At 44.4% G+C, this 72,089-nt stretch overlaps 3 protein-coding genes across 5 annotated transcripts; all 3 read right to left on the bottom strand.

Moving 5' to 3' along the window:
• Positions 1-3,042: 3,042 nt before the first annotated feature.
• LOC123131289 (uncharacterized) lies at positions 3,043-6,620 on the bottom strand. Of its 2 annotated transcripts, XR_006464134.1 has the most exons (4): positions 6,537-6,620; positions 4,112-4,226; positions 3,394-3,589; positions 3,054-3,300 (listed from the first exon to the last, which is right to left on the bottom strand). XR_006464134.1 is itself a non-coding variant. In XM_044550992.1 (3 exons), the coding sequence occupies exons 1-3, from the start codon at positions 4,118-4,120 to the stop codon at positions 3,161-3,163; spliced, it is 345 nt and encodes a 114-aa protein (XP_044406927.1). In that variant the 5' UTR covers positions 4,121-5,480; the 3' UTR covers positions 3,043-3,160. The 2 variants fall into 2 exon arrangements, 1 of the variants encoding a protein (XP_044406927.1); XM_044550992.1 differs by lacking the exon at positions 6,537-6,620 and having other exon boundaries at positions 3,043-3,300; positions 4,112-5,480.
• A 3,457-nt stretch (positions 6,621-10,077) lies between these two features.
• On the bottom strand, positions 10,078-12,283 carry LOC123131290 (cytochrome P450 72A15). Its single transcript, XM_044550993.1, has 4 exons — positions 11,705-12,283; positions 11,306-11,550; positions 10,739-11,123; positions 10,078-10,659 (listed from the first exon to the last, which is right to left on the bottom strand). The coding sequence occupies exons 1-4, from the start codon at positions 12,218-12,220 to the stop codon at positions 10,234-10,236; spliced, it is 1,572 nt and encodes a 523-aa protein (XP_044406928.1). The 5' UTR covers positions 12,221-12,283; the 3' UTR covers positions 10,078-10,233.
• An 11,774-nt stretch (positions 12,284-24,057) lies between these two features.
• On the bottom strand, positions 24,058-30,896 carry LOC123131291 (cysteine-rich receptor-like protein kinase 15). 2 transcript variants are annotated; one of them, XM_044550994.1, is made up of 7 exons: positions 29,951-30,895; positions 29,737-29,841; positions 26,566-26,726; positions 25,980-26,190; positions 25,598-25,826; positions 24,732-24,885; positions 24,058-24,471 (listed from the first exon to the last, which is right to left on the bottom strand). In XM_044550994.1, the coding sequence occupies exons 1-7, from the start codon at positions 30,792-30,794 to the stop codon at positions 24,220-24,222; spliced, it is 1,956 nt and encodes a 651-aa protein (XP_044406929.1). In that variant the 5' UTR covers positions 30,795-30,895; the 3' UTR covers positions 24,058-24,219. The 2 variants fall into 2 exon arrangements, with proteins under 2 accessions (XP_044406929.1, XP_044406930.1); XM_044550995.1 differs by lacking the exon at positions 26,566-26,726 and having other exon boundaries at positions 25,980-26,135; positions 29,951-30,896.
• Between the last annotated feature and the right edge of the window lie 41,193 nt (positions 30,897-72,089).

The following is a 72,089-nucleotide window of genomic DNA, read 5'->3' on the forward strand; positions in this document are numbered from 1 at the left end:
GGAATGCATCACTATCGATGATCGAAGGAGCCATCAAGCCTAACGATGACGGCACAGAGGAACTCTCAATGAAAGCACCAATGTCGGTGTCAAAACCGGCGGATCTCGGGTAGGGGGTCCCGAACTGTGCATCTAAGGCGGATGGTAACAGGAGGCAGGGGACACGATGTTTTACCCAGGTTCGGGCCCTCTTGATGGAGGTAAAACCCTACGTCCTGCTTCATTATTCTTGATAATATGAGTAGTACAAGAGTTGATCTACCACGAGATCAGAGAGGCTAAGCCCTAGAAGCTAGCCTATGGTCTGATTGTATGTTGTCCTACGGACTAAAACCCTCTGGTTTATATAGACACCGGAGGAGGCTAGGGTTACACAAGGTCGGTTACAAAGGAGGAGATATCCATATCCGTATTGCCTAGCTTGCCTTCCACGCCAAGTAGAGTCCCATCCGGACACGGGACGAAGTCTTCAATCTCGTATCTTCATAGTCCAACAGTCCGGCCAAAGGATATAGTCCGGCTGTCCGGAGACCCCCTAATCCAGGACTCCCTCAATCATCATCTGGCTAAACATAATGTGATATGATCACAGGGAAACCAGAATGCGGAAACGAGAAAAAGAATGTCAAGTTGTCGCTTCACAAGGATATCGATAAAGTCTTGCCTCGGGTTTTGTTATATTGCGAAGCAAATGGAATGGTGTACATGAACATAAGGTTCACCTGATAATTATTCTTCTATATGTAGAAGTCAATATGGATGCCCAGATCCCGCTACCGATTATTGATCAAAAGGTGTTATGGGTCATGTATGAACCTGGGGGAGGGGGGGGGGTCACAGGCTTAAGGTTCACCAATTTGTTGAGCACTAGAAGTGTTAGGATCATGAGAGGTATTCACCAGATTAGTTCCATGAAGTTTAAAAATATTCTAAGAGAGAAAAATCGATTTTTTTGTAAATCAGGAAGGTCCCGAAGGACACCTAAAGCCATCAAAAGGCTTCCCGAAACCCTTCGGGATATTCTGGAGGGGCGCCGTGGGCTGCCCACTTGGCCAAGTCCAAGTGGGGCAGCCTCATGGCCCCAATTGTGGGCCCCCTTTGCCCTGTGGGGCAAGTTGGGGGGCTAGGATTTTGGTGGGGCACCCACCTTTGGTGCGCCGACACTAGGAGGAGGTGCCTCCTCTTCTAAGGCAGCCCTTCCTCCCACGCCTCTATAAATATGAGAGGGGCAGCCCCTCTAAACACATCTCATCTGGCGCAGAGGCTGCCCCATCTCTCTCTCTCTCTCACGAAAAGTTCTTATGCATTCAGGGTGCTCCACCTCCACCTCTAGTTCTTCCGTAGGCTCTTGTTCTAGATGGTGAAGCCCTGCTGGATTGGTATTTTCGTACACATGGATACTAGCAGAGGGATCATTTATTTGATCCTCTTTCGAGGGAGAAAATTCCCATGTTTGGGAGGTTTAATCCTAGCTACGGGAATCTGTAACAACAGTCTTCACCAACTCTTCTCTCCACTACATTTGTTGGTAAAGATAAGATCTAAACCTCTCTTGCATCTTGATAGTGATTCTGGGCATGTACGTAGGTATGACTAAAAAAGTATTTTGTCCTATGTTCCCTAACAATAGCCAACCAAGTACTATCCTCGATAGACACAACAACTGGCATGATCCGAAGAGAGCCAACAGATCTAGCAACACAAACGTTCACAGGTCCTTCGTCAACACCAGATAAGACATCGCCGAGATAGGTAGATGTCGAAGAGACCATATTCCAACATGCCATTGCCGCCACAACCTCGTCAATGCCACTAGGGAAACAAAACATAAAGAAAAGAAAAATGAGACAGGCGGGTCCCACTCTTGCCACGATCGAGGTCGTTGGGCGAAGGAGAGGAGGGGGACCAAGGCGGTGGCGTGGAGAAGACCTTTCGTGTTGGCCGCTAGGGTTGGCAACATGAGGTGGACAAAAAACCTTCACCCTTCTTACCTCTCGAGAATTAAGAGTTTTGAACTTAAGTGAATTCCTAGTGCTTATTATTTGCCCCAGTGTCCTTACAATGGTACCACTTCCGTCCGAAATTACTTGTCGATCAAACGGATGTATCTAGTATTAAAATACATCTAGATACATCCATTTGAGCAACAAGTGCAATGGACGTGGCTTAAAGTTTTTTTTTTGCGGTATTGATTACCAACAAAGATAGTTTGATGGTACTATTTTGAAGACTGAATTAACAACCACAAGATACTATTTTCTTAGACTTAGCTCCACCTGGTATAGTTGCTAGTACTACTTTGAAAATTGTTTTATTCTTATGGTTATTTGCATATTGTTCTTATATCGACACATTCATGGAGAGACAAGCAGTGATTTCAGATCCAGAGGTGACGATGCACCATAGCCTCAATGCAACATCGTCTGAAAAAAAAAGTCCAACAAAGGAACCCCGTACGCCACTTGGGTCAGATAAAGAAAGAACAATGCTATTCTTACAAAAAAAAAATCGTACACACTAGTTCAATGTGCTGTCAGTTATTCTTCAGACGCCAATGCGACCCTACCAACGGGGTTATCCCACAATTCTCTACTGCTACACCGTTACATCGTCAGGCATTGCAAAACCAGAATAGCTAATGATTCACATAGACTATAGAATGCATTATAGACAATGAAATGCATCGTGGTCACGACATAGGTGGTCGATCGGCGACAACTAACCAACAAAGGACTAAAACAAGCAGTCTACTTAGGGGGAACAAGCTCTGAATTCCCAGTTTTTAAGGGTTTGGGCTCATCTCCTTGGGTCACATCTCTGATAGTCATCCTACGGTACATGCTGACATGCTCAACCTCCTGCAGCCGTTCGTAAGCATTATCTCTTCAATCATCTGGAGCTCAGACTTCATGATATTGGCTTTCTCCATGACCTTCGAGTTGATCTCTTTCTCCTTTGCAGCTCCACCCTGCTCTGCCCTTCTACCAGTCTGAACTTGTTGGCAGAGTAAACATCAAAGTGCTATCTCAGCACACCCGCAAAAAAAAAAAGTGCTATCTCAGCCTTCACTAGCTGACTCATCAAAGTCGAGTTTCAGACTTCACTATCTGATTTAACAACTAACTTGCATAAACTAGAAAATCATTCTACTACCATAAACTCAAAAGCTAAACGATATTTGTAGACCAGTGGGAGCAGGCTGAAGACGTCGTTCAGGCAGTGCACCAATGTACCCACCACCAGCGGGATGGACAAATGTTGCCGGGCAAACTCCACATCCGCCAAAGTTCTTCCAGTCAACTGCAAGTGTATATAAGAAGGAAATATATGCAATTAGCACCACAAAGACACAAAGGATCCATCAAAATAAATTTTCAAGCTACACAAGCACACCTGAGTCGAACTTGAAGCATGAAACACACGACAGACCATCTGCATCGATCCTCAGCTCAGCAAAGAAGTGCTTGGGAACAAGATCATCACAGCTACTGGCACCTTTATGCCTAGCAAGAAAATTTGCATGCAGCCACGGACCACAGTAGCAAAAGCTTTTGACGCCCACTGCTTCAACCAGCTCATACTCATCCCCCTAAAATATTATATTATAACAAACAAAAATAAGAAAGTGCTCACAAGATGGATATATATACTTGGAATTGCATTATGAGCTATCAAATTCAGCCCCGACTCTATAGTCTGGAACCAATTGGAAAGTACAACCAAGGTTTACAAGGTGCAACCCATCATGGGACTACCAAGGGCGAAACAGCCTCACATCTGCTGGGCTAGGTGCGCAATCAACACCAGTAGACTCATGCAAGAGATGTTGGCAGCATAAGCAATGAAGGCACAGTTCTAGACCTCATGTCAGTTTCTCTATAATCACACCTATGTCGTGAGATTAATGAGGTTGTATGTTTGCAACCATCTAAGTTTGCTCAGGTGTGACTCATTTCCAGCAATAGACATCAACACATTAACTTTTGAAGCGGAACATAAATAAAGCCAAGTATGAAAAGGCGTCCAGATTTGTGATTATGTAACTGCTGAATGACCACCCAGTCACGAAGTGGCACTATGCACTGTTTATAAACTTCAGTTAGATCAAAACCTGATTCATGCCGTTGTAGCGTTCCAAACCCTTGCGCGCACATGCTGGGGCATTCCAAAGTTCAGCTCGCTTAAGTTGCCTCTTGGATAAGCGTGGCTGATCCAGCTTAATTTCCCTGAAACAGCACAAGCGTCAACATCACGCACATTTCTTGATTTCAAATGTCCATCAAATGAACAACTAGTATGATTTTCAACACTGAGCGCTATTGTCACACTGAACAGAGTCTGACAGAAGGGAATACAAGTGCCAGGTCTTTGAAAAAAAAATCAAAACTCAAAGGGTGATAAGCTGCATCAAACAAATAATTTTGGACCTTAGCTGCTATCACTACTAGTAGGAGGCTATTTCTTGTGCTTCTTAACGGCAACACTGAATATAAGACATGGAGGACAACAAACTGTGTCATATAAACACAAGACAGGGAGCACATGATTAAACCATGTCATGACCAGTCACATCAAATACGTAGACATGAAACAAAAAGTATTGTTTCATGTTAATATCATGGAAAAGAGAGATTTGTACCATACTCCCTCCATTGATACAGCACTATATTAACTCCCATTTACACCACTCTGCAGGAGTAACTGCTAACAATGGGCATGTTCAACAAAGCTAGTTGCAATTGGGTAGGGGGTTAAAAGCTTGATCATTTGGTCAGCATAATAGTAAAATCAATCTGACCAAAATTCACACAACGAAGAAGGGTGCTACTGGAGTGACCCGGCCGTTACAGAGCAGCAGAATTGGCGGGTGGAATTAAATTAGCACCCATAAATCAAATCCAGCACATTGCAAGGATTAGAGATGTATAGAGAGATCAAGGCATTTTCTAGTCTGATCAGCATAGTTGATTGATGCTATATCAGCTCCAACTTATACTAGTGTATGAGTGGAGTAAATTGCACAAAACCACCAGTTTGAAGGCTAGGTTTGCGAAAAACACTACAATACATTTTTTTTGCAAAAAACACCATGTCTACCGTAATCTTTTTGCAAATAACACTGATCGGCGGATTTGCCTCTGTTGAGTATGTTTATGACAAATGGGGCCCGTCAGTCAGCCTGACGTGGCACCGCTTAACACCTCGCATGTAACGGCGATGTTTGGGACTTTATCCTCTTGTGTGGAGCCCTGTGGGGTCCACCTGTCATTGAAATAAAAAGAATAAATCTGTCCGTTCTCGCCTTATCTTCACCAGCTCGCTGCCGCCCGTCCTGCCCCTGTGGTCAACGGCGCATGCCCGGAGGCCCGCACCCGACGTGCGCCCGACGCCACCACGCGCTGACAAGCCGTATTGCACAACCCCGCCAATCTGACAAGGGGAGGGAGTAGCGGGCTGGCCGCCGACGATGTTGCTTCGTCTCGTGCATCTTGAGTGATGCTCCAGCAGGGAGTCGCCGCCTCCTTCCTCAGCCACGGCGACCACCCTGCTCACTGGCTACTGCAGCTCCTACGTCGATGGCGGCTCGAGCGCAGAGGTAGAGGCACCAGCTGGATTGGAGCAGGGAGAATGGATCTGAGTGTGGAAGGCGCCGGCGGCTCGGTTGCCGTCGCCCATCCCGACCCCAGCCGAGGCAAGGGCCGCCGTTGCTGTTGCCGCATCGAGGGGGGGGGGGGGGGCAGAGGACGCCGCTAGTCCCGCCCCGGCCGAGGGGCAGCCTTCCGCCACGCGCCAAGGACGATGTGCATCGCCGGGCTCGCCGACCTCATCCAAGTCCCGCCGGCGCTCGTGGCCGCCGCTCGCAGGGGAGGAGCACGAATCCGAGGTACAGAGAGGGGGGCGACTTGATTCTTGCCGGATCTGGGTGAGGGCTGGTTAACGGCGGTGAATTTCATGGAGCTCAGAGGCAATGGTGATGGGCGGCGGCGGCGCTCCTGCATGTTGCTGGCTCGAGGGAAGAGAGAGAGATCAAGGTGAAATGCTGACAAGTGGGCCCCATGTCCAGTAAAACGGTTCAACTTAACGGTGTTAGAAATTGGTGCCACATCAGCCTGACTAGCAGACCCCATCTGTCATAAACATGCTCAGCCGAGGCAAATCCGCCGATCAGTGTTATTTGCAAAAAGATTACGGTAGACACGGTGTTTTTTGCAAAACAAATGTATTGTAGTGTTTTTCACAAACCTAGCCTTCAAACTGGTGGTTTTGTGCAATTTACTCGTATGAGTGAGTCTGCAGGAGTAATTGTTACTAACTGCTAACATTGGCATATTATTTAACAAAGCTAGGAAGTAGCAATTGTCAGTGGGTTGAAGCTTCATCATGTGGTCAGCACAATAGTAAAACCAATCTGCCCAAAAATCACACAACGAAGCAGAATTTCAGCATCCATGAACCAAATCCAAGGCATTCAGCACATCGCGAAGATCAAGTTATGGAATTGATTGCGTTGCGGGGGTGGAGATATAGAGAGATACCTTTTCTCGAAGCACGGAGGGGGGGTGGGCTTGGGGTGGCCGGCATCCGGGACTCGCTGGTGGCGCGCTTGTCATGGAGGCCAGTCATCTCGGCGGCGACTCCGGTCGGTGGGACAGGATTTGGGGGTGGGGAGGAAGACCAAGGAGGAACGCCGGACGGACTCCAACGCCAAGGGCACCCCAAGCCCGAGGTGGACACGGCCTCCTTTGCCATCCAAAGGCCTTAAGCCCAAACAAATAGCCCACAGAAGGCAAATCAATATTTATACACATCTGTGTTGCTCAAAGGATTTGCCAGCGCTCGAGACAACACAATTTGCCATAAAAATATTCAATTTGCCATGCTTAAAAACCCGACAATATAATTTTACCATTTTTGAAATTTATACATATTTGTTCTCAATAAATGTACATACCTTTTCACTCTATGGAAAAATTGTACTCTCCCATTCCCTTATACAAGGCCACTATGAAAAATACATTTTGCATCTATACAATGCCACTTACATTAATGATGTTTTCTCATACTAAGACCTCTTCCAATGCAAAGGTGCTAAGATGAGATGCTAAGTGCATTAAATACCTTAGCAACTCAACTCCCCAATGCGTAGGTGCTTAACTTGTTGTTGCGAAGCACACTTTATTTAATGAGCTAGCACCTAAAGTCTTTCATGCATTGGTCAAATTGTTTCATTCATGTGGTTTGCCTAGGTTCTCGCGCTTGTCATTGGTTCTTCTTAGGGTCACCAAAGTGCTCTCTCCCCTCCTTAAATGTTGTGCCATGTCATTTTTTCGCTTATGTGGCATGCTTAGCATCTATCCACCGTGGAGCACTGGGAAGGGCCTAACAACTTGGTTAATACTTGCATGCATGTAGTCATAATGACTCTGTGCTACTTCATTCTTATTCCTTCCTTGCATGCATGCGGATGTACTAGTGATCTCGGTTAACAAAAGAAAAGTTGGCTTGCAAAGCAGTCGTGAAATTTTATCTTGGTACTTGTAATTTGAGTTTGTGACCTTGTATAAGGGAATGAAGGGAATACATATTTTTTAGAAGGCGACGCACTCAACTTTATATTAATAAAAGCCCTAGTAGAGTAAGGTAACAACGTTAAAAGTCTTACGGTAACCAACTTGAAGAAAGAAAAAAATAAGTGCTACTTTGGCATTTCCATGGATAACTCTTCACTAGGGTTAGCTCCTAGAGATAGTAGGGAGATCCCCCAGCCGCTGCCAGACTGCCGGGTAACTTCGGTAGAGGTCTGCTTCCCTTTTCGCACGAGGTGCTCCACCTCGGGATGGACATGTTGCGGCCTTGTTTGTCTGATGCACGCAATTGTGTTACAACATGCTCACGGATCCTGCAATGGGATCGAAAGGAAGATCAAAACCAATAGGAGTTTGTGGTGGAGATGATGCCCTGGAGGATGTAAATCACACCCCATGGGATGTGGATCACAAGCCCTAGGCGAACCACACGATAAAACCAATCTGAGTTGAATCCGCCAGGAGGAAGCTCTACATGTGCAACAATGCGGAGGATAGCAATGTGTCAAATGAGTACATGGAAGAGAATTATCCACTAAATGAGGATGACTTAAACCTTTCAAAGGAAGAGCTAGAAGAGTTAAACTATACTCCCTCCGTTTTTTTAGTTTGCATATAAAATTTGGTCAAAGTCAAACTCTGTTGACTTTGACTTAGTTTATAGAAAAAAATATCAACATTCACAATATGAAATCAATATTATTAGATGCATTACAAAATTAATTTTCATACTGTATAGCTTTAGTATTGTAGATGTTGATATTTTTTCCTATAAAGTTAGTCAAACTTTACAAAGTTTGACTTTGATCAAATTTTATATGCAAACTAAAAAGAAGTGGAGGGAGTGCGTTTAGGACTTCCAACGCAGAGATTGACATGGATAATCCGGTGTTTACGGTTGGATTAGTTTTCAGTTATATGAAAGAGGTGAGAAGGGCGTTGGATGAATACGGTGTCGGAGAGAGAGAGAGAGAGAGAGAGAGAGAGAGAGAGAGAGAGAGAGAGAGAGAGAGAGAGAGAGAGAGAGAGAGAGAGAGAGAGAGAGAGAGAGAGAGAGAGAGAGAGAGTTAAGATCCATAAAAGCTAGAAATTAGGCAACTAGGATGAATGTGTTTTGTTCAGAAGGTTGTCCTTGGATGTTTAAAGCATCTAAAGACAACAAGACATGGAGCATTGTCATTAAGAACTACAATGGCAACCACACCTGTCGGAGGAGCTTGGATTCTAAGTGCTTGACTGTGAACCTGCTTACAAAGAAGTCCATTAAGAAGTTTAGGGATGACATAAGATGGATTTGAGCACTTTTCGGAAGAAACTTCAGAGAGAGTACAAACTACTCCCAAATAGATGAAGTTCAATAGGGCGAGGAAGACAACACTAGAAATAATTCGTGGGAATGAAGCAGACCAGTACAATCGGTTGTGGGATTATGGCCAATAACTCATAAGAAGTAACCATGGTAGAACATTCATTGTTTGCACTATGCAGGTAAAGGAGAAGGATGACCAAGATCTGAAGGACCATTTGTCTTCATTATATTGGGCTTATGATGCCAGCAAGAGAGGGTTCTTAAAGGGGTGCGGACTAATTTTATATGTTGATGTTGTCACTTGAAAAGCATGTACAAAGGTCAGTTGCTTTGTGTGAAGTGGGCATAGACCCAAATGATTGTATCTACCCCATAGCTGCTATGGGTATGATCGAGGTGGAATCAACCTATTCATGGGAATGGTTTCTCACGACATTAAGAAAACATGGACATTTTCAGTACCTCCCCCTATACTATCATGATTGGCAAGAAGAAGGGGTTGATAAATGTAATTGATAAAGCGTTTCTAGATGTTGGACATAGATTTTGTGTTAGACATCTACATCAGAATTTCCACAAAATGTTTAAAGGAGAGACACTAAAAAATAAATATTTGGGCCATTGCGAGAGCAACCACTGTTGATAAGTGGAATGAAAACATGGACAAGCAGGAAAAAGGATTGCATTGCCACTTACAAATTGGATTGAAAGTAAGCCCCAAAACCAGTGATCAAGGCATTTTTGGTGAATTCCCAAAGTGTGACATCCTTCTAAATAACATGTCTGAATTTTATGTCAGTTATAAATGATAACTTTTCATTACACGTACCTCTGTCTACAACATGAACTTGTTATGGATGCATTGGTTTTACAATATTTACTTGCTTGTAATTGCAACCATATGTTGGAAGCAAGAGCGTTGGTTGTTCTATCAATGTTACATTGCATAATGGGCAAGATAAGTGTGAGACATGAGACGAGATAGAGGGAAGCAATAGAAAAATGGAACAGAATTTGTCATAAGATTAGGGAACCTTCATGAGAACAAATGGACCCTTTAGTGCCATGAGACTGTCCTTTGAAGAGTCAATATTTATGAAGTGGCATCTTAACAAGAACCTGAAGGAAGGATAGCGAAAAGGACGTATCTTCCTTTCCACAGTACAACATGGGAAGTTAAAATCAAGAACAAAAAAATATTTTGCTAGTAGTGTTACATATGCGCAACACGGTTGGACTTTATTTCAAACATCTGTAGGTATGAAAGCTTATTACATGGCCAACCACTAAAAACTATGTAATAAAATGATATCATGCACACTGCTAAAATGCTCACTATCATATTGCCATGAGCTTAATTTGTGCACCATGCATGGGGCGCAACATTTTCTGGTTATGCGGCACATGAGAATACGTTGGGCCAAGCTCGAATTCGAAATGTTGAAGGATCATGCACAGAGCCATCTTGGCCTCAAGCAGAGCAAAATTCTGACCGATGCAGATCCGTGGACCCCAACCAAATGGGAGGAAGGCACCAGGATCCTTGGATGCCTTGGCTATCCCATCAGCAAACCTTTCTGGCTTGAACTCATGCACATCGCTTCCCCATATGTCTGGGTCATGGTGGATAAGCAGCACAGGAAGCTCGATGATCACACCGGCAGGGTAGGTGATGCTTCCAATCTCTATCTCCTCGTATGTTTTTCGCATGAATGCAACAGCCGGCGGGTAAAGACGGAGAACCTCGTAAAGAATCATGGTCACCTACAAGTAGAGTGGTAAATTTTAAAACTCTAGTTGCCATTAGTTTGGTGTTAGTATTGCAATATCAAAATGTACTCACGGTTTTGAGTTTGCTAAAGCCGTCATACTCGGGCTTATTCTTCGCAAATAGGCCAAGGACCTCCTCCCTTGCACGGCCCTGCCACTCAGGGTGCATGGCCAGTACGATCATTGTCCAAGTGAGAAGTACCGATGTCGTCTCTGACCCTGCAAAATAGAACAATTTGCATTCCTCTATCACTTCTTCAATTGTCATTCCTAGGATGGGCTGACCCTTGTCGTCTGTTTCCCTCATGTTTGACTCAAGCATTAAGCCGAGTAAATCATCTTTGGTGCTTTCTCCTTGTTGCATCGCTTGCATTCTTTTTTCAATCAGGCCTCGTAGAATGGATTCAATCTCGTTATTAGTTTGATGCATCAGTCTGTTCTTCTTGGTAGGCAAGGACCTGGAAATTTCCTATGGATATCAGTACATATATATGAATCGAGTCCGCTAAATGAGTACATACATTTTACGTTCAAAATATGGATCTCACTGCTAAATCAGTACTCACATGTAAAAACAAAAGTTCAGGAACATGCATGCTTACAATATTAGAAGGATGGTAAGAGTTAAGGAGTTACTCACATATAACCAGGAATGAAGATCTTCTTAACTTCGGCCACAATGCGGTCGGCTTGCACAGACTGCAGCTCGAAAATCCTTCTTCCTTCGAGGTAGCTGCTGCCGAAGGCGGTGCGTGAGATGACATCTCCGGTGAGGGTCTGGAACTCCGGGCAGACATCCACCTCACAGCAACCGTCAGAACCGAGGGACTCGATCCATCTGCTCACAAGCTCTTCACAACACGCAGAGAACGCCGGCATCATGAGCTGGAAATTGAGGGAGCCATGCGTGATCTTCAGTAACGAACTTACTCATGGTAGTAGTAGTAGTAAAACTATTCAACTGAAATTAATACTAGCTTGCTAGTACAGTAGTCTGGTAAGGAAATACAGTAATAGTAAATAAATTACACTTAATTACCTTGAGCTTCTCGACATGGAACGCCGGGTTGAGGATCCTCCGGTGCTTGACCCACTTCTCGCCCTCGTAGACCGCCACGCCGCCGGCGAGGAGCCTGGTGAGCGTCGGGAACTGGAGCTTCTCGAAGTGGCCGAACTTGTTGGACATCACCTCCCGGGTGACGCCGGGGTCGGCGATGGTCACCTTGGGGACGGGGCCGAACCAGGAGACGCACGTCTTGCCGTGCTCCCGGACGGTGCTGCAGAGGTACGGCGCGACGTGGGCGCGTATGTCGTGGCACCGCAGCGGCAGCGCCCTCGACGACGCCTCCTTGCCCTGCCGCCCGTAGTCGCCGAGGTCGCCGACGGGGAAGCGGTACGGCGTCCCGCGGAGGCCCTGCGCCCGCAGCGCCCGCTGGAGCCGCCGCGGCCGCCACCACGTGTAGTCTACCAGCCGCTTGACCTGCCAGAGAAGCGCCAGGCCCAGGAGGGTCCATAGCACCATGGCTGGGCGGCTCGCCAGCGCTCCGAGAACCATTGTTTCTTGCTCCAGTCAGTCAGATCAAATGGAGGAAGAAAGGCTAGATGAGAGTGAACTTTGCAGTGGGTGGGTAGTAAGGCGTTTGGCGACGGAATATATAGAAGGCAGTGCCACAGAATTCCATGGATTGCTCAACGATGCCACGTCCGTTGGTCCGTTGCTCCCAAGGAACTTGGTGGAGAAGAAACTATAATGGATCTGATTGGGCAGATTATGGACGGTGACGCGGCAGGCCTCCATGTGGGCGCTGTTTCCTGTCTGCTTCGTGTTGCTTGGCTTGAGCTCAGACTTTTTTGTGGGGAGCTTGGATGTAGTACTGCCTTTTAATATTTTTATAGGGGTTCTGGACGTAGTGCTGAACAACGCACGATCGGTTCATTTGTAACACGAAAGAACCAAATCATGACATTTGAGCTTGAGCATTTTTGAAACGGAATATAATGTAAAGAATACTCCCTCCGTAAAGGAATACAGTATGAGAGCATTTAGATCAATTTTTTTAGTGATCTAAATGCTCTTAGAGGATCTCTAGTAGACCCCGTAAAACGCCATCCCGCAAAACTTGTTTATAGTTCGCCAAAAAACGCTTTTGCGGGCCGATGCGGGCTGCAGCCGAGCAGACCCCTCGCCCGTGTCGGCCCGCAAACCGAAAACCACATATTAGCCAATTTGACAGCGATTACGACGATTGAGTTCAAATTCGAAAAATAAAACATAGTTCGTGCGCAAATAAAAGTATAGTTTTTCTACGACAAACACAAAAGGACTTCATGCAAAAGCAACAACCACGTCCATCATCATCTTGGTCGCTTTTCACCCGGCGCTACAGTGGATGTCATCAAGTCACGAGCTACCGCAATGGTGAAAAGCGAAGCAAGTAGAAGAAAATCGAAGAAGCATACCTTCCGGCCATTTCGTCGAACATCTAGCTTGCGGTGGAAGCATCGCCGTTGAAGGGCATCGTCGTGGTACCTCTTGCCGGGGCGGAGGGAGAGGATGAAGTCGCCGACCTCTTCGTAGGAGCCTTCTTGCGCTTCACGCCCGATACCTTGTCCTTCTTCTCCGACAGCGGACGGGCAGATCGCACAGCGGCGGCGGGCGCGCGTGCCTTCCTGGCGGGGCCAGCCGGATTTCTGCCCTGCACGGCGACGTTGCCCTGCCGCTTGCGGACAGGCGCGGTGGTGCCTTGAGCAGTGGGGGCGACATGGTCGATTGCGAGATCTGCCGGAGGGGATTGCGCGTGCGCGACATCCACGATGACGGGGGACGGATGTGAGGCTTCCATGGCGGCGAAGAATGGTTGGGGAAGATGGACCGGAGCGAGCGAAGGCGGGGCAATGGCGGCGAAGGGGGTGGGAAGCGGGAATGGCCGCACGAAAATTTCCCTCGCGCAAAATCTCGCTGTGGATAGGGGGCGAGCTCGGGTCGGCCTCCCACCCCGTGAATCTAAAGGTTGAGGGCGAACTTTTGCCGCGCCCCGCAAAAAAATTTACAGGTCGTGACCCGATACGGGGTCTGATCAGGCAGCTTTTTTTGCGTGGACTCATATTTTGACGGTTATTTTACGAGTCGAGATGTTATGCAAGATCTGCTAGAGATGCTTTTATATTTCTTTTCGCGGCATTGTACCTATCTACCTCGTCCCAAGAAATACAAAAAGGGTAGAACCAAATAACCACTTCGTTTTCCTTTTTCGTGAGATGTTGTGGTCGATGCTTCCTTTCTGCTTGGTGTTGCTTTGCTTCAGCTCAGAATTCATTTTGCGAGATGGTATGGTCGCCGTTCTGGTCAAATCTCCCGTATTTTTTCTAGGGAAGGATGGGAAATCTCTATTGCTCGCTCGCAGCAACAAAAATGTCGGCATGGCCCAGGCCCAACAGGGAGGCGAGAACAACTGCTTTTATAAAGTTTTTTGGTAGCGATTTTTAGTGCTGTTTTGACAGTTTTCTTCTGTTCGGTTTACTGTTTTGTTTTTTGTTTTTCTTGTTTTTCCTTTATTTTGAGTTTTTTTAACAAAAAATTCTGAACAATTCTAAATTTCTCAAGTAATTGTTTTTATGATTTTTGAAAATTTTAAGACCATTTTTTTTCCAGTGAACATTATTTGAACTCACAAATATATTTTTAAAGCCATGATATTTATTAACCCTGAACCATTTTTTTACAATTTGAGTCAAAATTTTATTAATTTGTGAACAATTTTTAAATTCGAGAGGCTTTAAGTTACTAAATTTTCCAAAAAAAATACAACCTTTCTAGAAAAGTGCAGCAGCCATTTTTTGGTGGTAAACCAGTTGCAGAATCAGAGAGAAAACACAAAGTTGGAGAAAATTAGTCATGAGGAGCCTCCACGCGTAGGTTGGCAACCAAAATCGCATTATATGAGTTACCTCGATTTTTTGACACAGAGAGCATCCAATAGATGGCCCCGAAAGGATGTACCACAAAAGGGGAACAAAATATTTGTGAGTTCAAAATAAATACCAACAAAATTTCAATGATAATACAGAAATCAAATTGGTCATATTTGGAACAATGATTTGCAAGAGGGAATTGTATACATTAGTTTGGGTTGTTCTCTTCTGAGTGAATAATTTCTATGACAGTCAAGAATACAAATATAAAGTTCTATCCTCACCACTAAGGCTAAAACGATAGTTGGCTAGTTACATTAGCGTTGAGCTGGAGGTAAATGAAATGTATTCACCATTATGTCATTTTACTTAATGCAATACTCTTTTATTACTCAATACTCGAGATGCATGTTGGATATTTGTGTTTGGATGGAGTAGTAGCTATAGACGCAAGCTAGATAGTAGCCTATGGACAGTTGGATGTAATGCCTATATGTTTTCATGACAATGATGATTTGTCATACACACTACAATTTAATCAACACATGTGTATCCTTAAGTTAATGCACCATTGCTCTTTGGAGAGATGTCTGTAGTGAAACTATGAACCCCGCTCCAATGTTCCTCACTGATAGAACCTTTCATTTACTTTCATATTCTCTAGTTTATTACTTTTTATATTAAAAAATCCAAACAGTTTAATAGGTTGTGCAACTAGCAAAACTAGTGAGATTGGCAACGTCACTATAACCTGTGGGGGACACAAGTTAAGTTTCTTAGTTGAGTGCATGTCTGATCATTAGGCATGTGATTTTTTATTCACAAATTGATACCTTGGTTCCTTAACTGAGAGGAAGCCTTACCGCTCGCTACCAACCATCTACACTTCAGGTGCAACAAACAATGTATTCTAAAAGTAGCAGGTGCCCAAAGCGGATATAACGGTTCAACAAGCCTCCTCGTTGTTGCAGTTGACATGAAAGGTGGTGTGTCCCACAAAGGAAGAAATGGGTCAAAAAAAACAAGGGCTCGTGATGGCAACTCACAAAGACGACACACAAAGGCTTGCGACTAAGTTGTTCGTAGACGTTAGTAGCACAACCATAGTTCAAAAAAATTAGTGGCAGTCATTGAATATCGAAATTGGATAGTGATCCATACATGATTTTTCATTGAATAAATGGGTGAGCTTAGGTTCATATCCAACCTTGTACATCCCTAGAAAATGGAGTACAGCACACACATTTGCGATGTGAACTAACAAAAATGGATCATGGAAAAAACAGTGCATGTGAGGATGTGCCATGACACATATTGCTATAGGCGGTATAATCGGATAATCTAAGTAGCATCTAGAGTACTTTGCTTATATATGTACATTGAGAGAGAGGCCATAGAACAAGGCCTTTTTCATAGTTTGGTTTCCAATCGATGGTGCCTCCATTGGTGGAGCCAGACAAGGATGGCTAGATGAGCGAAACACAAATGTCTAGGGAAAATAACTCTATACCTTCTAATTAACATCCTCTCTTACCCAAAATACATTTCTTCACAAAAAAATTGACGTATCAATAGTAAAACATAGGAGTACATACGTAGATCTCAATTTGAAAATCCACATATCCATAAGTAAATCCAACATTTCCTATCACAAGGAACACATTCATTACCTTGCCCAAAAGGGACTCGCAAATTGCGCCTATGAGGACTTTACTAAAGGCAGCATAGCCAGATACTTCGAGTAGCAGAACATTGCGCTTATAGAGAGATGGTAGAACAAGGAACTTTTCATATTTGGATTTTTTGGTTTCCCGACTATGGGAGGAAACACAAACGCCTCTGCGAAAATGACTATTTATTTTAATTAAACACCCTACCCCCTACCCCAAAAAGTATTTATTCACAAAATTTCTGAAGGCTAGGGAGAGGGAGCACCCCCTCCCCCCAAGGTAAGAAATGTGTCCAATTCCACTTATTAGTAGTAAATATAGGAGTACATATGTGGATCTATATTTGAACATACTCATAACTATAAGTAAATCCAACATTACCTCTCACCATGAACAAATTCATTACCTTGTCGACTGCACTGGCAAGAGTTCCACACGTAGATCTCAATTTGAACATCCGCATATCCATTAGTAAATATAATATTTCCTATCGCAAAGAACACATTGATTACCTTGTCCATGAGGATTTGCTAATTACACACGTGAGGATATTTCTTGGCACATCACTACCGAAGGCGGCATCGCCAGATACGCCAAGTAGCATACGAAAAGTGGTGCTCATGGACAGGTCGTAGAATGAGGAATTTTTTGTATTTGGATTTTTTGTTGGCTGACTGTGGGAGGAAATACAAATGCCTCAGGGAAAACGACTCTATTTATTTTAATTAAATACCCTATCCCTACTCGAAAAGCATTTATTCACAAAATGTTCGAAGGCTAGGGGCAGGGGGCAGCGCCCTACAAAACATATGTCTAGTTTAATTTATCAGTATAGTAAATAAAGTACATATGTGGATATCTGTTTGAACATCCTCATATCTATAAGTAAATCCAACATTTGCTCTCACAAGGAACACATTCATTACCTTGCCAATTGCACCGGTAGGAGTGCCATGGGAGCAGTTGTGCATAGAACACTACACAAAACATAGGCATAGGCCAATCGGCAAGTGTATATATATTCGGCGGAAACAAAAAGAGCTTATATTGTCTAGGCTAGTAAGTTGAGACAACAATACTTGCACTGCTCCAAAGATGATGACATAAGAGGCATCGTTGTCTCCACTATGACAATTGCTCCTGCCGCCATGATGGGAGCAATTTACCGTACGCACCACATTGCATGTATGATTTTGGGAAGCATATCTCCACCCTCAGGTGGCGGCATGGTATATATTGATTGGGGAACCAAGCCGAGATTATAAATGTTTTTTTACATAATTGAGGATCAAGCAAAGCAAAACCGAATCAATCTAAAAGCATCATGGTAGGAGCTGTACACTATCTGGCATGGTTTAAACCATTATGGTTGCATTGTATGTGGCATGTCCTCTCAGTAATAATTATAATATCATGCCTCAACCACAACTTCCTTATGCGGCAACTCAACAGTGAGTGGTTTTGTAAGCACATCATCAACCTGATCATGAGATGGAATAAGCTGAATATCCAGTAATTTACAAGCTACCCTTTCTGTGAAGTGAAAATGAATCTATATATATGCTTACTTCTTGCATGGAACATATGGTTGGTTGAAAGGTATGTTGCCGCAGGATTATCACACCAAAGAGAAGGAATTTTGTCCCATGGCACGCCAAGCTCTTTGAGCAAAGATGTTGTAACGCCCCGAGACCGATGTGCCAGGTGTCTTCCAGTTATTCGCTGTTGTTGCCTTGTCATTGCTTGCGTGTCATGCATCTCATACCATGTTGTCATGTGCATTTCATTTGCATACATGTTCGTCTCATGCATCTGAGCATTTTTCCCGTTGTCCGTTTTGCAATCCGGCGCTCTTATGTCATCCGGTGTCCCTTTCTACCCCTTTTCGTGTGCGGGTGTTAAACGTTTTCGGATTGGACCGAGACTTGTCATGAGGCCTTGATTTACTACCGGTAGACCGCCTATCAAGTTTCGTGCCATTTGGACTTCGTTTGATACTCCAACGGTTAACCGAGGGACCGAAAGGCCTCATGAGTGTTGCAGCCCAACACCCTTCCGAAGTGGCCCAAAACCCACCTAAGACCTCTCCATCATCTCGGTCGTTCGATCACAATCACGTGGCCGCAAACCGCACCTCATTTGGACTCTCCTAGCTCCCTCTACCTATATATATGTGATCCCCTCCGAAATTCGCGCAGATGAAACCCTAAAAACTCCTCCCCGCGCCGCCGGACACTTCCTCCCGCCCCGGCCGGACATGTCCACCCTGTCGCCACATCACTCCGGCCAATCCGGTGTTGCCACGTCATCTCCGCCGCCGCTCCAGACCAACCGGCGCCCGCCACCTGTCAGCCGCGCCTCCCCCGCCGCCGCGGCCCGCCGGGGCCCGGATCGGGCCCTCCTGACCCGGGACGCCGCCACCGCCACCCGCGGGCGCCCGAGCCCCGCGTTGCCGCCCGCCTTCAGCGCGCCACCGCCCGCCGCCCGCCTCCGCCGACGAAGCTCCGCCGCCGCCTGCTCGCCGGCGTTCCCGCCTGCCTCGCCACCGGGTTCCCCCGCCGCCGCGGGTCACCATCGCCGGCGCCGCCTTGCGCGCCCCGACCCGCGCCGGCCCCGTGCCACCCTCGCCGGCGCGCCCACCTCCGGCGACCCTCCGACCGACGTCTCCCTCCTCTCTGGTCACTTCTCCGGCGAACAGTGATCCGGCGAGCTCGGATCTGACCTCGGGGCGCGTGCAAACCCTAGATCCGGTTGACTTCTTCTCCCTCTCCCAGATATTTTTTGCAAACTTTGGCATGTCATAACTCTCTCATCGGAGATCCGATTTATGCGTGTAGCATATCAAAATGTTTGTCTCGACGAGTACATCATTTCATCTCATTGCATCATTTTCATTTGAGCTCATCTTGATGCCCGAAATGCTGTTGGAAGAGGGCTATGTGATGAATTTGTCAGATCTGTTTCAGCAAATGGCATTTTGTCATTTTTGCCATGATTAATGTATGCATGCTATGACCTTGAGCTCTACATGTGTTTTGTGATATGCCATGCCATCTTTACAAGGGTGTATGCCATGTATTTTTATGATATTTGTGGTGACTAGCACAAGCTTGCAAAGTAGTGTAATCGGTAATACTGATTTCAGGGACTTAGAATTTCACTAAGTCCTTGTCCTGTTTTTGTCTTTATGCCATATGTTCATGTTGTTTCCTAGTGATCCGTGCCTCTTTTGAGGATGATCAGTAAGGATGTTTTGTTAATATTGTGGTGCTCTATCCATCCATGTCTTTGTTTGCAATTATGGAGCACCCTTGCTTGAGTCAATCAAGCTCTACTTTTGCTATAAATTGATCCTGGCAGATTGTTGACATGTTTAGCGATTTTGCCGAGGATGTTGCTATTGATCCGTGCATACTATGTTGTTGTACTTGCCATGTCTAGCTTCTATGCTATGTCTTCTTGATGGGTGTATGCTTAGTTTATCATGCCATGCTTTGTAGTGAGCGCATCGAGCTCGTAAACATGCCTACTCGTTAACTGATTTGCATGCTCAAGTTTTTCACTAAGTCTGAATTTGTTTATGTTTTTGCCATGTTCACATGCTTGCAATTGTATTTTCTGATCCCTTTTGGCTCAAGGTCACTAAGGGACTTTTGTTAAGTGCTTTAAGTAGCTTCATGCCATGCCTTGCTTTGCCATGTTAAGTTCCTGTAGCATGTAGTTTTCATGCGCTAAAGATTGCTTTCTGATGATAAATTCCAGACTTGTGTTAATTTCACTAAGTCTGAAACCTGTTATCATTTGCTCTTTTGCCATGCTTGTTTGAACCTGTTATTGAGTGAATTAGCCGTAGCTCAGTGTTCATCTTTTTTCAAGAATCATGAGTGGATCCCTGCCATGTATTTTGTTGTCATATTTGAGTGTTGTAGCATATTTATCTTGATGCATTTAGTTGATCACTTGCTGATTATCGCAGACCGGTGCCATATTTGTTTTGCTTGCCATTTCCAAACCATGCATCCGACTCCGGTGATCTTTATATCGGTTTCAACCAAAATAACCTCACCTTTCCAGTGGCACTCTTGGATTTCCAAGTTGAGGCCAGGTTCAATCATTCCTTTGCAAGTCATGCATATGCACTGCATACCGCATATCATACCATGTTCGTGTGCTGGTTGTTTACTATGTTGTGTGCTTCTTTCCGGTGTTGCTTCTTCGGGTTGGTTCCGGTAACGTCGTGTTTGTGAGGACCCGTTAGACTACGTCCATTTGTCTTCTTCATGGACTCGTTCTTCTCCGTGCGGGATTTCAGGCAAGATGACCATACCCTCGAAATCACTTCTATCTTTGCTTGCTAGTTGCTCGCTCTTTTGCTATGGCTATGCTGCGATACCTACCACTTGCTTATCATGCCTCCCATATTGTTAAGCCAAGCCTCTAACCCACATTGTCCTAGCAAACCATTGTTTGGCTATGTTACCGCTTTGCTCAGCCCCTCTTATAGCGTTGTTAGTTGCAGGTGAAGATTGAAGTTTGTTCCTGGTTGGAACATGGAGATGTTGTTCCTTGTTGGAACATGTTTACTTATTGGGATATCACAATATCTCTTATCTAATTAATGCAACTATATACTTGGTAAAGGGTGGAAGGCTCGGCCTTATGCCTGGTGTTTTGTTCCACTCTTGCCGCCCTAGTTTCCGTCATATCGGTGTTATGTTCCTGGATTTTGTGTTCCTTACGCGGTTGGGTTATAATGGAAACCCCTTGACAGTTTGATTTGAACAAAACTCCTCCAGCAATGCCCAACCTTGGTTTTACCATTTGCACTAACAACCTACCACCTTCCCTTGGATTCTGCAGACTCAAGGGTCATCTTTATTTTAACCCCCCCGGGCCAGTGCTTCTCTAAGTGTTGGTCCGAACCGAGCTGCCTGCGGGGCCACCTCGGGGAAACTTGAGGGTTCGTTTTACTCGTAGCTAGTCTCATCCGAGTGTGCCCTGAGAACGAGATATGTGCAGCTCCTATCGGGATTTGTCGGCACATTCGGGCGGTGTTGCTGGACTTGTTTTACCATTGTCGAGGATGTCTTGTAACCTGGATGCCGAGCCTGATCGGATTGTCTTGGGAGAAGGAATATCCTTCGTTGACCGTGAGAGCTTGTGATGGGCTAAGTTGGGACACCCCTGCAGGGATTTGAACTTTCGAAAGCCGTGCCCGCGGTTATGGGCAGATGGGAATTTGTTAATGTCCGGTTGTAGAAAACCTGAAGTTGACCTTAAATAAAACACATCAACTGCGTGTGTTACCGTGATGGTCTATTCTCGGCGGGGTCCGGGAAGTGAACACGGTGTTGGAGTTATGTTTGACGTAGGTTGTTTTAGGATCACTTCTTGATCATACTTTCTCGAACGTGCTTTGCCTTCTCTTCTCGCTCTCATTTGCGTATGTTAGCCACCATATATGCTAGTCGCTTGCTGCAGCTCCACCTCATGCCTTTGCCTTACCTATAAGCTTAAATAGTCTTGATCGCGAGGGTGCGAGATTGCTGAGTCCCCGTGACTCACAGATACTTCCCAAACCAGTTTGCAGGTGTCGATGTTACCGAGTAGGAGACGCAACCAAGCTCAAGGAGGAGCTCGATGAAGATCTTGTCTTTTGCGTTGTTTCGTTCTAGTTGATCAGTAGTGGAGCCCAGTTGGGGTTGATCGGAGATCTGTGTAGCTTTTGAGGTAGTATTCTTTTATTTTGGTTCTGTAGTCGGACCTTGATTGTATCTGGATGATGTAATGCTTTATTCATGTATTGTGTGAAGTGGCGATTGTAAGCCAACTATGTATCTCTTTCCCTTATGTATTACATGGGTTGTGTGAAGATTACCTCACTTGCGATATTGCTTTCAATGCGGTTATGCCTCTAAGTCGTGCTTCGACATGTGAGAGATATAGCCGCATCGAGAGCGTTACAGATGTAGCCATGTAACTCTAGCCGTGACATTAGATAAGGCGCTATATTTTTCTTCTGTACTTGAAATTGGGAAGGTGGCTTGATTTAAAAACTCGAATATACTCCCTCTGTTCCATAATGTAGTGCTTCCTCTATTCCCGTGCTTCAACATGTGAAGTGTAAAGGTTGACATCAGGCCGCACACTAGTGAGCCTACAACCCGTGAAAGAGCTTGCTTCGAGCAATAGGCCCACATCGCCTAATCATTTGCATTGAAAATCATAAACTTGCCAAAAAACCCGAAAATCCTAAACCTACCGACACGGGTTACAGATGTGTCCTGTCCTCACTAACCTCCCATAGTTTTACTTTTTTTTCGAGGAACCGACAGGAGCCCTGCCTTTTCTTATAGATGAAGACCAGAAACACAATTTACAGGGCACACGTTTTTAAGGAACGTGGCAGAAACCCAAAAAGTACCCACAAATGGCAAGGCCCCAACGAAAACCATATCCCGTTGCTTAATGTCCTCAAAAGCCAGTAAGACAACCTCGCGATGAGTCATCCGTTGACCGATGAAAACACATCTGTTTCTCTCTTTCCAGATAGCCCAAAGGGTGTAGATGATCCTTCTGCTCCATTGCCGCCACACATGGGATGGCTCATTTACCAACATCTTGTCCCACAAGTCAGAAACAACACTGGCTTGGGCAAGAAAACTGAGACTGCAACACCGTCGTTGGTCCAGGTGATTACCTGATTCCAAATAGCGACTGTGAAGGGACAGTCCTTGCAAAGGTGGGTCGCTATTTCCGACTGCTAAAGACATAGCTGACACCTTGGGTCGTGCGGCCAGCCACGAATAGCCAGCATATCCGCGGTGATAATTCTACCGTGCGGGACTAGCCACGCGAAGAATTTGCATTTTGGCTCAGCATGGGTAGACCAGACCTTTGAAGAGTCAAATCACGGGTGTGAGCCAAACTGTGCCACATAGGCCGATGTGGAAGAGTAGGCTCCATTTGTGGTCAGGTTCTAGGAGATTGTGTCGTCACTGATCTAGCAACAGAGCTATTTGACCGATCCACCCATACCGAGTGACAAATTCCCCTAGCTGTTGCAGGGATCGAAGGTTAGCGATTGCTGTGATCCAGTTATCATTTGTCAATTCATGATGCACCATCCTATTTTTCCTTGTAGCGATTTTGTAGAGCTCCGGCCGAACATAGTTTTACTTTGTGACCCCCCCCCCCCCCTTCTGCCCTATTTTCAATCAGATATGCCACCTCAACATTGTAGGCTTAATTCCCTAGGATTTGGTCCGTAGGTGTTGCAACTAGCAAAACTCCGTCTGCATGGGTCACTTTGTGTGACCATTTTTTCCTTCTTTTATATAGAATCTCAAATATGTATCTATTTTCACCATTTTTACAAAAAGTGTAATAACGAGGGAAAAGGAAAGTTTAGTGTCTTGCAACTGGATAAAAATGTTAGGGAAAATATAAAAGAAGTATCCATATATTTAAAAATATGTCCTTTTGTTTATGATCCAGTTTTTGACAACAAGGAATATAGACGGACTGACCGGTCTAAAGATCGCCACTTTTGGCCGGCCAGTAAGGGCATGTACAATGGTACTATCTTAGGAGTGCCACATAGGATAAATGATGAGGTGGAGGAGAGATAACTCATAAGAAAAGACTTGTCTTCTCTTATTTAAGAGAAGACAAGAGATGATCTCTTAGCACAATATGTCTCACCACATTTTTAGGAATAGCTAGTTATTGAAGATAAGATTAAGAGATGACTTATTGTAGACACTTCTTTTTGTCATCTCTAAATTAAATGCAAGATTTAAGATAAGACTATCTTATCAATCATTGTACATGTCCTAATAACGGGAATAGTTTCTTTGTACTACTGATGGGATCATCAAAACAGTTTATGTACCATCTTCACATTGCTTTTCTACAACAGATTACAAACATCCCCAATGTCCACACAAACAAGTCCTTGTTTGGTTCAGGCTCACAACTCTATTTCAGTACCGACGTCGATGTGTACGCTGCAAGAACCGGGCTGCACAGGTAGGAGCAGCCTCTTATTTCCGTTGCTCAACATCATCGTCACGTCGCGCATGGTAGGCCTGTCCTCGGCGCTATCCTGGACGCATAGAAGCGCGATCTGGATGCACCTCATAACGTCCATCTCCGGGTACTCCTCGCCAAGCGAATCATCCACCAGCTCGTCGCACCTCTGCTCTCTCCACAGCTGCCACGCCTGTTGTCCAAAGCAGATTATGTTTGTGCTATAAAAAAAGTATGTCTTGCGGTCAAAGTAAGCATGTAAACGATCATTTTTCTGAAAAGAGAAACAAGGAGATGAACCTAGTTACTGAGATTATCTTGCGCGGCCTTGCAAGGAACTTATATATAGAGATTGAAGCAGGAAATAGTACATAATGATTGCTGGCTTAGTAGGGATATTGAAGCAAAGCGACGTGCTAATTCTTCGATTTTGACATATTTGATTTTACTCACATATTTCCTGAGCTCGTATGATCTTCCGGATAATTGGTAGGAACCGACGGCGCTCTTCCCACTTATGATCTCGAGAACTAGGATGCCGAAGCTGAAAACGTCTGACCTTGTTGAGTAGACATTCTGGGAGTAGTACTCCGGTGCGATGTATCCACTGTAATGAAACAATATATGGCAGTAAGCTCACTATAAACATTATTATCTCAGTCAAGGGAAAATGACAGGTGACAAACACTCATTTGCTCAAATCATTTTCAATGTTGATTGAATTTTTTATACAATAAACCTAGTACTATTGCTATCGCAGATCTGCAAGGAAGATCGTGGAGATGAGAAGTTGTGCACTTAATTGACTTAAGTATGAGAATGACTTGTTCAAGTCAACATTGATATAGGTCATAAGGTATGAAGATTCATGCATTAGACAGCTCCCTTGGCTTGTGCAATACGTTTTGACTGCATATAGACTACTAAATTTCCGCCCCATGACCTCTACACCATGATATTATACATGCATGTATTGCACACACACATAGGTCTAGTTAGGACAAACTTTTGACCAATAATTATGCTATAATTTGTAACTTTTGTGTTGCAAAAAAACACATTTTGCAATATGAATCTAATACACCGATTTTATGTCACATAAAGTCCATACTAATAGAATAGTTGTTGGTAAGCCTGTCGAAATGAAATCTAATATTTGAAATATGGGCAATGATGAATCATGGAACTCAACTTAGTCTCGATTCGCATGGCACTTCAAGAAAAAACACTGAAATATATCCATCATTTCAATAAGATTTTGTAGCGAACTGAATATAATTCCGGTCTCAAATGTGAAGCTTGTAAAATCAAAACCTTACAATGTTCCCATAGCCGTTGTCGTATTTGATTCTGTCACGCTGGAGAGGCATGTCCTTGCAATCCCAAAGTCAGATATTTTTGGGTTCATTTCATGATCTAATAGGATGTTGCTTGGTTTCATGTCTCTGTGAACTATGCATTCATGCGCATAGTCATGCAGATAGAGAAGGCCTTCTACTATCCCTTCAATTATGCCGTGACGTACGGGCCAACTCTTCTTTCCTACCCCTATTTAATTCCAATATGCAAATGTGAATATCAGGATACAAAATTAATTTTTCACTACATTAAATAAATAGAAATTATTTCAGCCTTTTCTCATTTTCTTTGGGGGGGGGGGGGGGCAATGTATTTTTCATTTTGTCGGGAAAGTAGACGTACCAAAAATGAACTCTTCCAAGTTACCGTTTGGCATATATTCATACACAAGTATCCTCTCTTTGCTTTTGATGCAGCATCCAAGAAGCCTGACCAGATTCTTATGTTGTAGGCTGGCTATGAGTTTGATTTCATTCATGAACTCGCGGAACCCCTGCACTGAATTTGGAGAAAGCCGTTTGACTGCTATGTCCTGATCGTGACACAACTGGCCCTGATGAAGTGTACATGAACTTTTATATGGCAGAGCAAATGGACAAATGATACTAGTTTGAGTATATAGCATCTTATGTATTATTTATGCAAATATTCTGCATTATGACAATTAATATGCTTGTTCACAATTCTATGTTGGGTGCATTTTGTAAGAAATAATGATCTTCGATGTATATATATGATTGATGCATCATTGGGACAAAACAAAGTTTTCTTGAATTTAGGTAAAAGAAGCCACGATATGAATTTTGAATTTTGCGTATGTTTGATTTGATGATTTTTTTAAAAAAATAAAAATATTGAAATATTGTGTTACAAAAGAAAAAAAGTGTTATTTTGTCTTGGTAAGTCTAATATTTATGAATGCGAATACCTTGTAAACAATGCCAAATCCACCTTCTCCAAGTTTATTTTTATCCGAGAAGTTATTAGTAGCACTTCTTATTTTCGAAAATCTGAACAACGAAAACCTTGAGTCGCTTTCATTTACAATTTCCTTTTTCAGGGTGACTAATTCCCTCTGCAATAACGATTCTGCACAAGGAATAGGTAGGTAAATATCATATTCATGTGGAAATAAAACTGATGAGCAATTCGATATGTGCACATAAAGTAACATCATCATCATCATCATCATCATTATTATTATTATTATTATTATTATTATTATTATTATTATTATTATTATTATTATTATTATTATTATTATTATTATGTGACATGGTATTTGGAGGGTTTCTTAGAAAATAAACTTTTTGGCTCCAGCATTGGTTCATATTTGTAAAGTGCAGACGCTTAACTAGGAACCTTGTTATTGAAAGAAAGCATTGGTGCTTAAGAAAAAGTTGGTTTATTTTTATAAACACCTCTCTAAGAATATTGCATTTAAGATGGACTAATATACTCAAAGAACAATACAAAAGAAAATACATGAATGTGCATGAAATTCTCACAAAGAAGCAAAATAGCTAGTTCTACACCATATTACAGCACTCTGGGTCATGCTATTCGGCACCCTGGATAAGGAATAGTTATTCTTTACCCCTCTCTTATTACATCACTACACATACTTTTACATCCCGTAAATTTTGTCCTACGCCAGAAGTGAAACGAGAAAGTAAGAAAATGTATGTCAGTCGAAATATATATTTTATATGACATAAAATTATGAATGTAAAAATATAGTAGATAATATACATATCTCTACTCTTATAAAAAAACCGAGTTGGTGATAGGTGTGCTTGCCATCTTGCAATATAGACCGTCTGATCTATATCCGACGGATAGAAAGCAAATTATGGCAATTTTGTAAAAAGATACCCGCATCTCTCACCACATTTGCAGATAAGGCCTTTCCTCGTTCATCCTTATCTCCCATAACCTCATTGTTGAGCAATTAAAAAAGGAAGCCTCTGGAACAATCTGGCACGGTGGCTGCTACCGGCGTCGTCCATCCCCATGCCTCCGCTCAGTCCAACCACCAATCACCACCACGCCCCACTCCTCACCTTATCTCTCCTCTTTCTCGAGATATATTAGTTTTTACACATGAAATTACTCCCGCATGGGTCAATCACAACAGGTGTTTTATAAAAAAAATGCATCTTGATGTTCCGTGCAATGCACGGGCATCTTGCTAGTAAAAGTAAATTTTGTGATTTTATGACTCAGATCTCAGTTTTCTTATACCAATTTTTGTTGTATGTATGCATATATGTATATGTATATAGCGATACCTAAGCAGATCACATCTGTAGATCTCCATAACTATACCTAATAAGATCATAGCACGTACATTTTCGTATTTCAAAAAAAAGCCATAGCCGATGGATCATCATACTTGCACTCACACAAATCTCACACAGAAAAATTAGGTGCACATGTTAATAATTAGGCGAACTATAAACTACAAGTGCATTTTACACCTGTTTTGAACATGTTGGTTCTCATCACATACTCCAATGCTAATCTAAAACGACAGATAGATATGTGAGTGGAACCCAACGAAAACCTAGTCAATGGGAAAATCTCCTCTTACAATCTGCTATATATGTAGACACTTCGTACTATCAGCGTACAGAATTCCACAAGAGCAATACAAAAAGAAAATGGCTGAGAATGATTACGCACCAACATGAGTATCAATGGAGTACATAAATGAGAGTGGATTACTGGAACCAAAAGCATGAGGCATGCTGGTCATTTATTTTTTATTTATAAAAGATGGATTCAGTTATATGTTCAAGCATGGACCAATAACAATACGGAGTGGAAAATGCCAACGAACGCCAAGCTCCAGTGAGCTCGTTTTCAAATTTTATTTTTCAAAGCGCGAAAAATTCCAGATTTATTTGTGAAAACACGTGCACATGTATACTACGTATGTGCTAAATTCCATAGCATTATCAAACAAATTAAGTTACGCATGAAGGGCAGCAAACCAGCTATGCCACGTGGTGCAAGCTGGTTGGCCGCGGTGAAAAAGCTTTTGAGATATTTTTTTAGATGGAGGTGAGGATTTTTTTTCCCTTTTTAGATGGAGGTGAGGACCTCACATAGTTTTTTAAATGGAGGGCTACGCAAAGTAGCGCTCGCTGGTAGGCTGCGTTGGTGATTTTTTTACTTCTTTTCTAGATGGAGGTGATGATTTTTAAAAAATATTTTTCTAGATGGAGGTGAGGACTACATGTATTTTTTTAAATGAAAACATGAGCACAACTTCCTCTCAAGCGGCACCACCGGGTGGCGCCCCAACCACTAGTATTTTACCATGTGACGTACAGAAAAAAGACAAATACACATCTTTTAACAGGCCTTTTATTTTTGTTATTGGGCCAGGATTTTTTTTGTACAGCCTACAAATCACAACATTTTTTCGATGAAATTTAACATGTTCTTACGGAATACATATATGTTTCCATGTTTTTTTTATGTTTTTGAAACTTTTAAATATGCTTTTTTGATACTTTTGAAATACTAACCTCACTGGAGCTCGGCCTCCAAAAATCCGCACTCTATGAGGAGGTCATATAGTAATAAAGCCGACTAATTCTATATAGTCAGCACAAAATGATAAATGAACGTAGATATAGCATACAACAAGTGTTCTAGAGGGCACATAGATTGTGGGTTAATTCGGTTGATGTCCTCACAGCGCAAGACTTGACTGAATAAATAAATCTTTCACAATTATTATTTTGTTATTTCTTGGAAACATAATTAAATATTTATATGTAGAATAAAGTCAAAGATGCACCTTTAGAAATGTTTCAATCTCTAAATACCACGAGTTAGGATTTCTTTATTAATTATAAATAATAGCCATTTTGATTTCCCATTCGGGGTTTATACTGCATAATATTATAAGGAGCACCATGAATAAATGTCATGAATTATGAAACGAAAAGGGTAAAGAGGAGTACAAAATATGTCTACATGAGATAAAAATAAATACCTAACAACTTCCAATACACTAGGGATGATGCCCTCGCAATTATTTTAAGGAGCACCATGCTAATGATGATGACTTGGCCAAAACTCTTACCTCTGACTTTCTTCACGATGTATGGCCTTAGCAGTAAGCCGAGGATGAGCAAAACTAGGAGAGGAACTCCAACTATGACAATCATAAACACCGCGCTCTTCCCATCTTGGATATACAAAATACGGCAAATCACTTTAAATTTTAAGTACCACTATTGTGTTTTCCTTGAAATATACTGTCATAGGAAATGTATAAACAGCAAAGCAGTGCTTACTTTTAGGCATGTCGATCTTGATAGTGTCACTTGTCTCCTCGAAGAATAAGTCCTTCTCATATCGCAGATTACACCGAACCCCCAAAATCCTGCCCCCGACGCGGCTTAAGGAGGCCTCTTGGTTGCTCATATTATTGCTCATAAACAGCGTCGGCAACTGCTTGATAATGCCATCAAGGCAGCTCCTGCACTGTGGCCCGGTGAGGTCCGGCCTGCACTGCACCAGGCCGTACACGGTGCTCACGCCCTGCTCACCGAACCCGTCCTCGCCGGTCGCGTACCGGGACCGGTTAGTCAGCCTGGGGCTGCCGGAGGTGGCAAGGTCGGCCATGGTGTTCATCAGCTTCACTACCTTCCCCATCAACCGCTCCGCTGCCTCGGAGCCCCTGACGGAGTTCATATTGTTCGCCGACCATTCCGGCTCGTTGCTGATGTTGGAGAAGGACCGCTCGTCGTCGGTGAACCGGAGCATGTACTGGTCGTAGTAGACGACGGCGGCCTTCCGGAAGAAGACGCGCTCGGGCACGCCCTGGAAGGCGGCTCTGAGGCCGTCGGCGCAGTTGGCGCCGGTGTAGTCACCCCGGCAGAGCACGAAGCCGTACACCTTGTCAGGCGCCTCGCCGTAGCTGCCCTTTGCGAAGCCCGACGCGCGGGCGCCCGCGGTGAGGGTCGCTCCGAGAGCTCCAAGGTTGGACCCGTAGCTGCTGTTTGCCGTGAACGTGTCGGCGGCCTCGTCGGGGAGTGTCTGCAGCGGGCTCACCGTGGCGGAGGCGGCGGCAACGCTCGCCGCCGGTGGCCACAACCACAAAGCGAGGAAGAAGAGCAGGAGGAGGTACGTGGGCATGGTGGTGACTGGTTGCTGGTGAGGTACGTACGTTCGAGCGTTCGATTGGTTAATTAGCTACTCCAGCTTGGAGCCTTTGACTGGAGGCGGGAGCTTGCGAACATCACACCGTGACCAATCAAAACAACGGGTCTTCCAACCAATACCGTGACCAACTAATACTAGAAAATTAGGCTTGATGGGATGTACTTGGCTTGTTTTCCATAGCTTGTCATCAGTTTAAGGGTGGACATTGGGCCGCACTTAGGAAATTGCCGCGAGTATTCCAGGGACCAGAGCAGAAGTTTTGTGACTCTGACGTTCTGTTCTTTTTTTTTTCAGATAATTTATTAAGCTTATGTTTATAATACCATGTATAATTGGTCAATATCGACGACTGGATCCCTTGGAAGAATAATTATAAAATGTCGATGTCGACGCTATCTATTCATTCGTGGAACATTGACTTCAAGAATTGTATACAGTCCACATCCAATCCAGAATGTAGTATGCATATCCATGTCAGAAGTCAGAACTAGAGGTTGGTTCTTCGATAAGAACAGAACGTCAATGTTCCACGAATGAATAGATAGCGTCGACATCGACATTTTATAATTATTCTTCCAAGGGATCCAGTCGTCGATATTGACCAATTATACATGGTATTATAAACATAAGCTTAATAAATTATCTGACTTCTTTTACTTATTGCTCCTTTCATTCCAAATATGTTGTGTATGTATTTTTCTAGAACTTATGCTTCTAAATTTTTACTAGGTGTATAGAGACAAATATACAAATGTATAAGACCAAATAAATATAATTAGACACATATTTTACTTATTTATTTTGTATTATTAATGTTGATAGTTTTATCTATAAACTTGCTTAAACTTTACAAATTTGACTTTAGAAAGAATCTATACACAACTTGCTTAAATTTTATCTCTTTGCCCATCTTAATCTAATTGTTTGTGCTGCTCGATATGTAGATTTATCAGTATATATTATCTAAAGTTGCCAAAACATTCTATCTTGCACATTAATTATATTTTTTTGTAGTGCATTTGTTGTTTTCTATTGACTTATATTTCTTTGGCACAAATAAAAATATCTTATTGTATACTTAACATGACTTTTTCTTACAACCTTTTATTTTTAAAATATTATACCTTAGTAACTGTTTTATAATCTTTTGCTTTTTTAATTATCATTAGGTCAATATTTTTATTTGCCAATCACCTCTCAGTCACTACAGTCACGGCTTGTTCTCTTTAACATTCCCATGTTGTTTCGCCGATTTTTCTGGTCATCTATGTAATGCACAATCTTACCACGGAAGTCGAGTATAGATTCATTTTTGTTACAACATCAGCGCCTCTCGATTCTTCATTAATTATCGATGTATATTCATTAAAAAGTTCTAACATATTTTTCCATTCACTCTTCCTACCATATATTGCTCTCTTTGATAGCACACACATTGTTTAGCTAAGGCATATATATTTTCAGCACAATCAAAACAACATATTGCATACTGTTATTGTTATAGTCACTCCAAATATCATTATGGAATATATTTCAATACAAAACAACAAATCTATGTCACAACTTTTCTATGGAAATACGTTTCTTCCTCAAAGATGGTTTGATTTCTAAATAACCTATGTCATAACTTTTGCAAAACCATCTCAATTTTTTACCACGCACTACAAGGATCATATGATGAGACCATGCCAAGTTTCATGTTTTTTAAGTTCGTTTGCATTTTTTGAAATTAAAAAAAACCCATGTTCGGGGTCAAGTCTTGGCACCGTCACGTTTGTAATTCCTTTCCTTTTCTTCTGTAAGTACTAAAAATAGACTCAAGAACACAAATATGATTTTTTTTTGAAACCAGTTTTGCCAAACTTTTCAACAACATACAACTCAAATTTAAATTATACCTGTTAAATGTCTAGAAATGCACTTAATGATGAGACCATTCCAAGTTTCATGTTTTTTGGAATTCGTCTGCATTTTTTGAAATAAAAAATCAGAAAACTCACATTCGTGGTCAAGTCTTGGCACCCTCATGTTTCAAATACCTTTCCTTTTCTTCTATAGGTCCTATAAATAGACACGGGAACACAAATATGATTTTTCAAACCAGTTTTGCCAACCTTTTCAGCCACTTACAGTTCAAATTTGAATTGTATTGGTTAAATGTCCAGAAATGCACCTAATGTCTTAAATATAGCAAGCACACTCGGAAATATGCTTTTTTTTTACATGGTTCATGTAATGATGTATCTTAGTGTAGAATTGTTTTTCGATGCCAACAAATGAAGCATCGGTTGCATTCACTTACTGCCTATAAAATGAAATAGAGAAGGAGAAAGAAATAAATAATAAAATTAAAAATAAATGAGAGAATATAACCAAGCATAAAAATAAAGAGGAAACACATAATGTAAAAAAAGAAATAAAACACGAGAAAGAGATGAAAACGGAAAAAATAAATGTTTGTCGGGTGCAATAAAAAGATACCCGGCAAAGACAAGAGAGAAGAATATTTAAAAAGGAAAAAATATTTGCCAAGTCCGAAAAAAAGAGCTCGACAAAGATTTCTTTGCCCAGTTCAAAAGAAAAAAAAGTACTCCGCAAAGATTTCTTTGCTCAGTGCCAAAAAAAAAAACTCGGCAAAGATTTCTTTGCCCGGTTCCCCGACAAAAAGAACTCGCAAAGATTTATAACTGGGCGAAATCTCGGATTCTAGTAGTGTCTGTACTCTCCATCCAGGTGTAAGACAAGTTGATCGTTTCTACTTCATGCACGTCCATGTCCCAGACGAATCAGAAAGCAACCGGATCAACTTGTTTGGTTGCTGGCATCAGCAGCAATGATGTCATCATCACATATAGTAAATGATGTCATCACATATATCTCACCGGATTGCTCTGCCGTTGGCTATCTCACATGGGAAACAGGTAAGCTCCACGTTCCGGTTGTCCTGTCCATCGTGATGCAAACTTGAAATAAAAATTGATCTTTAATCTTGACCGTTATAATTTTTGTCATTATATAATTAACTGAGCAGAGCAGACCCTATATAATGCCGACCCGCAAAACATGTTTACAGTTCGCTGCAGATTTGATTTGCGGGGAGAATTCATGCACTATAGATCAGAGCCTGTATATGAAACTATAAAATTAAAAAAATCACGGGAGAAACTTGCAGCAACATTGATCATATATAGTTCATCATCATACTACATTGATCATACATAGTTCATCATTATACTGCATTGTACTACTAGGGGGAATCTGCAGGCCATGCAGCGTCCCGAGCCTACGCTACCAACATCGATGAGCTCGCGGTTGCGACGACGCGGCGGAGGAGCCGGAGGAGCTTAGTCCTCGTCGGAGTTGAGGTCAATCCAGACCTTGGCCTGCTCGGCCTTCATGACGCGCAGGTCCGCCACCTTGGACGTGCACCTGCGACGCCGCGACGCCCTGCTCGAGGAAGATGTGCTCGATCTCGAGCTCGCGGCGGTGGCGCGCGTCGGCCTCCTCCTCCTCCTCCCTCGCCGAGCGCTCCATGATGGCGCGCTCTAGGTGCTCCTTCTGTCCCAGGGGGAGGTAGTCCTCGATCTTGACGGCAAGCAGCCCGAGCTCCTCCGGCTCTCTCTTGACCGGAGTGAGCCGCGAGCTCGAGGCGCCCGCGGACGAGCTCCCCGCGGCAGAGGAGCCGAAGGAGGCATGGTGGCGCACCGTGAGCTCTCCCTCGTACTCGTAGAGCTCGCGCGTTCGAACGCCGGCGGCGGCCAGCTCCCGTGGTTGAACCACCTCCGCGCCCGCCGCTTGCGTGCGGCGTCGGATCTGTGGCGGCGGTGGCACTCTGCGTCATCCCCACCGCTTCCGTAGCCATCCATGGGTCGCTAGGACTTTTTTAGGCTTGCCGGCGGCAAGAAATTGGGGCGGAGGAGGAGGGGAATCGCGGTGGAACGGCAGCGGAGGCGGATCGAGTTTGACCCGTATCCGAGCGGTGAAACCGCATATGTACCGGTGGAGAACTTTTTTCGGGCCACGGTAAATTTTTTAAGGGGCCTGGCCTGATATACGGTGTCTATTCTGGCCAGAAAACGGGCCCCACCTGTATACTCGTCGGAATTATACGGGTTCAACCCTTTTATAGGGTCTCCTAGAGATGCTCTTAGAAGACAAATCACATAAGCTGTAAGGACATGTGGTCCAACTCAAAACTTCTTCTAGTTTGACGAAAAACGAACATGAGAACTGGTCGACGGACGACTGGGGAACTGTGTTGGTTGACAAAAAGTGTCCGGATGACGCCCTTTACTGACAGTCTGGTACTTTAAGGGACCGCGTTGGAGATGCCGTCGCCCTAGATTCTGCGTCAGGTGCATATACATATCTCGTAAACTCGTGTTACTTTTCAGACAATTCATATATTTTTTTCTTGAATATGCACACGTGTGCGTATCATAAAGAAGGAGGGGAGAGAGACTCCCAAAAGCTCCACGGTTTTACAACATATTTACATGTGGATTTTATCCGACACCACCTCACTCACTATGCGAACTACTCCTGGTCTATCCACACTCCACTTGCCTCCTTGAAGCCAATTATCTTGCCCTTAAACATCCCTCCTTTTGTCCAGAGCCTACCCTCCTCGAAGACAATTCATATGAAGCTCTTCTCCCACTTACAATCTCGAGAACTAGGATGCCGAATATGAAAACAACAGATTTTGTTGAGTAAATATTCTGCGAATAAGTCCCAGGGAAATGGGCGAATAAGTCCCATGATGTATCTGTCAGAATGAAATAAATTCACACTAGAAAACAATGTTGAAGTATCACAGGGAAATGACTGCTGATGCATATTAATTTGACTAGTCATCTTCAGTGCTGAGTGTTGACTGCTGACCTGAACTCTTGATTGACTAGGTTGGATATTGTGCTAGAAAATGAAGCTCAACATTTACTCAAGAAAAAAAAGATATGCAAAGTACTCATATAGATTTGACGAAAAACGAACATGAGGACTGGTCGATGGACGACTAGGGAACTGCGTTGGATGACAAAAGGTGTCCGGACCACGCCCTTTACTGGCAGTCTGGCACTTTAAGGGACCATGTTGGAGATGCCATCGCCCTAGATTCTACGTTAGGTGTGTATACATATCTCCTAAACTCGTATTATTTTTCAGACAATTCATAATATTATTTTTCTTGAATATCCACGAGTGTGCGTATCATAAAGGAGGGGAGAGAGACTCCCAAAAGCTCCACGGTTTGACAACATATTTACATGCGGATTTTATCCGACACCACCTCACTTACTATGTGAACTACTCCTGGTCTATCCACACTCCACTTGCCTCCTTGAAGCCAATTATCTTGCCCTTAAACATCCCTCCTTTTACCCAGAGCCTACCCTCCTCGAAGACAATTCATATGAAGCCCTTCTCCCACTTACAATCTCAAGAACTAGGATGTCGAATATGAAAACAACAGATTTTGTTGAGTAAATATTCTGCGAATAATAGTCCCACGATGTATCTGTCAGAATGAAATAAATTCAGACTAGAAAACAATGTTGAAGTATCACAGGGAAATGACTGCTGATGCATATTAATTTGACTAGTCATCTTCAGTGTTGAGTGTTGACTGCTGACCTGAACTCTTGATTGACTAGGTTGGATATTGTGCTAGAAAATGAAGCTCAACATTTACTCAAGAAAAAAAAGATATGCAAATTACTCATATAGATTTGATGAAAAACAAACATGAGGACTGGTCGATGGACGATTAGGGAACTGCGTTGGATGACAAAAAGTGTCTGGACCACGCCTTTTACTGGCAGTCTGGCACTTTAAGGGACCGCGTTGGAGATGCCATCGCCCTGGATTCTACGTCAGGCGTGTATACATATCTCCTAAACCCGTGTTATTTTTCAGACAATTCATAGTATTATTTTTCACAAATACCCACGAGTGTGCGTATCATAAAGGAGGGGAGAGAGACTCCCAAAAGCTCCACGGTTTGACAACATACTTACATGCGAATTTTATCCGACACCACCTCACTCACTATGCGAACTACTCCTGGTCTATCCACACTCCACTTGCCTCCTCGAAGCCAATTATCTTGCCGTTAAACATCCCTGCTTTTGCTCAGAGCCTAACCTCCTCGAAGACAATTCATATGAAACCCTTCTCCCACTTACAATCTCGAGAACTAGGACGCCGAATATGAAAACAAAAGATTCTATTGAGTAAATATTCTGCGAATAATAGTCCCGCGATGTATCTGCCAGAATGAAATAAATTCAGACTTCAAATCAATGTTGAAGTATCACAGGGAAATGACTGGTGATGCATATTAATTTGACTAGTCATCTTCAGTGTTGAATGTTGACTGCTGACCTAAACTCTTGATTGACTAGGTTGGACATTGTGCTAGAAAATGTAGTTCAATATTTACTCAAGAAAAAAAAGATACGCAAATTTCTCATGTAGATTTGACTTGAATAATGAGCACAGTACCCACGTCTTGTATGGATATTTTTCTTCTAGCAGACAAGACTTTGCTTGTGACATGCTGTACGTAGATGCATGTAACCTGGTATTGAAATCTTCAGTTCCATGACTAATGCACAAAATTATCAGGAGGAAAGATTTAACGTGAAATAATGAACTACCTCATAGTTTTGGCACAACTAGCCAATAGTTGAAGTGTTCCCCTGTACGGAGAGAAGAATAAGCTCGCCATGTTCCCAGCGCTGCCGACGTTTTTGACTCTGTGACACTGGAGAGACGTATCCTGAAAATTCCAAAGTGAAAGATCCTGGGACTCATGTCATGATCTAGCAGGATGTTGATTGGTTTTAGATTTGTATGGACTACGCACTAGTAGAAAACAGGGCTTTGGTCCAGGCCGGGTCAGCCCATTAGTCCCGGTTCAGTCCAGAACCGGGACCAATATGGGCATTGGTCCCGGTTCGTGAGCCCAGGGGGCCGGCCGGGCCACGTGGGCCATTGGTCCCGGTTCATCTGTACCTTTTGGTCCCGGTTGGTGGGATGAACCGGGACCAATGGGCCTCGCTCCTGGCCCACCACCATTGGTCCCGGTTGGTGGCTTGAACCGGGACCAAAGGCTCCCTTTTAATCCCGGCTCAAGTCACCAACCGGGACCAATGAGGTGCCTATATATACCCCTCGCTCGCGAGCAGAGCACCGCAGTGCTCTGTTTCTCTCTGGCCGAGGGGGAGAGGGCTTGGTGGTGCTCTAGCTCACCTCCTATGCACACAAGGTATTCGATGGAATGCCCGAGCCACACTACTTAAGCTTTCTTCTCTCCAAGCTCGACCTCCAAGCTCCATTTTCCATAATATTTGTCTAGGTTTAGCGGTCCGTCACGCCCCGTCTCCGTCTTCACCGCCGTCGATCACCCGCGCCGAGCTCATCGCCGGCACCACCGTGGTGAGCCTATTGTTCTTATCTTCTTTCTGAAAGGAAAAGTATTCTTACTTATATGTTTACATAGATACTTGTATTATTTTCTTACTTTTATTGTTGCATCTTATATAGTGCGATGGTTTTGGTATCCGCCCCCGTCGGCCCTCGTTCTGTCTATGATTCGGATGTGGTATATATATTATCTTTATAACTATTGGTTCATTTATTGTTTATGAAAATTATGCCGACCAACGTGACATAGATTTTATTTATGTAGGATGTATGTGAATCAGAAATGCCAACCGACCCTATTGTCGAGAGGTTAAATTTAGTTGAAGAAGAAAACAATTTGTTGAAGGAAAAAAATAAAAAAAATTGAGGAGGAGAAGATGATATTGGAGTTGCATGTTGCGGATATCGTCGATGATCACAAGATCAAGATGGATGCAATGCGCTTGAAGATTAGAAAGATTAGAAAATATGCCATTCATACCGAGGCTTGGTATCATTATGCCGTTGGATCAATTGTTACCTTGGTTGCGATTATGATCGCATTTGTTTTCGCATTGAAATGTTTTACATAGTTTCAATGTATGGTTTAATTAATTAGATGCTCTAGAGAGCTATATGTTGTTAGATGAGAACTATGTATGCACCATGGTTTTAATGTGATGATGAACTTCTATTAATTTGGACACTTAATTATATATAATGCACGCAGATGAACCGGCAATGGATGTACGGTGACAGACACACCCGCGAGTACATTAAGGGCGTGCATGAGTTTCTCGATGCGGATGAGGCAAACAAGCAGAATGGTTTTATGTGTTGTCCATGCACTGAATGTGGGAATACGAGGTCTTACTCTAACCAGAAAATCCTTCACTCCCACGTGCTTTACAAGGGTTTCATGCCACACTATAATGTTTGGACGAGGCACGGAGAAATAGGGGTTATGATGGAAGACGGCGAAGAAGAAGAGTACGATGACAACTATGTGCCCCATGAATAAGGTGATGCTGCAACAGGGGGAGCTGGTGAAGATCAAGAGGAACCAGACGATGTGCCCAATGATGCTGCAACGGGTGAAGCTGCTGAAGATCAAGAGGAACCAGACGATGTGCCCGATGATGATGATCTCCATCGGGTCATTGTCAATGCAAGGACGCAATGCAAAAGTCAAAAGGAGAAGCTGAAGTTCGATTGCATGTTAGCGGATCACAAAAAATGGTTATACCCCAATTGCGAAGATGGCAACACAAAGCTCGGTACTGTACTGGAATTGCTGCAGTGGAACGCAGAGAATGCTGTGGCTGACAAAGGATTTGAGAAGCTACTGAAAATATTGAAGAAGAAGCTTCCAAAGGATAACGAATTGCCCGACAGTACATACGCAACAAAGAAGGTCGTATGCCCTCTAGGATTCTATAGGGTCGAGGGATCGAGGGCCGAGGGTTCCAGGGTCGTCGAGGGTTCGAGGGGTCGAGGATCGCCGAGGGGTCGAGAGAGGTTTCCTAGTGTCAAAGTATTGAAGAAATCCATGGCTTCATCATTAGCCGGAAGTAACCAGGGCATGACGAAGTTCTCCAAAGCTATTTTGGAATGGTGTCCCGGATAGGATAATTTGCCTTTTTGTATGAATTTCAGCAAAGGCCTTCCAAATAACGATATTTGGAAGGTTTTTGCTGAACTTTGTACCAAAAAGCGAATTATCTTATCTAGGACTCCGTTCCAAAAATAACTTTGGAGAGCTTCGTATCATCATGCACCTGTTACTTTCGCCTAATGATGAAGACATGGTTTTGTTGAATCCTTTGACACTAGGCAACCTCCCGACCCCTCAGCGATCCTCTCGAACATGAGAAACTCCTCTATTCTTTCTTCTCCTCTTTTTTTTTTCTTCTTCCTCTTTTTTTATCGGGAACGAGGGTCGTCGAGGGTCGCCGAACGGTAGAGGAGAAACCCTAAATAGAAAGTATCGTCGGTGTGAGATACATGTACCGTCGGTGTCGGACACTACATCCACGTCCCACAAGTGGCGCGGGCTTACATCCACGTCCCACAAGTGGCGCGGGCTTCGACGCCCATGTCACTTGTGGGACGTGGATGTAGTGTCCGACACCGACGGCCACATGTATCTCACACCCACGATACTTGCTATTTAGGGTTTCCTCTATCGCTCGGTGACCCTCGACGACCCTCGTTCCCGATAAAAAAAAGAGGAAGAAGAAAAAAAGAGGAGAAGAAAGAATAGAGGAGTACTCCTCTATTCTTTCTTCTCCTCTTTTTTTCTTCTTCCTCTTCTTTTTTTATCCTTGAAGCGTTGTCGAGGCCACCCCAAACCCTAGAGAAGCAGCGTCGAGGCCACCCCAAACCCTAGAGAAGCAGCGTCGAGGCCACTAATTAATATTAGTTCTATGTTTTTGCCTCTAATATATCCATCTGTCATGTTTGAATAATAATTGCCATGTTGTCAATATTTGTAGAAACTATGGACACCGCCCGAGACGAAGTACAAGAAGAGTTGTTGGGGGACATAATCGCACGAGGAAGTGATGCCATCTGCTCGTTGTTTCTCAACGACACCGATGGTCTGGAAGCAGCTGGCTATGATTATGATGGCTCCGGTGACCTAATGCCGATGCAAGAAGGAGACCATGAGGACGGCTCCGGTGACCCAACGCCGGTGCAAGAAGGAGACCGTGATGACGTCTCCGGTGACCGAACCGAGTCCGGCCAGGTATATATATTAGTTAAGCTTCTGCTGACTAGCTAATTGATGCATTCATTGTTTTGGTATGTACACATATTAATTAAGTCTTTGTTCTTTTTTCTAGCCCTCCGGATCGAGCACAACTTCGGTAAAGAGATGAGGCTCGAAGAAAAAGTTGAGCTCGGATGAAAAGTTTGAGATCATAGCAATCGCGCCCGACGGCCAACCGATTGAACCCCTCCGGACAAAAAGCGCATTTGTTGCTCGGTGCGGGGTTTTGGTTAGGGACAAGATCCCGATCAGCATCCAGCAATGGTTTAAGCCGGCTACAGAAGACCCTAAGGTGTCTTATGTCAATGATATGCAGAAAAATGATCTTTGGACTGAGCTGAAGTCAAATTTCACCCTACCGCCAGAGGATAATCCAGAGAAGCCAGTTAAAGAGCAATTAATCAAGTCTTTTGCTCTTAAGAGGATGGCAGAACTATTCAGGAGGTGGAAGAAAGAGCTGAATAAGTTTGTCAAAAATAATGAGACAGCCGAATTCAAGGGCAGATATGAGAAGATCAGAGATCACTGGCCCGCATTTGTGTCCCACAAGACATCGGAAAAGAGTAAGAAGATGTCGGCGACAAACAAGCAAAATGCTGCGAAAAGAAGCATCACCATCGCACGGGGTCAGGTGGCTACCTCGTAGCCCGGCCTAAGTGGGCCAAGACTGAGAATGATCTGGTTGATAAAGGGATCGAACCAGAGACAATTAACTGGCCAGACCATTGCCGGACTTGGTTCTTCGGGGCTGGCGGAACCTTGGACCCTGTAACAGGGAAGTGCATTTGGACGAATGATCAAATGGACATACCAGTCAGGAAGCTTCAGCAGTATATCGAAGCAGCGCAGCAAGGGACGTTCTTTCCAGACAGAGAGAACGACGAGCTCACAATGGCCCTCGGGAATCCTGAGCACCCTGGACGGACACGAGGCACGCCAGGCTCCATTCCATGGAAGGTTGGGTTTCCAGACGCAGGTGGTTACAAATCCCATGAGAGGAGGAAAAAAGTACAGCAGACCCAAATGCAGGCGCTGCAAGCAAGGGTACAAGCGATAGAGGAACGAGAAGCAAATCGCAGCAAACGTACTGCCGAAGCTTCCCCCGAAGCTACCCCGCCATCTCAGCGGAGAAGCAGCGTGGCTTCCACCGAGCTGCTTCAGCCGGAGCATGCCTTGACGGCTCCTGCCAGCTATCCCACGGATGCTATCACGGAGTCTCAAAATTGCCACCTTATGACGCAATGGATGAATTTGAAGGTCAAGGCGGCTGTTGGCTCTGTTTATCCTACTGAACCCGGCGCAACTTTTCACTGCCGGCCGATTCCAGAAGGATATGCTAGGGTGATGGTGGATGAAATAACGGAGGGATTTGAGGACCTCCAGCTTGACCACCCTACCGGTGAAGGGGAGACTAGGCTGGGGTCTGCTCTGAAGACTCCATGCCTATGGCGGAAGGAGCTCATCAACCTTCCGAACTGGACGCCTCCGCCTCCTCCTCCTCCTCCGGCAAGTCAGGGCACTCCGCCTCCTTCTCCAGCGAGTCAGGGCACTCCGCCTCCTCCACCGCCTCCTCCTCCGGCGAGTGACGATCAGGGCACTCGACCGGCTCCTTCTCCAGCACGTGGCGGCACTCCGCCTCCTTCTCCGTCTGCGCCGACGCGCCCGAGCAGCCAGCCTCCTCCTTCTCCGCCTCGTCAGCAAGGGCGGAAGAGACCTGCCGCCGCTCCGGCTGCTCCGGCGCGTCGTAGTCCTTCTCCTCCGCCTCGTAAGCAAGTAAAGAAGACAACCGCTCCGTCTGCTCGGCCGGCGTCTAGCAGTACAACCAGAGGCGGGAGGAAATACAGATTTGGTCCTTCTCTGAAGACTCCACAGAAGTTACCATACGAGAGGACCCCGGAGGAGAACGCCGAGATCGCACGAGAAGAAGTGAGGAACTACTTTGAAGGGGTGAAAGCAAAGAAACATCCACCTCCGGAGGAGAAGGTAAATCCGGTGAAAGCGAAGCGCACTCTGGCTGCCCTGACAAAACCACCCAAGTCTCCGCCGAAAGGAAACTATGAGCGCATTATTGGAAAGGAATTTGCCGAAGCGGAGCGGTCGGGAAGTACTGTCAGTGATCAAAGGCTGAAAGAATGACGAGCTGGGAAACAAATTGCCCAGCTCGGCGAACAAGCGAAGAAATCGTGCCCCCCGCTCAAGGTGCCTAGCGACAACGTCGCTAATGATCCGAGGATGGTGCCCGGTTATAGCAATCTTGGCGATTACCTGCCCGACGATGTACACTATGATTTCATGGAGGTGCAGATACAAAGATACAAGTACGGGAAGCCTCTCGTCAAAGATGAAAGATCTCTATCAACGATGATGCGAAGATTGCATAATTGGTACTTGAAAATCTGCAGAGACTCTAGGGGGGAGGAGTACTTTGTATGTGAAAGTTAAAAAGGAGCATGACCTCGTTGGAATTGAACTGTTGCCTGTTCCATTTGAGGAGTGTACATGCATGCATGCACAATCTCTCTCTCTCCTCTCACGCCTTCTCCCAGCTCTCTCTCCTGACACTCTCTCCTTCTCTCACCTGCATGCACACTTGCAGGTTCTCTCTCTCACTTCATTAGAAAAAGTGTTCTCTCTCTCCATCTTATTCATTCGTTCCGGTAAGGGTGTATTTGTTTGAGCTTTTTTTAGTGGCTTCTGGCCCGAAAAAGCTTGAGCCCAAACAACATCCATTTTTCGAGCCGGCTCCAACGAGCCCTGGGTTGGGGCGCTCCAAAATTTAGGTCCAAAAGCCACAGCTGCCATTTCGGGCTTTTCGCAGTAGGAGCCGGTTTCAAATACACAAAAGATAAGTTTACCCTTCCACCATTTACATAACCCAAACTGCCACTGAACGGTTCGTTCTCATCCTCCTCACATATGTCTCGACAGAGAACATTCACCTAGGTTTCCCTCTCGTCCCCCGCCGGCGCCGGTGGAGAATCTCCGACGACCGGAGCCCCTTCGCTCCACCGGCCGGTGGAACGGATCGACCCGTCCCCGAAACTCCTCATCACGAGCTTCCCCTCCGTCCAGTTCCTCTCTCCTCCCAACGCTGCCGGCTCGCCCCAAGCCTCTTCGACTCCGTCACCGCCGCCCGGGCCTCTTCGACTCACCACATTGCCGGCTCGCCGTGCTTCGACTCCAGTGACGCCGGCCCAACCCTCTGCAATTTCAACGCTGTGTAGCATGCACGTTTATGCGTCGTTCGTGTCTGGGCTGGTTCGTCGGTGTGTGCTCTGCTACTGCCTGTGTTGTGTGTGCGTGTTGCGAATTTCTGCTAGTGCTACTGATATGTGATGCAAATTTCATAGATTATTTTCCAATTTGAACTGCTACTGTTAAACCTACCGCCAACTACTACTGCCGTATGATGAACTGCTGTTGTCATATGTGCTAGATCAACCAGGTCCTTCATTCCCATTGCCAATCAGGGCTTAATGACACGGCTTAAAGCAAAGACGGGTTTGTGTTCGGTGATGACGGCCAGAGTAGTACTGTTGTATTTTCACCATAACTATTGGGTTCTCATATGTCCAATATATATCAAATTTATCCGAATATACTATTAATACCATCAACTAGTGTAATTTCAGTTCAATTATGTGAAAAATAGCCATCTACAACAAAAACAGCTCTTAATCGGGTCATTTATTGTTAAACCAGTACAATCAACACTTAAACCCAATCTACAGAACAACATGGATGCTATGGTCATTTCAACGTGTTTCGGTATTAGCCACAACTGCTACAACATGACTACCAAACGACTACACCTCAACTCCAACCTTTCAGCCACAGCTAGCAGCTACAGCCGCTCCTTCCAGCCGGAGCCGTTCCAGCTGTAGCCGGAGAAGTTGCAGCCCAAGCAAACACACCCTAAAGCTGGGTCACCTGTCTCACCGCTGGCTCACTGTCGTTCCTCACCTGTGAGACGCTAGGTGTTGAAACGAAAGAAGAGGGGTGAGAGTGCGCAGCATGCAAAAGTGAGTAGAGGGAGCTATCGGATGCAAAGCCTTTTTGATAGCTTTTTAAGAGGTATTTTCACAACGGGGTCGACATGTCAACTCCTGCGCTTAACGAGGTACCAAACTACTAATGGTTTCCTTGGTTACAGTGAGTCGCACAAATCTTGATGCGCCATTTTCTGAATGAATTGTATAGATAAAGGGGCGCCTAGGCACCCGGGATCTAAAAATCCACTCTGATGTTAGAAATGAAATTATGTCTATTTGCTTGTACGTATCCGATATATCTTGTTCACTCCTGGTCCGGACCCACTACGAATTCGTAAATCGATATAATCCACATCCAGTCATTATTCACTCCGCTTTGAATTTGGCAAATAAAAATGTTAAATGGTATTGAAAAATCATGATCTTATCCGACCATATCTATTTACATTCTTATATATAAGAAAAGTGTTAATGTCTTGTATCAAAAGAAATATTCATATATTTTAAAAACCGGAAATGTGGCTCCATGTGGTAGCTACATGTGGCTCCAATTTTTATCTCAAACTTATTTTGGACCATGAAAAATAACTCTATAACGAAAATATCGTGACTTTGGACCAGCCAGGCAAGCAAAAAAGCAATTGTGCCAAGAAGGCAAGCAAAAAGACTAAGAGAAGTGAGAAAGGACCATTCCTACACAACGCAAAGACACTTGTGTCAAAAAGGTAATGGAAAACAACGAGAAGTAAGAAAAAAGTCATTTATATACAACAAAAATGCACACCAACAGTTCCTTTACCATCTGCACATTGCTTCTCTCCAACAGACAACAAACATCACCGATGTCTACTCAACAAGCCTTAGTTTGCTCCAGGCTCACACCTATATTTCAGCATCGGTGAAGATGTGCATACTGCAAGAACCGGGCTGCGCAGGCAGGAGCAGCCTCTTGTTTCCGTTGCCCAGCATCGTCATGACGTCGTGCATGGTAGGCCTGTCCTCCGCGGCATCTTGGATACACAAGAGCGCGATCTGGATGCACCTCATAACGTCCATTTCAGGGTACTCCTCGCCTAGCGAATCATCCACAAGCTCGTCGCACCTCTGCTCTCTCCACAGTTGCCATGCCTATTATGCAAACAGAGTATGCGTTAAAACTAGTGACCTTCTTCATAGTCGCCAGGTCTATTAGCCAAACATATTAGTTGTGCGTTCAAGAAGTATGTCTTGCAATCATATGTACAGGTCATTTTTTTTTGAAAAAAGTTCAAAGAGATGAGTAGTTCTTTTTCGTGACAAAAGGAGGTGATAGTTAACTAGGTATAGGGATTATATATAGAGATTGAACCAGATCGCACATAATAATTGCTGGCTTTGTAGAGGGACATCTGAAGCAATATAATGTGTGGATTCTTTGTTTTTGAAATGTTTTATTTTACTCACATATTTCCTGAGTTCGTATGATCTTCCAGATAATTGGTAGGAACCGATGGCCCTCTTCCCACTTATGATCTCGAGAACTAGGATGCCGAAGCTGAAAACATCTGACCTTGTTGAGTACACACTCTGGGAGCAGTATTCCGGTGCGATGTATCCACTGTAATAAAGCAATATATGCCAGCAAGGTTATTATAAATGATCATGGTTCACAGCAAAAGAAATATCATGGAAAGACGATAGGCGTGACATGCGCTCATTTGGTCAAATCAGTTCCATTGCTGTTTGAACTTTTTCTCTTTTGTATTTGACAACCCCATCAGTATTCTTATCATTGCAGATTTGCAAGAAGATCACGGAAGGGGGGAGAAGTTGTAGATTTAGTTGACTTAAGTATGACAATGCCTTGAATAAGTCAACACTAATACAAGTCATAGGTGTGCAGAGATTCATGAGTCAACCTATTAGTTTGTGTAATAAGTTTTGAATGCATATACACAAATAATATTATGTTTCCATCTCCATGACCTATACAGTGCGACAGTATATATCTATGTATTGCATACGCTCAAAAATATTAACACCATCTCCTTTAAATATACGTCATGTAATTTTGATGAATCATTTGAACTCAAGTTATTCTCAACTTACAAGGTACTTAGCTAGCTAAATAAATATTCCCTTAATTATCTTCAGTAAGATTCACTTACTAACAAAATATAAGTCTGACCTAACATGTGAAGCTCATAAAAATGAAAACCTTACAATGTTCCCATAGCTGTCGTTGTATTTGATTCCGTCACATTGGAGAGGCATATCCTTGCGATCCCAAAGTCAGAAATTTTTGGATTCATTTCATGATCTAATAGGATGTTGCTTGGTTTCAAGTCTCTGTGGACTATGCACTCATGCGCGTAGTCATGCATGTAGAGAAGGCCTTCTGTTATTCCTTCAATTATGTGGCAACGCACGGGCCAGCTCTGCTTTGCTCCTGCCCCTAGTGAATTACAATTTTAAATGTGAACACAGAGATACAGTTTTTTTCACTAGAATAAAGAAATAGAATATATTTCTGCCGTTTGTTATTTTTGCGTGAAAGTAGAATGGCGTTATCTTTTGTTTTTCCCAGGGAAAAGTGAACGTACCAAAAATGAACTCTTCCAAGCTACCACTTGGCAAAAATTCATATACAAGTATCCTCTCCTTGCCTTTGATGCAGCATCCAAGAAGCCTGACCAGATTCTTGTGCTGGAGGCTGGCTATGAGTTTGATTTAGTTCATGAACTCACGGAATCCTTGAACTGAATTCGGAGAAAGTCGTTTGACCGCTATGTCCTGATCCTGAGTCAACCGACCCTAGTGAAGTGTACATGTATTTTTACATGAGAGATCAATAGATGACTAATGCTATCTTGAGAGGCAAATTTTAACATGCTCCCTCTTACCCTTTTTTTGACATGTGAGGGAAGAAGATAAGAGTTAATCAGACCACTACTAATGAGATCAACGGCTCAGATCTATTACATGTGAAAAGAGGGGGTAAGAATGCTAAAACTGCTCATCTTGAGAATATGGTAAATGTAAGAATTATGCATGGCAATCAATATGCTTGTTCACGATGCTATATTCAGACGATTTCTATTTAAAAAAGTGTCCTTTCATGTGCATGTGTCATTGATTCTTCGAGGGGACAAAATAAATCTCTATTAGATATAAGAAATGAAGTCACATATGATTTTTTTTAAATCTTTGAATTAATTAAAAAATAAACAAGCGCAAATAGAATTGAAATTTAAGATTACAAAAACTAAAAGGAGTGTTATTTTGTCTCAGTAAGGCTAACATTCACAAATGTTGATTCGAGTAAATGCCATTACCTTGTAAACATGACCAAATCCACCTTCTCCAAGTTTATTCTCTTTTGAAAAGTTATCAGTAGCACTTCTTATCTTCGAATATCTGAATAGTGAAAACCTCGAGTCGCTTTCACTTACAATTTCCTTTTCAAGGATGACTAGATCCCTATGCAATAATAATTCTACCCAAGAATGGGCAGGTAAGTTACATATTCATGTGAAAGAAAGTGAAGAATAAGTCGATGCAAAATAACACAACAACAATATACCTCTGACTTTCTTCACAATACATGGCCTTAGGAGCAATCCTAAGATGAGCAAAACTAGAAGAGGAACTCCAAATATGACAATCTTAAGCACCCCGCTCATTCCATCTTGCATAAATGTATGGAAAAGAGAGAGAAAAGTCAATATGAAAAAAGACGGCAAATAAGTAGTACTCCCTTTGTCCCATATTCATTGTCGCTCCAACAGATGCATTTAGCACTGAAATATATTTAGATATATCTGTTTAAACGACAATTAACATGGGATGAAGGGAGTACATTTTAGGGACTTTGGAACAACATTTGTTTCCCTTTTGCTTGGATTAGAAAATTATGTTCAACTGTGCGTATGGTTTTCTCCAGATTTATCTGCATATCTATAAACTTCATATTTCAAGGTACCAATGTATTATCTTCGTATCTAGACAAATATAAGACAAGTAATTCTGGACCAAGGGAGTATAAGTGTTCCTTTAAAATTAATAATGCAAATGCAAATTGTAAGCAGTGAAGCAGCACGTACTTTTCGGCATGTCGATCTTGATAGTGTCCTTTGTCTCCTCGAAGAAGAGTTCCTTCTCGTATCGCAGATTACACCGAACTCCAATGAGCCTGCCCCCGATGAGGAATGAAGAGGGCTGGCCCTGGCTGCTGTCGTTGCTGAACAGCTTCCTCATCTGCCCGATGATGCTGTCAAGGCAGCTCTTGCACTGTGGCCCCGTGAGGTCCAACTTGCACTGCACCATACCATACACCGTGCTCACGCCCTGCTCGCCGAACCCCGCCTCGCCGGTCGCATACAGCAGGATGGTCGACCTGGGGCTGCCGGAGGTGGCCAGGCCGGCCATGCTGTTCATCAGCTTCACTACCCTCTCCAGCAACATCTCCGCCGCCTCAGTGCCCTTGACTGAGTTCATATTATACCCGGACCATTCCGGCTCGTTGCTGACGCTCGAGAGGGACTGCTCGTCGTCAGTGAAGCGGAGCATGTACTGGTCGTAGTAGACGACGGCGTTCCGGGTCCGGCAGAGCCCGTCCACGTCATGGAAGGCGGCTGTGAGGCCGTCGGTGCACTTGGCGCCGGTGTAGTCGCCGCGGCAGAGCACTTCGCCGTAGACCTTGTCGGGCGCCTCCCCGGAGCTGCCCTTGGCGAAGCCTGACGCACCGGCACGGGTGGCGAGGGCCGCTCCGAGATTCCGCAGGTTGTACCCGTAGCTGCTGCTTGCCGTGTACGTGCCGGCGGTCTGGTTGCAAATTAGATTCAGCGGGCTCACCGTGGAGGTAGCGTCAACCCTCGCCGTCGGCGGCCACAAGGCGAGGAGGAGGAAGAGGGGGAGGAGGCACGTTGGCATGGTGATGACTGGTGAGGTACGTACGTTCGAGAGCGTTCAACTGGTAGGCTTGGAGCCTTTGAGTGGAAGTGGGAGCTTGAGGCTGTCTAATATACCGTGACGGCGGAGATAAGTCATTGATACTTCAGGACCTCTTCTCTCCCTCCCCGTACCCCCCCCCCCCCCCCCCGACCGGGGCGGCCCTCCCTCCCCTCGCCGCCTAGCCCCCACCTCCCACCCCTCCTCCCGCCGCTGCCGCAGGCTGGCGTGGCCGGGCGTTGCCTGCGCGGCGCCGTGGCGAGGCGGGCGGTGGCGGCCCTCTTCCTCTCCCCCTCGCGGTTCTCCGGCTCGGGCGGCAGTTTCCGGCGACGGTGCGCCTCGGCGGGCGGTGCTCCAGTGTAGATCGGGCGCAGATACGGCGGCGGCGCGGCCCTTTGGCGATGGGGGTTGGCCGGCAGAGCCCTGCAGGCCCAGATCTAGTCCCTTTTGGGCCCGATCTGGGTCAGGGCAGGTTGGTCTGGCCTCCGGCTGGGCTGGCGGGATGCGGTTGTTGGGGTCGGCGGCTCTGCGCTGCGTCAGGTGCAGCGCGGCAGCAGGAGCTTAACGGGCCTGATCTGGGCCCGGCTGGGCAGGGGGTCCGGCGTGCTCTCGCGCCTGCGGCCGGTCTGCTACGGCTTGTGCCAATGGAGGTTGTCCCCTCCCACGTGGCTGTGGTGTTACCGGTCCCTATCGGCGGTGGTCTCGTTTGGTTCAGCCGGCCTCGCAGCATCTGTGATGGAGAGACAACGGTGGTGTCCTCGTGACTATGGTGGTGCAGGTTGGTGGGCGGTTGACGTGGTGGAGCCGCCGGTTAGTCCTGGGTTGTGGGTATGAGGGGTAGGGCGAAATCCCTCTGGGTCCGCCCGGCACCGACGCGGTGACGCCTGCGGGCACCATCAACCTTCTTGAAGGGCGTCAGGAGTACCTCTCGCCTGCTTCCCTCAATGTACCAGGAGAAATCCTAGGATTCGTTCGGGCAGCAGCGTCGTCGTTGTCGCAGTCCTTCTTGAAGATGTTGCTTGGTTCGCAGTGACTCGATGGCATTGGAGCGTGGTGGATGTTTCCGGTGGGCGCAACGGTTGCGGGATGCTTCAGCTTTCGTTCATCCGGTGCTGCCGGCATTTCTTTCTCTTGCTTTTCTCTTATTTTTCTTTTGGGCATGATTGTGTTGTTTGCCCCAGCGTCGAACTTCTGGCTGTATCGGGTGGGTGCTATATTAATATAGCAGGGCGTAAGCCTATTTTGGTAATATACCGTGACCAACTATTTTTTGTTTAAAACAAGGGGACCTCCCGTCGTGACCACCTAATAGAAAACTGTACTTCGTGCATTTTTATTTAGTCCGTATATTAGCTTTGGTCAAAGTCAAACTTTATAATTTTGACAAAGTTTATAAACAAAAATATTAATATACACAATAACAAACTAATACCATTAGATTCATTATTGAATGTACTTTCACATCATATAGATTTGTTATGGTAAATATTTATATTGTTTCCTATAAACTTGATTAAACTTTATGAAATTTGACTTTAATCAAATCTAATATGCAGAGTAAATTAAAATAGAGGAAGTACTAATTAAGTTGCTTGATGGGATGTACTGTGCTTGTTTTATACAAATTGTCAGTTTAAGAGTGACATTGGGCGCTTCGGAACTTGCCGCTAGTATTCCGAGGACCAGAGCAGAAGTTTTGTGACTCTGGCCTTTTGTTCTTTATGGAAGAATGAACCTCAATTCTGCCATATGGAGATGCATACTCCATTCTGGATTAATAATTGGACATGGACTATATACAATTCTTGAAGTCAATGTTCCATATGAATGAATAAAGTGCTCCATATGAATGGATAGGTAACCGCGCGCTACGTACTGGATTGGATTTGGACTACTTCTCCTCTACCTCAAGGTGGTTTCCGCTCTCGTTTCCCCAAGTATTTTAGTGGTCAGTGATTTGGCCACGGCCGCGCATGGCGAAACTTGGACGCGATTTTTGTCCATAACTAAGGGAAACGCTATCTTTCAGCCGGCTGAAGACTCGCACGTATCCGTCACCTCTGTGACCGCCCGATTTGATTTTTTTTTTGAGCATCAGTACAGACACAAGCGCTCATATACACGCGCATACACTCATCCCTATGAACGCACACACGCACACCCTACCCCTATGAGCACCTCCGAGAGACTGAGCCGGCATATCATCTTGAGATTTACGAAGCCACCATAGGCGCCTCGTCATCGACGGGAACGTCTCCTCCCACTGAAAGCGCATCGCCGGAAATCCTAAAATAAATCCAGGAATAATGCGAGCACCAGGATTTGAACCCTGGTGGGCTGGGGATACCACTGTCCTCCTAACCAACTCAACCACAGGTTGATTCGCCGCCCGATTTGATTTTAATTATGCAGGGCGTAGGGCTACGCGAGACAGACCAACAAGTTTGCAACATTGGGCATGTTGCAAACTTAAATTTGTAACACATGCTCTGTTGAAAACTTATGAAGCCCCAAAGAGTAGCCAGCGAGTATATAACTTGATCATTTTTCACTGAAAAAACTTCTGCAACATCATCCTTGTTGCAAAAAAAAAAATCCTTCTGCGACATCATTTATGCTACAAAAACGTGAAAGATGGAAGAAAAATCTGTAACATGACCTCTGTTGCAAATATTTTTCTTGCAAAAATAACGCTTAAGAAAAGAACGCGTGATGTGAAAAGAACCGTTTTGGGTGGTTTTGCAACGAAGCCGTTGTTGCAGAGTGAACATCGCAACAACTAGCTTGTTGCAATTCATGACACACGTTTGGGGAGATCTGATGGCTCTTTTTTTGTCAATCGGATGGCTCTAGAGGCCACTGATGCTTTCGTTTTATCCACCGGAGGACGTAGCGACACCCCATAACTAAAGGACCCCAATATACATCCGATGTCAGAATTTTAGCATAAAAAAATTGACGCCCTCAAGTACGTCGGATCCGGCCCGATCAAACACATGACAATTACCCGCTGCAGCATGGTAGTTCTTCTAAAAAGCTTTTACACTACATGGCAATTTTTACTTTAGAAGATGGAAAATCCTATACAGAAACATTGCAATTTTATCAATTTTCGCATGGCAAATCTGATCATCAGGTTTTTAGCTTAAAACATCTAACTCAGTTTTTAACATTTAGGTAACTAAATCGAACGAGATAGCACCGATTTTGCTGTAAATGGATCTGTTGTCAGGGCATTTTAGGGCTGCCTTGATAGGCTCTTGACGCTTGATTTTAATCCTTGCATTTTTTCACCCGCTGCACTAATTCTCTTGCCATCCTACTATTTTGTTATGTAATTTGTTTTTTAAGATTTAGAAAGATCTTAAATAGCTAAAAATAAACAATAATTACTAAGCATTATCTTAATGAACTATCCGACTTCTTTTAATTATTACTCTTTTCATTCCAAATATAGTGCGTCAGCCATGACATTTGCTTTGTGGGTGAAGGATATTCCTAAATCATAATTCAAAATAACCTCGAAACAACGTCATTGCGTGAGATTAAGATCTTGATGGGTGAAGATATACTTTGGACTCTGATGATCCATGTATATATATTTCGCAATGGTTAGGTAACGGCGCCATGTATTAAGAGCATAGACTACAACTGCTAGTTCTAAATTGTGTATTGGATAATTATCCTTATGTGGACACAAGTGATCAGAAGCATATGCAATCACATGTCGATCTTGCATCAGAATGCAACCCAGTCATTGTCGCGAGGCATCACAATAAATTGTAAAGTCTTTGTGAACATGTGGGGGCACAAGTACGGGGGCAATAATCCGTCTTCTTTTCAATTCCTGATTTTTTTTCCACTATGGTGTCCACTTAGACATTTTACCATTCTTGAGGAGTTCAGTCAGAGATTTGACAACTTTGAAAAAATTCTTGACGAAGTGGCAGAAATAGCTTGCTAGACCATGAAAAATCGTAACTTTCATAATCGATTCAGGTGGAGTCTAACTAAGAACAACCTGAACTCTCTTGGAATTGGCAACAATACCTTCCGCAAGAATTATGAGGCCTAGATAGGTAACTTCTGGTAACCAAAATTCGCACGTAGGGAATTTGGCATATAGTTGATGCTCTTAAAGTTTCATCAATACCATAGTTGAAATAAAAGTTGATCTTTAATCTTGACCACTATAATTCTTGTTATTGTATAATTAACGGAGCAGATTATTTACTCTACATAGATAGTGATAGTCTGAGACATGAAACGGGAAACAAAACCATAGACCCATACCGATGCGTCTTCTTTATCGAAAAAAATACCGATGCGTCCATGGACATACGGGATCTAGCCATCTAACCATTTCCCTCGAATAGGCAGCAAATGCAGACATTAAGGATGGGCTAGACGGATTTAGAGGACAAATCACATAAGCTGTGAGGACACGTGTCCAACTCAACGCTTCTTCAAGTTTGCTTCCGGTTTGACGGAAAACGAACATGAGGACTGGTCGGCGGACGACTAGTGAATTGCGTTGAATGACAAAAAGTGTTTGGACAGTTAAACACAGGGTTTAGGGTTTTGTGTGGGTGGTTGACATCCAGCCTCACGTCTTAATATATAGATTATCACAATTACAATTATATACGTATACGAATACGTGTACAAGGATAATATACTAGACCCTACTTTACATGCCCCCTCAATCTGAACTCCATACAAGATTCAGATTGGTTCTAAAACGGTCTAGCATCTGTCTAGTAGCGGGTTTAGTAAATACATCCGCTAACTGATCATCTGTAGAAATAAACCTGACTTCCAGTTCGCAAGCAGCTACTCGTTCTCTCACAAAATGGAAATCAATCTCAATGTGTTTGGTTCGAGCATGAAATAATGGATTCACCATCAGGTAAGTTGCCCCTAAGTTATCACACCATAATATAGGAGTGTGATGCCGTGGGACTCCAAGTTCTGTGAGAACTGAGTCTATCCAAATGGCTTCAGCCGCACCATTGGCCAATGCCTTATACTCTGCCTCGGTGCTTGATCTCGAGATTGTGGGTTGCTTCTTCGAGCTCCACGATACAAGGTTAGGTCCAACAAATATAGCAAAACCACCAGTGGAGCGCCTATCATCAACACAGCATGCCCAGTCTGCATCGGTAAATATACTCACTCCAGTAAATCTGGACTTACGAATCCGTAGTTCCATGTCTAGCGTACCTTTGACATATCTCATAATACACTTGACTGCTTCCCAATGATCCTCCGTTGGCTGAGACAGGAACTGACACACTTTGTTCACTGCGAAGGAGAATCAGGACGAGTGAGGGTCAAATACTGAAGTGCTCCAACCACACTGCGACACCGAAAGGAGTCATCTCTACCCAGTAGTGCACCACTATGACGTGAGAGACCCTCGGAAGTAGCAAGCGAAGTGGAAGTGGCCTTGCAGTTCTCCATGTTAACGCGATGAAGAAGATCCAAAGCATACTTTTTCTGCGTCAAGGTCATGCCCCCTGAATGAAAGGACGCTTCCAAACCAAGAAAGTACTCGAGGTGACCCAAATCTTTGATGGGAAAGCTAGCAGACAACGACTGCACAAGACGATCCACCACGGCGGGGGTAGAGCCAGCAATCACAATATCATGAACATACACCAGCATGTATATCTGTATTTTACCCTGAGAGAAGATGAACAGAGATGCATCTGATCTGGAGGCAACAAAACCGAGCCGCGAAAGGATCTGACTCAAACGAGCATACCAGGCATGAGGCGATTGCTTGAGACCATAAATAGACCGCTGAAGTTTGCAGACATGAGAGGGATAAGTGGCATCCTCGAACCCAGGTACATGTTGCTGCTCCGACGCCTCCTGATGCGCCCGACGTGCATGTCCCGCCGCCCGAGGTAGGCGCGGCGCCCGATGGCGCGACCACGGACGCGGCTGGGTCGCCACCCTCTCCCGGCACAGCTGGGTCGCCACCCTCGCCCGGTCCGTCGCCCGGGCTGCCATCTCACCTGGGCCGGACACCATCGTCTCTCGGCCTGTGTCGCCCCTTGCTGATACCAAGTTAAACACAGGGTTTAGGGTTTTGCGTGGGTGGTTGAAATCCAGCCTCACGTCTCAATATATAGATGATCACAATTACAATTATATACGTATACGAATACGTGTACAAGAACAATATACTAGACCCTACTTTGCACGGACCACGCCCTTTATTGGCACTTTAAGGGACCGCATTGGAGATGCCATAGCCCTGAATTCTACGTCACGTGTGTATAAATATCTCCTAAACTCGTGTTATTTTCCAGACAATTCATATGAAGCCCTTCTCCCACTTACAATCTCGAGAAGTAGGATGCCGAATATGAAAACAACAGATTCTGTTGAGTAAATATTATGAGAATAATAGTCCCGTGATGTATCTGCCAGAATGAAATAAATTCAGCCTTCAAATAATTGTTGAAGTATCACAGGGAAATGACTGGCGATGCATATTAATTTGACTAGTCATCTTCAATGTTGAGTGTTGACCGCTGATGTGAACTCTTGATTGGATATTGTGCTAGAGAATGAAGCTCAACATTTACTCAAGACCGGAGCAATATGGGATTTTGAACACTTTTCAGCTACACCAAGGCCGGAGCCGCAGATGATAGCATTCAGGGATGCGCTTGAAGTTTGTGGCTTGGTAGACTTGGGTTTTTCGGGGGTCCCTTTCACCTATGACAATAAGAGAAGCGACACGAACAATGTCAGGGTGAGGCTTGATAGGGCCGTTGCAACAAATGAGTGGAGGAATCTATTCTCTTTTGCCTTTGTACATCATATTCTTAGTCCTTGTTCGGACCATGTGGCAGTACTGCTCAAAGGTGAGGCGGATTCAGGACCGGTTGGGCCTAAACAACGCCGGTACGAGATTTTCTAGGAGCGGGACTCCACGCTGCCGGAGGTCATCAAGAATGCTTGGGAGTCTGTTGGAAATGTCCAAACTTTGGAGCAGCTGCGAGAGGCGCTAACCAAGACGAGATGGTGTCGCTTGGGTCTTGGTGCAGGAAGTTCGGAAATGTAACAAAGGAGTTAGCTAAGTCCCGATCACAGCTCGAAGAGCTCATGCATATGAATGCGGACAGACAAGAAATAAGGAAAGTGACAGACAGGATGAATGATCTTTTGTACCAAGAGGAGATGATCTGGCTCCAAAGATCGAGAATTTCATGGCTTAAGGAGGGCGATCGCAACACAAAGTTTTTTCATAGTAAGGCAGTGTGGAGGGCTCAAAAAAACAAAATCAGGCAGTTAACAGATAGTATTGGGGTGGTCCACTCAGATTTGGTATCTATGGGTAAGTTAGCGAATGAGTATTTTCGTGATATCTTCACATCGAATGTTAACCTTGATGCAGGCCATGTGGTTGATCTCTTTGAAGCACTGGTCACGGAGGAGGACAATAACAAGTTATGTGCTCCGTTTAGTGATAAGGAAATCTCTGACACACTCTTTCAGATAGGACCACTTAAGGCGCCGGGGCCCGATGGTTTTCCGGCTAGATTCTTTCAGAAGAATTTGGCGACTCTCCAGGATAGTGTGATTACGGCTGCTAAGGACTTCTTTGCGACGGGGGTGATTCCAGAGGGAGTTAACTCCACGACAATTGTCCTCATACCAAAAGTTGCTAATCCTACAAAGTTGTCTAAGTATAGGCCAATTAGTCTGTGCAATGTGATTTACAAGGTCATATCTAAGTGTTTGGTTAATAGGCTCCGTCCTCTCTTGGACAACCTAATCTCAGATGAGCAAAGTGCGTTCATACTGGGTAGGATAATTACTGATAATGCGCTAATTGCCTTTGAGTGCTTACACTATATAAAGCAAGAAAAGGATCCCACAAAGAGCTTTTGTGCATATAAGCTTGATCTCTCCAAAGCATATGATAGGGTGGACTGGGGATTCTTGAGGCAAGTGATGCAAAAGTTGGTGTTCTCTCAGCGATGGATAGACTGGATCATGACTTGTGTCATATAGGTGAGATATTCTGTCAAATTAAACGGAACTCTCTTGGACTCATTTGCACCGACGCGTGGGCTTCGGCAAGGTGATCCCCTTTCACCATTCTTATTCCTGTTTGTGGCGGATGGTCTTTCTGTGATCCTAAAAAAAGAGTGGCTTCTGGTCTTATTACTCCGGTGAGAGTATGCAGGCGAGCACCAGGTACATCTCACTTGTTATTTGCTGACGATACCTTGTTGTTTTTTGAGGCAACTAGAGGTCAGGCAGAGAGCGTTAAGGAAGCCTCTAGACTTGTATGGTATGGCCACTGGGCAAAGTCTCAACTATGAAAAATGTTCCATGTTCTTTGGTTCTTCTTGTCCGAACACAGTTCAAGATGAGGTTCGGCAGGTGCTGTGTGTGCAAAGTCTGGTTTTTGAGGAGAAGTATTTGGGCCTGCCTACTCCTGAGGGATGCATGTCTAAGGGGAAATTCCAAAACCTTCAGACAAGCTTGACAAAACGCCTTATTCAGTGGGGAGATGGTCAACTTGCCCATCCCAGAAGTGTTGGAAATATGCCCTAGAGGCAATAATAAAAGTATTATTATTATATTTCCTTGTTCATGATAATTGTCTTTTATTCATGCTATAACTGTATTATCCGGAAATCGTAATACACGTGTGAATACATAGACCACAATATGTCCCTAGTGAGCCTCTAGTTGACTAGCTCGTTGTGATCAACAGATAGTCATGGTTTCCTGGCTATGGACATTGGATGTCGTTGATAACGGGATCACATCATTAGGAGAATGACGTGATGGACAAGACCCAATCCTAAGACTAGCACAAAAGATCGTGTAGTTCATTTGCTAGAGCTTTGCCAATGTCAAGTATCTCTTCCTTCGACCATGAGAGTGTGTAACTCCTGGATACCGTAGGAGTGCTTTGGGTGTATCAAACGTCACAACGTAACTGGGTGACTATAAAGGTGCACTACAGGTATCTCCGAAAGTATCTATTGTTTTATGCGGATCGAGACTGGGATTTGTCACTCCATGTAAACGGAGAGGTATCTCTGGGCCCACTCGGTAGGACATCATCATATGCGCAATGTGACCAAGGAGTTGATCACGGGATGATGTGTTACGGAACGAGTAAAGTGACTTGCCGGTAACGAGATTGAACAAGGTATTGGATACCGACGATCGAATCTCGGGCAAGTAACATACCGATAGACAAAGGGAATTGAATACGAGATTGATTAAGTCCTTGACATCGTGGTTCATCCGATGAGATCATCGTGGAACATGTGGGAGCCATCATGGGTATCCAGATCCCGCTGTTGGTTATTGACCGGAGAACGTCTCGGTCATGTCTACATGTCTCCCGAACCCGTAGGGTCTACACACTTAAGGTTCGATGACGCTAGGGTTATAAAGGAAGTTTGTATGTGGTTACCGAATGTTGTTCGGAGTCCCGGATGAGATCCCGGACGTCACGAGGAGTTCCGGAATGGTCCGGAGGTAAAGATTTATATATGGGAAGTCCTATTTTGGCCACCGGAAAATGTTCGGGATTTTTCGGTATTGTACCGGGAAGGTTCTAGAAGGTTCCGGAGTGGGGCCCACCTGCATGGGGGGACCCACATGGACGTGGGTAGTGGGGGCAAGGCCCCACACCCCTGGTCAGGGCGCACCAAGATCCCCCTTAGAAGGAATAAGATCATATCCCGAAGGGATAAGATCAAGATCCCTAAAAAGGGGGGATAACAATCGGTGGGGAAGGAAATAATGAGATTTCTTTCCTCCCACCTTGGCCAACGCCCCAATGGACTTGGAGGGCAAGAAACCAGCCCCTCCACCCCTATATATAGTGGGGAGGCGCATGGGAGCTATATACGAAGTTCTGGCACAGCCCTACCTCTCTTCCTACTCCTCCTCTCCCATGGTGCTTGGCGAAGCCCTGCTGGATTGCCACGCTCCTCCACCACCACCACGCCGTTGTGCTGCTGTTGGATGGAGTCTTACTCAACCTCTCCCTCTCTCCTTGCTGGATCAAGGCGTGGGAGACGTCACCGGGCTGTACGTGTGTTGAACGCGGAGGTGCCGTCCGTTCGGCACTAGGATCATCGGTGATTTGAATCACGACGAGTACGACTCCATCAACCCCGTTCACTTGAACGCTTCCGCTTAGCGATCTACAAGGGTATGTAGATGCACTCTCTTTCTACTCGTTGCTGGTCTCTCCATAGATAGATCTTGGTGACACGTAGGAAAATTTTGAATTTCTGCTACGTTCCCCAACAGTGGCATCATGAGCTAGGTCTATTGCGTAGATTCTTTGCACGAGTAGAACACAAAGTAGTTGTGGGCGTTGATGTTGTTCAATATGCTTACCGTTACTAGTCCAATCTTGTTTCGACGGTATTGTGGGATGAAGCGGCCCGGACCGACCTTACACGTACTCTTACGTGAGACAGGTTCCACCGATTGACATGCACTTGGTGCATAAGGTGGCTAGCGGGTGCCAGTCTCTCCCACTTTAGTCAGAACGGATTCGATGAAAAGGGTCCTTATGAAGGGTAAATAGCAATTGGCATATCACGTTGTGGTCTTGCGTAGGTAAGAAACGTTCTTGCTAGAAACCCATAGCAGCCACGTAAAACATGCAACAACAATTAAAGGACGTCTAACTTGTTTTTGCAGGGTATGCTATGTGATGTGATATGGCCAAGAAGAATGTGATGAATGATATGTGATGTATGAGATTGATCATGTTCTTGTAATAGGATTCACGACTTGCATGTCGATGAGTATGACAACCGGCAGGAGCCATAGGAGTTGTCTTTATTTATTGTATGACCTGCGTGTCATTGAAGAACGCCATGTAAACTACTTTACTTTATTGCTAAACGCGTTAGTCAAAGAAGTAGAAGTAGTCGTTGGCGTGACAACTTCATGAAGACACGATGATGGAGATCATGATGATGGAGATCATGGTGTCGTGCCGGTGACGATGATGATCATGGAGCCCCGAAGATGAAGATCAAAAGGAGCAAAATGATATTGGCCATATCATGTCACTATTTGATTGCATGTGATGTTTATCATGTTTATGCATCTTGTTTGCTTAGGACGACGGTAGTAAATAAGATGATCCCTTACAAAATTTCAAGAAGTGTTCTCCCCTAACTGTGCACCGTTGCTACAGTTCGTCGCTTCTAAGCACCACGTGATGATCGGGTGTGATGGATTCTTACGTTCACATACAACGTGTGTAAGACAGTTTTACACAGCGAAAACACTTAGGGTTAACTTGACGAGCCTAGCATGTGCAGACATGGCCTCGGAACACGGAGACCGAAAGGTCGAGCATGAGTCGTATGGTAGATACGATCAACATGAAGATGTTCACCGATGATGACTAGTCCATCTCACGTGATGATCGGACACGGCCTAGTTGACTCGGATCATGTGATCACTTAGATGACCAGAGGGATGTCTATCTAAGTGGGAGTTCATAAGATGAACTTAATTATCCTGAACATAGTCAAAAGACCTTTTGCAAATTATGTCGTAAGCTTGCGCTTTAGTTCCACTGTTTAGATATGTTCCTAGAGAAAATATAGTTGAAAGTTGATAGTAGCGATTATGCGATCAGTAGAAAGCTTATGTCCTTAATGCACCACTCAGTGTGCTGAACCCCAACGTCGTTTGTCGATGTTGCGAACATCGGACATACACGTTTTGATAACTACGTGATAGTTCAATTAAATGGTTTAAGTAGAGGCACCAAAGACGTTTTCGAAATGTCGCGGAACATATGAGATGTTTCGAGGGCTGAAATTGGGATTTCAGGCTCGTGCCCACGTCAAGAGGTATAAGACCTCCGACGATTTTCTTAGCCTGCAAACTAAGGGAGAAAAGCTCAATCGTTGAGCTTGTGCTCAGATTGTCTGAGCACAACAATCACTTGAATCGAGTGGGAGTTGATCCTCCAGATGAGATAGTGATGTTTCCCCAAAGTCATTGCCACCAAGCTGCTAGAGCTTCGTGATTAACTATAACATATCAGGGATAGATATGATGATCCTTGAAATATTCATGATGTTTGACACCGCGAAAGTAGAAATCAAGAAGGAGCATCAATTGTTGATGGTTGGTGAAACCACTAGTTTCAAGAAGGGCAAGGGAACAAAGGGATACTTCATGAAACGGCAATTCAGTTGCTGCTCTAGTGAAGAAACCCAAGGTTGAACCCAAACCCGAGACTAAGTGCTTCTGTAATAAGGGGAACAACCACTGGAGCAGCATTACCCTAGATACTTGGTAGATGAGAAGGCTGGCAAGGTCGATAGAAGTATATTGGATATACATTATGTTAATGTGTACTTTACTAGTACTCCTAGTAGCACCAGGGTATTGGATACCGGTTCGGTTGCTAAGTGTTAGTAACTCGAAATAAAAGCTACGGAATAAACGGAGACTAGCTAAAGGTGAGCTGACGATATATGTTGGAAGTGTTTCCAAGGTTGATATGATCAAGCATCGCACGCTCCCTCTACCACCGAGATTGGTGTTTGCGTTGAGCATAGACATGATTGGATTATGTCTATCGCAATACGGTTATTCATTTAAGGAGAATAATGGTTACTCTATTTTTGAATAATACCTTCAATGGTCTTGCACCTAAAGGAATGGTTTATTGAATCTCGGTCGTAGTGATACACATTTTCATGCCAAAAGATATAAGATAGTAATGATAGTACCACTTACTTGTGGCACTGCCATGTAAGTCATAATGGTATAAAACGCATGAAGAAGCTCCATGTTGATGGATCTTTGGACTCACTCGTTTTTGAAAAGTTTGAGACATGCGAACCATGTCTATTGGTGTATATGCATGAAGAAACTCCATGCAAATGGATCGTTCGGACTCACTTGATTTTGAATCACTTGAGATATGCAAATCATACCACATGGGCAAGATGACTGAAAAGCCTCATTTTCAGTAAGATGGAACAAGATAGCAACTTGTTGGAAGTAACACATTTTGATGTGTGCAGTCGAATGAGTGCTGAGGCATGCAGTGAATATCATTATGTTCTTACTTCACAGATGATTCGAGTAAATGTTGAGTATATTTACTTGATGAAACACAAGTCTGAATTATTGAATGGTTCAAGTAATTTCAGAGTGAAGTAGCAGATCATTGTGACAAGAGGATAAAATGTCTATGATATGATCATAGAGATGAATATCTGAGTTACGAGTTTTGGCACACAATTAAGACATTGTGGAAATTGTTTCGCAATTAATACCGCCTGGAACACCATAATGTGATGGTGTGTCCGAACATCATAGTTGCACCCTATTGGATATGGTGCGTACCATGATGTCTCTTATCGAATTACCACTATCGTTCATGGGTTAGGCATTAGAGACAACCACATTCACTTTAAATAGGGCACCACGTAATTCCGATGAGATGACACCGTATGAATTATGGTTTAGAGAAACCTAAGTTGTCGTTTCTTAAAAGTTTGGGGCTGCGACGCTTATATGAAAAAGTTTCAGGTTGATAAGCTCGAACCCAAAGCGGATAAAATGCATCTTCATAGGAAACCCAAAACAGTTGGGTATACCTCCTAATTCAGATCCGAAAGCAATATGGATTGTTTCTAGAATCGGGTCCTTTCTCGAGGAAAAGTTTCTCTCGAAAGAATTGAGTGGGAGGATGGTGGAGACTTGATGAGGTTATTGAACCGTCTCTTCAACTAGTGTGTGACAGGGCACAGGGAGTTGTTCCTGTGGCACCTACACCAATTGAAGTGGAAGCTTATGATATTGATCATGAAACTTCGGATCAAGTCACTCCCAAACCTCGTAGGATGACAAGGATGCGTACTACTTCAGAGTGGTACGTAATCCTGTCTTGAAGGTCATGTTGCTAGACAACAATGAACCTACGAGCTATGGAGAAGCGATGGTGGGCCCGGATTCCGATAAATGGCTTGAGGCCATAAAATCCGAGAGAGGATCCATGTATGAAAACAAAGTGTAGACTTTGGCAGAACGGCTCGATGGTCGTAAGGCTAATGAGTACAGATGGATTTCAAAAGGAAGACGGACAATGATGGTAAATGTCACCATTAAGAAAGCTCGACTTGTCGTTAAGATGTTTTCCGACAAGTTCAAGGAGTTGACTACGATGAGATTTTCTCACTCGTAGCGATGCTAAGAGTCTGTTGGAATTATATTAGCGATTACTGCATTATTTATGAAATCTTGCAGATAGGATGTCAAAACATTGTTTCCTCGACGATTTTAATGAGGAAAGGTTGTATGTGATACAACCGGAAGGTTTTGTCAATCCCGAAAGATGCTAATAAGTATGCAAAGCTCCAGCAATCCTTCTAAGGACTGGAGTGAGCATCTCGGAGTTGGAATGTATGCTTTGATGATGATCAAAAATTTGGGTTTGTACAAAGTTTATGAGAAACTTGTATTTCCAAAGAAGTGAGTGGGAGCACTATAGAATTTCTGATGAGTATATGTTGTTGACATATTGTTGATCAGAAATGACGTAGAATTTCTGGAAAGCATATAGGGTTATTTTGAAAGTGTTTTTCAATGGAAAGCCTGGATTAAGCTACTTGAACATTGAGCATCAAGATCTATAAGGATAGATCAAAATGCTTAATAATACTTTCAAATGAGCACATACCTTGACATGATCTTGAAGGTGTTCAAGATGGACCAGTCAAAGAAGGAGTTCTTGCCTGAGTTGTAAGGTACGAAGTTAAGACTTAAAGCTCGACCACGGCAGAATAGAGAGAAAGGACGAAGGTCGTCCCCTATGCTTAAGACGTAGGCTCTTCAGTATGCTATGCTGTGTACCGCACCTGAAGTGTGCCTTGCCATGAGTCAGTCAAGGGGTACAAGAGTGATCCAAGAATGGCTCACAGGACAGCGGTCAAAGTTATCCTTAGTAACTAGTGGACTAAGGAATTTTCTCGATTATGGAGGTGGTAAAAGAGTTCGTCGTAAAGGTTACGACGATGCAAGCTTGACACCTATCCGGATAGCTCTGAGTAGAGAGACCGGATACATATAATGGAGCAATAATTTAGAATAGCTCCAAGTAGAACAGTTGTTTGGAATAGCTCCAAATAGAGCGTGGTAGCTGCATCTAGGAGATGACATAGAGATTTGTAAAGCACACACGGATCTGAAAGGTTCAGACCCGTTGACTAAAACCTCTCTCACAAGCAACATGATCAAACATAAAACTCATTGAGTGTTAATCACATAGTGATGTGAACTAGACTACTGACTCTAGTAAACTCTTGGGTATTAGTCACATGGCGATGTGACCTGTGAGTGTTAATCACATGGCGATGTGAACTAGATTATTGACTCTAGTGCAAGTGGGAGACTGTTGGAAATATGCCCTAGAGGCAATAATAAAAGTATTATTATTATATTTCCTTGTTCATGATAATTGTCTTTTATTCATGCTATAACTGTATTATCCGGAAATCGTAATACACGTGTGAATACATAGACCACAATATGTCCCTAGTGAGCCTCTAGTTGACTAGCTCGTTGTGATCAACAGATAGTCATGGTTTCCTGGCTATGGACATTGGATGTCGTTGATAACGGGATCACATCATTAGGAGAATGATGTGATGGACAAGACCCAATCCTAAGACTAGCACAAAAGATCGTGTAGTTCATTTGCTAGAGCTTTGCCAATGTCAAGTATCTCTTCCTTCGACCATGAGAGCGTGTAACTCCTGGATACCGTAGGAGTGCTTTGGGTGTATCAAACGTCACAACGTAACTGGGTGACTATAAAGGTGCACTACAGGTATCTCCGAAAGTATCTATTGTTTTATGCGGATCGAGACTGGGATTTGTCACTCCGTGTAAACGGAGAGGTATCTCTGGGCCCACTCGGTAGGACATCATCATATGCGCAATGTGACCAAGGAGTTGATCACGGGATGATGTGTTACGGAACGAGTAAAGTGACTTGCCGGTAACGAGATTGAACAAGGTATTGGATACCGACGATCGAATCTCGGGCAAGTAACATACCGATAGACAAAGGGAATTGAATACGGGATTGATTAAGTCCTTGACATCGTGGTTCATCCGATGAGATCATCGTGGAACATGTGGGAGCCATCATGGGTATCCAGATCCCGCTGTTGGTTATTGACCGGAGAACGTCTCGGTCATGTCTACATGTCTCCCGAACCCGTAGGGTCTACACACTTAAGGTTCGATGACGCTAGGGTTATAAAGGAAGTTTGTATGTGGTTACCGAATGTTGTTCGGAGTCCCGGATGAGATCCCGGACGTCACGAGGAGTTCCGGAATGGTCCGGAGGTAAAGATTTATATATGGGAAGTCCTATTTTGGCCACCGGAAAATGTTCGGGATTTTTCGGTATTGTACCGGGAAGGTTCTAGAAGGTTCCGGAGTGGGGCCCACCTGCATGGGGGGACCCACATGGACGTGGGTAGTGGGGGCAAGGCCCCACACCCCTGGTCAAGGCGCACCAAGATCCCCCCTTAGAAGGAATAAGATCATATCCCGAAGGGATAAGATCAAGATCCCTAAAAAGGGGGGATAACAATCGGTGGGGAAGGAAATAATGAGATTTCTTTCCTCCCACCTTGGCCAACGCCCAATGGACTTGGAGGGCAAGAAACCAGCCCCTCCACCCCTATATATAGTGGGGAGGCGCATGGGAGCTATACACGAAGTTCTGGCACAGCCCTACCTCTCTTCCTACTCCTCCTCTCCCATGGTGCTTAGCGAAGCCCTGCTGGATTGCCACGCTCCTCCACCACCACCACGCTGTTGTGCTGCTGTTGGATGGAGTCTTCCTCAACCTCTCCCTCTCTCCTTGCTAGATCAAGGCGTGGGAGACGTCACCGGGCTGTACGTGTGTTGAACGCGGAGGTGCCGTCCGTTCGGCACTAGGATCATCGGTGATTTGAATCACGACGAGTACGACTCCATCAACCCCGTTCACTTGAACGCTTCCGCTTAGCGATCTACAAGGGTATGTAGATGCACTCTCTTTCTACTCGTTGCTGGTCTCTCCATAGATAGATCTTGGTGACACGTAGGAAAATTTTGAATTTCTGCTACGTTCCCCAACAAGAAGGGAGGTATTAGTGAAAGCTGTTGCACAGGCGCTGCCAACTTATATCATGGGGGTTTTCAAATTGCCATTTTCAGTATGCGATGATCTTACAAGAATGGTTAGAAATTTGTATTGGGGTTCAGCAAAAGGGAAAAGAAAGGTCCATTGGAGGGGGTGGGACCATCTCATGCAGCCAAAGGATAGAGGCGGTGCAGGTTTTCAAGATTTTCGGTTGTTTAACCAGCCGCTTTTGGCTCGGCGGGCATGGAGATTGATCTCTAGGCCGGACAGTTTATGTGCACATGTTCTGAAAGCAAGATACTATCCAGAGGGCAAGCTTGAGGATACGGTTTTCACCAGAAATGCATCCTCTTCCTGGCAAGCAATAAGCCACGGGTTGGATTTGCTAAAGAAGGGTTTGATTTGGCGTGTGGGCAATGGCAGGAGCATACGAGTTTGGCACGACAACTGGATCCCGAGGCCTTTCTCATATAAACCCATCTCATTGCAAGGCAGATGTCGTGTGCGCTATGTCTCCGATTTCCTGAATGAGAATGGATCCTGGAAGGTGCAGTTACTGTTGCAGCACTTCCTTGCTGCGGACGTTGATGAAATTCTAAAGATTAGAGCTTCTCCGAGGCAGGCCGAAGATGTTATTGCATGGGGGCCCAATAAGCTGGGAGTGTTCACAGTAACAAGTGCTTATATGCTGGCATTTGATGAAGCACATAGAGAGAGGGCGTCCTCATCTAGCTCTTCTCCAGACGGGAGTAGAGCTTGCTGGTCTTACATATTGAAAAGTGTGGTGCCTCCTACTGTCAAGAACTTTGCTTAGCGAGTAGCGACTGATGGGCTTCCCACTTGGCGGAACAAGCATAAAATTGGACTAGAAGTGTCTAGCACCTGTCCAGTTTGTGGTTTTGAAGAGGAAGATAATTTTCACCCCTTTGTGCGTTGCCAGTTTGGGCGAGACTTGTATCTAGAGATGGCCAAGGTATGGAGGTTACCCAGTATTGATAATCTGATAAATAGTGGGAAGGAGTGGCTGCTAATTTCCCTATCACCATTAAGTGAAAATTGAGCGAAGCATGATGCTTATGACCCTTTGATGTAGCTGGTTTGTCCGGAATGAGATAACACATCAAAAACCAGCCCCACCACTGGAAGGTTTGGTTCGCTTCTTGCAAAGCTACCTGGAGTCGCTGCTGGCGGTCAAATTAAACTCCAACATGGACTCGATTAAGGGAAGTCCGTGGTGGTCTTGGGTTCTTTGCCTTCACCGGGCAGAGCTGCATCCCCGGAGGTCAGATGGTCTAGACCGAGCACGGATTGGGTTAAACTAAATATTGACGGGTCCTATGATTCTTCTGGAGCAGATGGAGCTGGAATGATCCTCCGGGATCCAAATGGTGACATTATATTCTCAGCCTGCAGAGTTTTGTTTTCTTGCAGAGATGCTCTGGAAGCAGAGTTATGTGCATGCATGGAGGGGCTTTCGATATCTATTCAGAGGTCAAATCTTCCTATTGTTGTTGAGATGGATTCTTCGGAGGCGGTGGCCATGATCACTTGTGCTGGCAAGGATCGTTCCATTTATGCTTCTCTTATTAATGAGATAAGATATCTTGTTAGTCTTCGATCTACTTGTATTACTTACGTTTCGCGAGTTCAAAATAAAGCTAGTGATTGTCTAGCTGCCTTTGGGAGAGTGGAGAGTAGAACTACGACCTGGATTGGGTCAGGTCCTCCGAAGGTGGTAGAGATTGCTAAAGATGATTGTAAAGACTTGATTATTGAGTAATACAAGCATTTCCCCCGCAAAAAAACATTTACTCAAGACAAAGAAAACATATGCAAATTTCTCAAATAGATTTGACTTGAATAATGGGCACAATACTCACGTCTTGTATGGATTTTTTCATCATCCTGCAAGTTGTATGATATTTTCTTCTAGCAGACAAGACTTTGCTTGTGACATACTGTACGTAGATGCATGTGCCTGGTTCTGGAATCTTCAGCTCCATGACTTATGCACAAAATTATCAGGAGGGAAGATTTAACGTGAAATAATGAACTCTATTCCTGGTGCAAAGCAAGCTAGTCTGACCTGATGAACTCTATTCCTGGTTTCATACACTCGTGTATTCAAGCTGAATGTAATGCCCCTGTTTAATCAGTGAAGCTATTAATTTGTAAAAAAAGATAAGGATTATTTGCATGTGTTGTGTTAATGGACTCAGGCCCACCCACCAATATCACGGGGAGCAATTATCGCGTGAGACGGAATAGGCACTCGGTCCAACACCACAGGGACTACAGTGTTGGGCCGACCCATTTAGCCAAGCAAGAGAGCCGAGGTGGGGCTACCTCTCGCAGTGATGGCAAATAATTTTTATAAGCATCTCTATACATCGGAGGGAACCCAGGGTATACGACAGGTTATTGACCATGTACCTCGTAAAGTGACGGCCGCTATGAATAATGCTCTATGCGCACCTTACATGAGGGAAGAGGTCAAAACCGCACTCTTTCAAATGTTCCCTACGAAGGCTCCGGGCCCTGATGGCTTTCCTGCTCATTTTTATCAAAAACACTGGGATATTTGTGGAGATGATGTAACAGATATAGTGCTCAGAATTGTGAGGGGAGAAGAGAACCCAGAGTGCATCAACGACACCATATTAGTGCTCATTCCAAAGGTGACCAACCCCTCGCTCCTCTCACAGTTTAGACCTATAAGTCTTTGCAATGTGATCTACAAGATAGCTTCTAAAGTGGTGGCAAATAGATTGAAACTTGTGCTTCCGGACATAATATCAGAGGAACAATCAGCCTTTGTACCGGGAAGGTTGATAACAGACAATATTATATGTGCCTATGAATGCCTGCACTTTATGAAGCGGAACAGGTTAAAAACAATAGCTCGTGTGCTTTGAAGCTTGATATGATGAAAGCCTATGATAGGTTGGAGTGGTCATATCTGAGGGCCATCATGATTAAGTTGGGATTCGCACACCAATGGGTTGACACAGTTATGCACATGGTATCTTCTGTCTCTTTCTCAGTTTTATTTAATGGTGAAAAACTAGAGAATTTTAGCCCATCCAGAGGAATTCGGCAGGGAGATCCTATCTCCCCTTACCTATTTTTGATTGCAGCAGAGGGTCTTTCGTGCCTCCTGAAATCCAGTTCTCAGTCATCTTTGTCAGGTATTAAGGTGGCCCCTACGGCTCCGGCCATAAACCATCTTTTATTTGCTGATGACAGCTTGTTGCTTTTCAAGGCTAGTGTTGAGGGTGCAGAACAAGTATCAAACCTGCTGAATATTTATTGTGGAGCCTCGGGGCAAAGAATTAATAATGACAAGTCATCTATATTCTTTAGTAAGGGTTGCCCCCAAGCTACAAGACAGGAAGTGAAGGACCGTCTCCAAGTTTAGAATGAGTCTCTCAGCGAGCGCTATTTGGGAATGCCAACCGATGTGGGTCACTCAAAGAATGGGACATTTAAATACTTACGAGACCGAGTTTGGGAGAAGGTAAAAGGATGGATGAAAAAACTTTTGTCGGCTGCGGGGAAGGAGGTTCTAATCAAATCAGTGGCTCAAGCGATTCCGGTGTACTCTATGTCATGTTTCAGATTACCTAGAGGGCTTTGCGACAGTGTTACGTCAATCATAAGGCAATTCTGGTGGGGAAGTAAGAGGGGAAAGCGGAAACCAGCATGGGTGGCGTGGGACATTTTGACAACACCTAAATATATGGGGGGCCTAGGTTTTCGAGACCTGGAACTCTTTAACTTAGCTCTGCTTGCGAGGCAAGCAAGGAGGTTGATGGCTGATCCTGGATCTTTGAGTGCAAGAATCTTGAAGTCAGTATACTACCCTGATGTGTCCCTCTTAGATGCAGAGTTGGGACCTCACCCCTCTCAAATTTGGAGGGCTATTATAGATGGAAGAGATGTTTTGGCTCAAGGGATAATTCGAAGAATAGGAGATGGAGAGTCCACTAATATCTGGAAACACAACTGGATTCCAAGGGAGAGTTACAGACGCCCGATCACTTCATTGATCCAATCACCCCCACAAATGGTAGCGCAACTGATTGAAACAACCTCAGCCTCCTAGAAAGAGGATTTAGTTCGGTCAGTCTTTACACCTTTTGATGCTGAAGCAATACTAAGGATCCCGTTGTGTACAAGAAGAGTCGAGGATTTTTGGGCTTGGAGTGAAGAACCTCGGGGTTTTTTCTCGGTCGGATCTGCATATCGTATGTTGGTCAGGACGAAAATAAATAGGGAAAGCTGGTTGGAAGGCCGGGAGGGGTCTTCTAGCAAGCAAGAGAGCAAGGAGTGGAAGTCACTTTGGAAAGTTCAAGTTCCATCTAAACTGAGGGTTTTCATGTGGAGATTGTCAAGGCACTCATTCCCATCTGGGGAAGTTCTGCACCACCGAAACATGGCCACAACTCCGGCTTGTCTCTTATGTGGGGCTCACGTTACTTGGAGACACGCCTTATTAAATTGTCCTGTATCCCGCAGCACATGGGCTTTGAGTGCGGAGGAGATTATTATCCAGCAAAGTATTCATCAGGAGGAGGATGCTAAGGAATGGATTTTCGCCATGCAAGCTGCGCTCTCCAGTGAAGATTTTGTCAAGTTTGTTGTTACTCTCTGGGCAATCTGGGATGCGCGTCGGAAAGCCATACATGAAGGAATTTTCAGGAGCCCGCAGGTCATTCATGGCTTTATTGCTTCTTACTTGTCGGAGATGCAAGCTCTAGTCCCGAACAGAGTGAACCATGGGAGTGCAGCGGCAAGGCCAACTGGCTGGTTGCCACCACCTGAACATCATGTGAAAATAAATGTTGATGCAGCCGTGGGCAGAAGAGGTGAGTATGGTGCAGTCGGTGCTCTATGCAGAGATGGTACAGGTAAATTCCTGGGAGCTTCAGCTTTTGTATACACCTCCATTGGTGATCCAGCAACATTGGAATCCTTAG

The sequence above is a fragment of the Triticum aestivum genome, chromosome 6A, assembly GCF_018294505.1.
Source record: "Triticum aestivum cultivar Chinese Spring chromosome 6A, IWGSC CS RefSeq v2.1, whole genome shotgun sequence".
Lineage (NCBI taxonomy): Eukaryota > Viridiplantae > Streptophyta > Magnoliopsida > Poales > Poaceae > Triticum > Triticum aestivum.

Excerpts from the sequence above, each read along its gene's own strand:
- LOC123131289 (XM_044550992.1), bottom strand. Across the intron at positions 3,301-3,393 it reads ATGCTTCAAGTTCGACTCAG|TTGACTGGAAGAACTTTGGC; the intron begins GTGTGCTTGTGT and ends ATACACTTGCAG.
- LOC123131290 (XM_044550993.1), bottom strand. The coding sequence starts at position 12,220 with ATGGTTCTCGGAGCGCTGGCGAGCCGCCCAGCCATGGTGCTATGGACC. Across the intron at positions 11,124-11,305 it reads ATCTTCATTCCTGGTTATAT|GTCCTTGCCTACCAAGAAGA; the intron begins GTGAGTAACTCC and ends GGAAATTTCCAG. Across the intron at positions 10,660-10,738 it reads GCTTTAGCAAACTCAAAACC|GTGACCATGATTCTTTACGA; the intron begins GTGAGTACATTT and ends CTCTACTTGTAG.
- LOC123131291 (XM_044550994.1), bottom strand. The coding sequence starts at position 30,794 with ATGCCCACGTACCTCCTCCTGCTCTTCTTCCTCGCTTTGTGGTTGTGG. Across the intron at positions 29,842-29,950 it reads CAAGATCGACATGCCTAAAA|ATGGGAAGAGCGCGGTGTTT; the intron begins GTAAGCACTGCT and ends TGTATATCCAAG. Across the intron at positions 26,191-26,565 it reads GATTTGGCATTGTTTACAAG|GGCCAGTTGTGTCACGATCA; the intron begins GTATTCGCATTC and ends ACACTTCATCAG.